The following is a 72,089-nucleotide window of genomic DNA, read 5'->3' on the forward strand; positions in this document are numbered from 1 at the left end:
TTGTTTGAAAATAAATATATTAAGTTGCGTTATTTAATTTCGTTCATGTTATTTTTTTTAATTTGTAGCATTTTAATCTAAAATTGTCTCCCTTGTTCTATTTATGAACAGCGAATTGGAGGTAACTCATTGCCCTATCAAACGCGAGCTTAAATCATCTGCATTAGTACCCAATTTTACATTTCCGAAATCACAAGGCAATTGTGTACGAGTCCCTCATATTTACTGCTTTTAACAGTTCATTTATTTTCTACACTAGCAAATGGGATTATCGTTTGTTTATTTACATTTTACTACATGCTATTGTTAAAAACGGTTCAACATTGTGGTCTCCTTTTAAATGGTGTTATGTCTGTATCCATGTTTGCCTGTGGTTTTATAGCTTGGGATTTGTAAGTTTCTGAAGAATTGGGAGTTGCCTTTATTGCTTCAGACAAATGGTTTGTATTTGCTTTGACTACAGGTGTTGCTGACTCAATGTTTATTTCGTTTTCTAATAGTTGCATGTTGTTTATCGGGGTTGTTACTGTTGTCGTTTCTGAATTGATGATCCGTTTGCTGGTGCGGGATTCTGTTGGTAGCGTACTGCTGCTGTAACTTGTTGTAGAGGGTACTGTGACTTCGTGTGATAGTGTTGTCGGTAATTCCCGCTGTGGTGTGTCTAGTTGGCAATGGTTCGTCCAATGTTGAGGGGAAGAACAGAGCTCATACGCTTGTTTTCTCTAGGCCAGGGGTCGGCAACCTTTCGAGACGAAAGAGCAAACGTTACAATTTACAACATTACCCGGTTTTTTAAAGAGCCACTGAATGCATCTCTTGTTCGACAGGCCTTATTTTAATATTAGTTTATCTATTATAAAATATAGTAGGCCTATGTTTTAATTTAATTTTAATTTAATTGAGTCGGTTATAGGCTGTTTCAACTCAGTGTGTGGGGAGAAGGGTCCACGATATACCTTCCTACCTGCAGTATGCTTGTAGGTTATCAAAACAAGATGCTGTTATCATGTAAACATCATGTATATCAGGGGTTCCCAACCCTGTGCCCGCGGGCGCCATGGCGCCCGCTGAACGATTCGTATGTGCCCGCCTCTCACTATTCGACAGAGACAGAATTTTTTTCATAAACATTATTTTAAAATATGATTTATTTTTATTCATTTGTTACAGTTTTAATTTTTTTTTACTGTCTAGGTTTATCAAATATGTTCGATTCTGGTCCCAACTTGTCTAGCGGCGAGCCAGACTGCACTATTTACGCTAGCCTGGAACGGCTAGTCTAGTGCCATTTGAATCATTTTTTCGGTTCGACATAACTATTCGAATCATTGTTTTCAAACATGAACTTAATAAAATCAAGATATAGATCTCGACTCACCGATCTTTATGATTGTCTGCTAACTGGATTATCGTCATACGCTCCTAATTATGAAGCTCTAGCCAATGAAATGCAATGCCACAGATCACATTGACTTTATTATATTTTTTAATAAAATGTTTTCTTTGTATTTATGTGTTTTGTTTACTTTCTCTACGTTTTGTAGAGCCCATTTGTCTTGAGCCCTTATGTCGGGAGCCAATATGTCGGGAGCCGCTTTGTCGGGAGCCAATATGTCCTGAGCCTATTTGTCAGGGGTTAATATGTCGGTAGTCCATTTGTCGGGAGCCTATATGTCGCAAGTTAATATGACGGGAGCCCATTTGACGGTAGCCAATAAGTCGGGGCCCTTTTGACGGGGCTATTTTGACTGGGTCGTTATGTCGGGGGTCGATTTGACGGGGTTAAATTAACGGGGCCGTCTTGACGGGGCCGATTTGTCCCGGGCCGTTTTGACAGGGCACCTATATATATATATATATATATATATATATATATATATATATATATATATATATATATATATATATATATATATATATATATATATATATATATATATATATATATATATACAAAATACTCTCATTTGAATTTGTGTTGAGAGGATCTACTATGTAAGTCAGAGTACTTGCATTTGTTTTGAACAGCTCAAATCTCTCAGTGCAAAACAACCTTCATTTTGTTTATGTTAATGCTAAAGTGATTGAATAGAAGCATTGGTTTCATAACGATTTTTTTTTCATATTTTTCGTAAATAAGGAATTTACCGCTTGTTAAGTATTCAACAAATAAATATTTTTTTTCTAGAAAAGAACCATCTTTTCAATCAAGACATAGGCTAGATTTTCGTTAAATTACTTAGCTGTCAATTACCCCCCGGATATTTCCCCCCCCCCCGACATTACCCCTAGAGTAATTACCCCCCTTGTCAATTACCCCCCGCCCAGTAGGACATTACCCCCCCCGGACAGGGTTAGAGTTAGGGTTAGGGCTAGGTTTAGGGCTAGGTTTAGGGCTAGGTTTAGGGCAAGGGCTAGGGTTAGGGTTAGGGGTTAGGGCTAGGGCTAGGGCTAGGGCTAGGGCTAGGGTTAGGGTTAGGGTTAGGGCTAGGGCTAGGGTTAGGGGTTAGGGTTAGGGTTAGTGTTAGGGTTAGGTTTTAGGGTTAGGTTTTAGGGTTAGGTTTTAGGGTTAGGTTTTAGGGTTAGGGTTAGGGTTAGGGCTAGGTTTAGGTTTAGGGCTAGGGCTAGGGTTAGGGTTAGGGTTAGGGCTATGGCTAGGGTTAGGGTTAGGGTTAGGGTTAGGGTTAGGTTTTAGGGCTAGGGTTAGGGTTAGGGTTAGAGCTAGCTTTAGGGTTAGGGTTGTGTCTAGCTTTGGTTTTGGTTTTGTGTGAAGTTTTAGGCTAAGGAGGATGCTTAGGTATTGGTCTTTTTCTTAAGGTTTGGATTAAAGTAGTATATAGGTATAAAATTTTAGTTAGAGTTAGGATTTTAACTTGAGAGGGGGGGGGGGGGGGGTAATTCCCAGGGGGGGGTAATTGACAGGGGGGTAATAGCTCCGGGGGGTAAATACGGGGGGGGGGAATGTCCGGGGGGAAATATCCAGGGGGGTAATGTCCTGTAGCCCATTTTATCTAGTCCAACTAGACCCAAGCTTCTTCTTCTTTTTCTTCGATCTTAACTTTTAGTGTTGGGAGGGATCGAGCCTTATCAACACAATTAAGGATTACGTGTCAACTGGTTATGCGCCATTGAGGCCATTGACTCCGATTTCAGCCTGCTTTTCTTTTTGGATTTGCTTCCATAGCCTTTGTCCAACCAAGAACAAACTACAAGGCAGCAGTTGTTTGATTTTGGAGTTGTCTCTCCTAGAAGAGTTGCTGTAACCAGCTAACCAAGCTGCTTTTGATAATATTCGAAATAGACATGGCAGTCATAATATTTTGAGTTCGGACTGATTGTCCTGTAGTTCTGTTTCCCCCAAATTTAAAGCTGTTTTTATGTTCGCCATGTTAGTTACAGAAATCACGATATCACAAAAAACGACCGTTTTTTTTTAAAAATTAAATAATTTATTTAGATTAAAATATTAAAACAAATTACCCAGAATTGATCCCATCAGAATCCTCTTCATTAACGACCTTCAATGTATGAGGACATGTCTATTTCATCTGGCAGTTCTGTGATGTTGACCTCAAATCGTTCTTGTACTTTATTTAATATCTTAGCATCATTTTCATGAGAAACGAATGTAATAGCAAGCCCCTTAGTTCCAAAGCGACCAGCCTTGGCTACCTTGTGAAGATAAGTATTAGAGTTTTTTTGGCAAATCATATTTGAAAACAAAGTTGACTCTTTCATTACACACGCCTCTCCCAAACAAATCAGTTGCAACTAAGATCCTTTTTTTCTGGAAATCTTTAAATGATTGGTAGCGGGAAATCTTTCTTACTGTGTCATGGCTCGATGTATGGCTATTGCTGGAAAATTCTGTTTTTGCAGAAGTTGGGCTAAAGCCAAACAGCGTTCGATGCTCTTGACAAAAATTATGACCTGATTAAACCCCAACACATCAAGACGTTCAAAAAGTTTTCTGTTTTTCTCATTGTCTTTTAACTTGGCATAGTGTTGTTGCAAACCATGTAGTGTTAGCTTTCAGTCATCATCAACATATACTTCCATGGGATCTTGCATGAACCTCTTGCAAACTGGGCGGATATCCTTGCTTACTGTGGCACTGAACATCATCACTTGCTTCTCATGGGGTGTCATGCGGAATATTTCTTGAACGTCTCTGCGAATACCAATTTCTGCCAGCATCTTGTCACACTCATCAAGAATGAAGTGCTTGATATTTTTTAGAGCCAAGACTTTAGACCGAGTTAGGGCAAGAATACGACCAGGTGTTCCAACTACAATGTGAGGGCAATTCTTTTTTTAGAACCCCTTCATCTTTCTTAATATTCATACCACCAAAGAATACTGCAATCTTTACATTATTGTTGTACTTGCTGAATCTCTCATATTCTTTACTGATTTGAAAAGCAAGCTCTCTCGTGTGTGCCAACTCTAAAACTGAAACCTGTCTATCAACAGGCTCTAGCCGCTGCAGTGTTGCAAGTACAAACACAGCAGTTTTACCCATGCCAGATTTGGCCTGACACAAGACATCCATAGATAAGATCGCCCGTGGTATGCACTCATGTTCCAGTTCGGAAGGATGCTCAAATCCACAATCAACAATCTCAGTAATTCAGGTTTCAAAAGAAAATCCCTAAATCCTGAGCTGTGAATTGAAACATAAGTTCATTTAACATATTTCTTAAAGGGGACCATCGTCACCTGCTGCATCTACAGTTGGTTCATTTTCTTCATCATCACAATCAAGGATTACACTATCTACCACCATTTTAAATATAAATAATCCACCTCGGGGATGAAAGCGTCTTCTTAAGTCACAAAAAAAAAAAAAAAAAAAAAAAAACCACCGTCGTTAAGCTTTTTTTTTAAAACTTTTATTTACCATAAAACAAATTACAACATATTTTACACTGTTGGGTTGATAATACTTTACATAATGGCAAATTTTATGTTGGATTTAAATTGATATGTACAAAACGAAAGAATAATCAAAAGGGGAACAATTTTATTATAACCGGTTAAATATAACAAATGACCACAATTTACTAAGAAAACAGCATTTCCAGATTACAGTTTAACTTTTTGATCACTTCCAAAAAAAAAGGGAAAGAATCCCCCATACTCACATAATAAATTTTAAAGGGTATTCTGCTTAGTAATGTACATCTCAAATGCCTCGCAAAATTTAAAAAAAGTGATACATGTACAAACAACAAATGTATAAAATAAAGGAACTTGAACTGACTGACAGCATAAAAAATTAATACGATAATAATATTTACAAAAAAAAAAACTGTTCCATTATGTCAGAATGTTGCACTGTATCTGTGGCGTGGGCGGGGTCATAGCGGCATGGGTTGAAGGGGGTGGGGATTGTTTGGTTTAAGCTAAATAAGTTTTTTTTTTTTGAAGTTTAATAACAGCCATACAAATTGAGACAAAAATAAAATATAGTTTAAAATAGTTCTGGGTTATACTGTGAATTGTATTTTCTCTTATTAGATCTTTTAACTTCGATGTTATTTTCACAACATTTTGCATCCTGTTTCGCGATTTGTGGTGATAAAATAGCCTGAGCTCTTAATTTTTCATGTGTTTCACGTAGTATTCTTTCTTGTCTCATTTGCTCAATAGTTTTTTTTTTAACTAATCTTTGAAGTTTCTTGCTTGTTATCACTGTGTTTCCTTTGGGCTTCTTTTTTAGTGGTTTTTTCTTTACTGCGTTTTTTTTTCTTAATGTATTGGTTCATCTGAACTAATGGATCCATATAATTTATGAGCTTTTGACAATCTTTCTGCGATTCTGCCTCTGATTCTTCTTAGACTGAACTACTTTCATTTCTTCTCTTTTTAACTGAATGATGGAGATCCCAAGGTGATCCTTTACTTTCTTGTGCACTTTGGCCTAAATATGTAAGAAGCCCAATTTTTTCTCAAATTGATCTTTTTCGTTTTTCTTTTCAGCTTCATTATCTTTGTTGCTGCCTTGTTTTATGAGCCCATCTTCAATTTCCTTAAAAAAATTGATGTGCTCTTTAGGTATAATCCCACTTTCACCTCTAGAACTACTTTTACTGGCAACCTCAGAACTTGTGGTTGAATTATGAATATCTAAGCTCTTGCAGTTCAGATCTTTGGATTTGCTTTGATTTTTAGCTCTGAGTAAAGCTGTTCGAGCTTCTTGTTCAGCAAGTGCAATTCGCCTTTGTTTCTCCTTTTCTTCTGATGCTGCATTTTCTTCATTTTTTCTAACTCTCTCTATATTCTTCTTATCGGACAGTTGAGGGTTTGTCGATTTTTTTTGTTGTTGTGGCTGATTGATTGGTGGTTTTTAATATTTTCGCAAGTGTTTGCGTTGCCTTATGTACTAACTTACACTCTAAATAAATGTGTTTCTCAGTTTTCTGTATGTTTTGTTTACATGTTTGTTTACATGTTTGCCATTTTGATTTGACTTTGTATTTCGTGAAACTGGTGTTGTGTTAAAGACCAGTCTGTATTCTATTACCCATTCGATTAATGTAATGCGTTTATTGTGCAGGTGTCTAAATTGATCTTTATTGTCTATTGCAGGGGTCTCCAAACTTTTCAGTCCGAGGGCCGCATTGACTATTAAATTTCAGTTCGGGGGCCAGTTTCTACCAGGCATGTCTTTGATTTTTCTGGGCAAAGTTCCTCAGCCATCACCCAACTAACGTCTTTTTTGTGGACAAAAAGATCTCCGCGGGCCGGATGAGAGGACATAGCGGGCCGCATTTGGAGACCCCTGGTCTATTGCATTGTATGGATAAACATTATGTAAGTATGGGTTAACATTGTGTAGCATTTGGTAAACATTGTGTTAGCTTTGGTAAAAATTGTGTAAGAATGGATAAACATTTAGTTAACATGGGTAAACGTTGTGTAAGCATGGGTAAACGTTGTGTAAGCATTGGTACACATTGTGTAAGCATTGTTAAGCATTGTGAAAGCATGGATAAACACTGTTTAAATATGGGTAAACGTTGTGTAATCATGGGTAAACATTGTGTAATCATTATGTAATCATTGCGACCATAACATTGTAACGCACCCTGTACCTCACAATACTGTTCTAAATATAGCACTGATGCCTTTTATAATTAAGCTCTTGCTGATTGGACAAAAGCATCAGAAAGGGAACTGTGGGAAACATTCCTGTTAATTATAAGATTGTTTAAAAAATGAATATTTTAAAAACAATAAATCTAAACAAGGGATATAACCATGATCTTGAATCACATATATTTTTTTGGATAGCTTCCCTTGGTAATCTTTGGAAAATTCATTTCATGCAACCTACAGAATGAAACCTTGAGTTGTATTAAAACAAGATTTTAATTGGTTAAAAGCATATTTTTAATGTGCCAACAGTCATTCGAGGTGGGAAGGAGTATAGTGTAGGACTTTATATGGGTGTATGTATTTGTGGGCTTGAGTATGTAATTGGTGTGTGTGTGTGTGTGTATGTGTGTGTGTTTGTGTGTGTGTGTGTGCATTGACTTTCGTGTATCGGTGTAAGTGTGGATCGGTTAGCGTGTGTTTTTGTGGGTATGCTTGTGTGTGTATGCTCGTGTGTTTGTGTGTGTGTGTGTGTGTGTGTGTGTGGTAATTAGAGATAACTGGTAAATTATTAGTGGATTTATAATGAAGAAATAATGAGAAGACAAAGTTTTTAAAAGTTTACAGAGTATTGCAATCCGGAAAATTTACACCTTATTCTTTGTGAAAGTGACCTAATAGGTATATTGAAATGACCCACTGGCTTTGTGGTCCACTAGTTTCGTAAAAGTGACCCTTTAAGTTTTTAAAAGTGACCTAATAGTTTTTTTGAAGTGACCCACTGGCTATGTGACCTAATAGCATTGTAGAAGTGACCCACCAGCTCTGTAAAAGTGACCCGTCATATCCCCAGATATTGTCCGACCAACCAACGCTAACTCCGGGTTTCTGTAAGTTTCCACCTCATTGCGGGATCATTTGATACGTCGTTGCTCGTGCACGTTTCATGCAGTGCTCACCCGCTGAGTTCGTGCACTCACGCGTGGGATGACGTGACTTTAATGTAAAAAAACAACGCGATTTGAAAACGACGCAGCCTTTTTTTACAATCATACAGAGACGCGACTCTATGACCGAATAGTGTCACTCTACCATCGAGTAGTGTGTGACTCCACGACTTAATGGAGACGTAACTCTACGACCGAAGAGAGTATGGTGAATCTTCGACAATCCCCCCCCCCCTACACCCCTCCCTCCGTCACACATCGTCACAAACACCTGAATCTCCTTAAATGACGTCAGTCTTCAGCCTACAACCCTCCTCCACCCCCATGCAACATCAACATTGAATTTGTTTTAACATTAATTTTTGTCTAAAATATTGACTGTGCTCCATTTTAATCCATTTTTTAACACTTTATTAAAACAGTTTTTCTAGACATAAAATGACAGCTAAAATTAATTTTCTAACATAACTTATATAAAATGCAAAACTGTGAAGTTACTATTTCTGACCCCCTTCCCTCTCATCACACATCGTCACAAAAAATTACGAGCCTTTGCTGGTGAGGGATTGTGTTGGTAGCGTACTGCTGCCGTAACTTATTGTAGAGGGTACTGTGACTTCGTGTGATAGTGTTGTCGGTAACTCCTGCTGTGGTGTGTCTAGTTGGCAATGGTTCATCCAGTGTTGAGGGGAAGAACAGAGCTGATACGCAGGTTTTCTCCTGGCGATTACGAGAAGAATATTTAGTGTTTTGTTTTTGTAATTTGTTTACGGTCCATTTTTCAAAGGGATCCAACATTTTACTTATTTCAATGTAGATGCACCTGTCGTGTTTGATAGTAATTGGATTTAATGACAAAACACTTTTTTTTATATAAAGCTAATGCTTTTGATTTTAAACTACTTCAGAATTTTAAACTAATATTTACAAAAATGTAGTATTTGAATACAACTGTCAATAAATTAAATAAGAAAACATTTGCTCTAAACATATAGATTTCAACTAACGTTGTCTATGATTGCGTTAGGCCTAATGGTTTTAAATTGTAGCCTAAATTATTGCTCTGGTAAACGCGAGATTAAATCATCCACATTTGTACCCAATTTACCTTTGCGAAATCACTTTCAAGGCATGTGTATAAGTCCCTCATATTTTCTGCTTTAAACAGTTCATTTATTTTCCACATTAGCAGATGGGATTATCGTGCGTCTATTTACATTGCGTAACATGCACTTGTTAAGACGATTTAACATAGTGATCTAGGGTTTCTGAAATAAAAGTTATTCATCGTGTAATAGATGGATTAGAGAGACCTCGGTTATCTATACGGGAAAATCTTCATCAACACACCCGCACAATCGCGCGAAATCATATACACGAGCGCACGCATGCACGGACGCACACACTCACGTACACACGCACATCATATAGAATGTCTGAAATGGCTCGTCAAAGTGAAACCGGAAGCGAGAAGAATAAACTTCCCTTCCCTCACCGAATAATTCTCAATATAAAACTTTCTCTATTAGTTCAATGCCCTAAAAATAGTTGAGGTGCAGACAAATTAGAAAATATCAATTTAGCATTGGATGATTGTCAGCTCACAGAAAATAGTAACTGGTATCAAATCTAAACGAAACAAAGTAGCAGAAACACGACGGGTAGTGAAGTACCCGCATTTACTTGTGTTTTGTTTACTGTGATGTTGATAAAAGTAATATACTGGAGGTTTAATCTTGGTAAACGGCAGAGAGCTTACTGCCAAGTTAGACTTTACTTTGGGGGTAAAATTGTTGGGAAGGCACAATATTATGGAACAGTGTGTAATGTGGTACAGCACCTACTTTTTTGCATCTGTTTATTGTCCCTTTTTATCAGGGATCCAAAATTTGACTTTATGGAAAACTATCAGGAACGTGCATCAAAGTAATTTGATCGTAATGACCAGGCTATTCTTTACGTAAAGCTAAAGTGTTTAACTTTAAACCACACCAATAGTTTAAGCTACTTATTTTTAAAATTAGTATATGGTTAGAGTAGGTAACAAAGTAAACAACATTATGTTTTGTTTGAAAATAAATATATTAAGTTGCGTTATTTAATTTCGTTCATGTTGTTTTTTTTTAATTTGTAGCATTTTAATCTAAAATTGTCTCCCTTGTTCTATTTATGAATAGCGAATTGGAGGTAACTCATTGCCCTATCAAACGCGAGCTTAAATCATCTGCATTAGTACCCAATTTTACATTTCCGAAATCACAAGGCAATTGTGTACGAGTCCCTCATATTTACTGCTTTTAACAGTTCATTTATTTTCTACACTAGCAAATGGGATTATCGTTTGTTTATTTACATTTTACTACATGCTATTGTTAAAAACGGTTCAACATTGTGGTCTCCTTTTAAATGGTGTTATGTCTGTATCCATGTTTGCCTGTGGTTTTATAGCTTGGGATTTGTAAGTTTCTGAAGAATTGGGAGTTGCCTTTATTGCTTCAGACAAATGGTTTGTATTTGCTTTGACTACAGGTGTTGCTGACTCAATGTTTATTTCGTTTTCTAATAGTTGCATGTTGTTTATCGGGGTTGTTACTGTAGTCGTTTCTGAATTGATGATCCGTTTGCTGGTGCGGGATTCTGTTGGTGGCGTACTGCTGCTGTAACTTGTTGTAGAGGGTACTGTGACTTCGTGTGATAGTGTTGTCGGTAACTCCTGCTGTGGTGTGTCTAGTTGGCAATGGTTCGTCCAGTGTTGAGGGGGCAGAACAGAGCTGACACGCTTGTCTTGTCCCGTCGATTACGATTACGATATTTAGTGTTTTGTATTTGTAGTTTATGTTTAGGTTATGTGGGACGGTTTAGGGTTTGTCCATTTTTTTGTTGTTAAGGCTGTTTGATTGGTGGTTTTTTATATTTTCGCACGTGTTTGCGTTGCTTTATGTACTAATTTACACTCTAAATAAATGTGTTTCTCAGTTTCCTGTATGTTTTGTTTACATGTTTAACATGTTATTTTTGACATTTTAATTTGACTTTGTATTTCGTGCAACTGGTGTTGTGTTAAAGATCAGTCTGTATGCAATTTCCCATTCTTTTGGTGTAATGCGTTTATTGTGCAGGTTTCTAAATTGATCTTTGACGTATATTATATTGTGTGTATAAACATTGTGTTAGCATTTGGTAAACATTGCGTTAGCATTTGGTAAACATTGTGTTAGCATCGGTTAACATTGTGTAAGAATGGGTAAACCTTGTGTAAGTATGGGTAAACATTGTGTTAGGATCGGTAAACATTGTGTAAGCATGGGTAAACATTGTGTAAGCATGGGTAAACATTGTGTTAGCAGTGGAAATCATTATGTAAACATTAGTACTCATTGCGACCAATACTGTTCTAAATATAGCACTGATGCCTTTGATAATTAAGCTCTTGCTGATTGGACAATACATCAGAAAGGGAACTGTGGGAAACATTCCTTTTAATTATAAGATTGTTTATAAATGAATATTTTAAAGCCATTAAATCTGAACAAGGGATATAACCATAATCGTGAATCCCATATATTTGTTTGGATAGCTTCCCTTGGTAATCTTTGGAAAATTCTTTTCATGCATCCTACAGAATGAAACCTTGATTTGTATTAAAACAAGATTTTAATTGGTTAAAAGCAGTTTTTTGATGTGCCAACACAGTCATTCGAGGTGTGAAGGAGTATAGTGTAGGACTTTATATGGGTGTATGTATTTGTGGGCTTGTGTCTGTAATCGGTGTGTGTGTGTATGTGTGTGTATGTGTGTGCATTGACTTTCGTGTATCGGTGTAAGTGTGGATCGGTTAGCGTGTGTTTTTGTGTGTATGCTTGTGTGTGTATGCTCGTGTGTGTGTGTGTGTCTGTGTGTGGTAATTAGAGATCATTGGTAAATTATTGGTGGATTTAAAATGAAGAAATAATGAGAAGACAAAGTTTTTAAAAGTATACAGAATATTGCAATCCGGAAAATTTACACCTTATCTTTGTAAAAGAGACCTAATAGGTAAATAAAGTGACCCATTGAATTTGTGGTCCACTAGCTTCGTAAAACTGACCCTTTAAGTTTTTAAAAGTGACCTAATAGTTTTTTACAAGTGACCCACTGGCTTTTTGACCCACTAACCTTATAAAAGTGACTCACAAACTGTAAAAATGTCCCTTCGTATCCCCAGATTTGGTCCTACCAACGAACGCCAACTCTGGGTTTCTGTAAGTTTCCACCTCATTGCGGGGTCATTTGATAGCCCGTTGCCCGTGGACATTTCATGCAGTGCTCACCCGCTGAGTTCGTGCACTCACGCGTGGGATGACGAGACTTTAATGTAAAATAAACGCGATTTGAAAACGACGCAGCCTTCTTTTATAACCATATAGAGACGTGACTCTATGGCCGAATAGTGTGACACTATGATCGAATAGTGTAACTCTATGACCGAATAGTGTGACTCTATGACCGAATAGTGTGACTCTACCATAGAATAATGTGACTCTACCATAGAATAGTGTGACTCTATGACCGAATAGTGTGACTCTACCATAGAATAGTGTGACTCTATGACCGAATAGTGTGACTCTACCATAGAATAGTGTGACTCTATGGCCGAATAGTGTGACTCTATGACGGAATAGTGTGACTCTATGACGGAATAGTGTGACTCTACCATCGAATAGTGTGACTTTTTGGCGAAAAGTGTGACTCTATGACCGAATAGTGTGACTCTTTGACCGAATAGTGTGACTCTACCATCGAATAGTGTGACTCTACCGTCGAATAGTGTGATTCTATGACCGAATAGTGTGACTCTACCATCGAATAGTGTGACTCTATGACCGAATAGTGTGACTCTACCATCGAATAGTGTGACTCTACCATCGAATAGTGTGACTACCATCGAATAGTGTGACTCTTCGACCGAATAGTGTGACTCTACCATCGAATAGTGTGACTCTATGACCGAATAGTGTGACTCTACCGTCGAATAGTGTGACTATGACCGAATAGTGTGACTCTATGACGGAATAGTGTGACTCTATGACGAAATAGTGTGACTCTATGACCGAATAGTGTGACTCTATGACCGAATAGTGTGACTCTTTGACCGAATAGTGTGACTCTACCGTCGAATAGTGTGACTCTATGACCGAATAGTGTGACTCTACCGTCGAATAGTGTGACTATGACCGAATAGTGTGACTCTATGACGGAATAGTGTGACTCTTTGACCGAATAATGTGACTCTACCGTCGAATAGTGTGACTCTATGACCGAATAGTGTGACTCTACCGTCGAATAGTGTGACTCTATGACCGAATAGTGTGACTCTATGACGGAATAGTGTGACTCTATGACCGAATAGTGTGACTCTACCATCGAATAGTGTTACTCTATGACCGAATAGTGTGACTCTACCGTCGAATAGTGTGACTCTATGACGGAATAGTGTGACTCTACCATCGAATAGTGTGACTCTACAGTCGAATAGTGTGACTCTACCATCCATTAGTGTGACTCTTTGACCGAATAGTGTGACTCTTTGACCGAATAGTGTCTCTACCATCGAATAGTGTGACCCTACCATCGAATAGTGTGACTCTACCATCGAATAGTGTGACTCTATGACGGAATAATACATTTAGACTCAACCTTATCAAAAATGGTAAACCCATTGACCACTAACCCACAACTCCCTTTCAGTGCGAAACTAGGCAACAGTTTTACACAGAGGCGTAGCGGAGGCGGGGTGGGGGGTGCGGACCGCACCGGGTGACACCATTTAGAGGTGCCTTGGATGATTGTAAGCTCACAGAAAATAGTAACTGGTATCAAATCTTAACAAAACAAAGTAGCAGAAACACTACGGGTAGTGAAGTACTCACTTTTACTTGTGTTTTGTTTGCTGTAATGTTGATAATTGTAATTATACTGGAGGTTTGATCTGAGGGTAAACGACAGAAGGGTTACTGCCAAGTTAGACATTACTTTGTGAGTAAAATTGTTGGGAGGCACAAGAATATGGAACAGTGTAATGTGGTACAGAACCTACTTTTTTGCATCTGTTTATTGTCCCTTTTTATCAGGGATCCAAAATTTGACAATTTGAGGAAAATTAAGGTGCGTGTATTAAAAATTTGATCTTAATGACCAGACTATTGTTTACGTAAAGCTAATGTGTTTAACTTTAAACCACATCAATATTTTGAGCTAATTATTTTTAAAATTAGTATATGGTTAGAGTAGGTAATAAAGTAAACAACATTATGTTTTGTTTGAAAATAAATATATTAAGTTGCGTTATTTAATTGCGTTCATGTTTTTTTTTAATTTGTAGCATTTTAATCTAAAGTTGTCTCCCTTGTTTTATTTATAAATAGCGAATTGGAGGTAACTCATTGCCCTATCAAACGCGAGATTAAATCATCTGTATTGATACCCAAATTTACATTTCCGAATTCACTTACAAGGCATTTCTGTACAAGCAGTGGCGTCGATAGGTCGGGTATGACCCGGTGCGGGAACGATTGGTGTAAACCCCTCCCCCCCCTAAAATATCTATATATAGGCCTATATATATATATATATATATATATATATATATATATATATATATATATATACATTTATATATATATATATATATATATATATATATATATATATATATATACATATATATATATACATATATATATATATATATATATATATATATATATATATATATATATATGCCACATATATTTGTAACTCTGTGTATCATCATCATCATCATTTTGCGTTCGTGTCCAAGACAAATGGGGCAGATGAAGTAGAGTTCATCTGTTTCAGAGCCCTCCGCATCAGAAGGTATTCGAACTCGAGCTCTCTACCACGAGGCCACATCGTCCCTGATTCTGCGTATACGCATGTGTATAGGCATTTAAATATCTTTTTTTCTGGATCAATTTAATTTTTTTTTAAACTACGCATTTCGGACTGAAAATGAATAACATAAAGACTAATTACTTTTTTTTACAACTTTTGAATCCGCTAGAAGCTCTTTAGCTCGTATGAATATACTAAATTTGAAATCAAATTATTATCTTTTAACATATTCCATTGCAAATTATACAACATTAAATGACCAAACTGATTAAAGGCGTCAATGATTTTTTTTAAACGTTCAGCTGACGAAAGAGTCAACATGGGTCGATGTGGCAAGCCTACAAGTTCTATTTTCCTGTTGCTCTCTTTTTATTGGTTATAGTTTCCATTATTTATTTTTGTCTCTCACTTTTATTTAATTTAATTTATTGACAATGGATTAATACATTTCAAAAGTTGTGTTATTTTGTAGCATAAACTTTTAAATAGTAATTTTGAAAACCAAAATGTTTTTATTTAACTAATTACATATTGAAAAATGGTAATGACAATGATGAAAATCCGTGAAAAAGATATACATTGATTTTAGCCACATATAACACACTTTTTAATAGGAATTGAAAAATAACCCATTAAACATATCAAACATCATAAATAACAAATCAACTATTTAAGCACAATCAAAGGTACAATTATTTTCGTTCGGGTGTCAGCCAGCCTCCTCTACACAATTACACACACACACAAACACACACACAGACACACAGACACATACACACTCAAACACTTTCTCACACAGACACACACGCTGATAATTAGCTTGATCGAATGATATGTAGATTAGTATATTTCCGATGTGGTTTCACCCCAATTCGCTACAGTGTCTGCTGTATTTGGTGTCACGCCCTAACGTTTTGTCGAAGTGCGTCAATTTTTGCAAAGATTATATTGATCCACATAGAAAAGCATTCATGGGCCTAATTCTAACAGTTATTAATTCAAGCGGAAAAATCATTGTATATGTATTCAATTATTGTATTTGGTGTCACCCCCCCCCCCCCCTCCCGCCCACACCCCCACCCCCGACGTGGTTGACGTGTCCGTTATTACAATTCTCAAGAAAAAGTTTTTCCCTCCGGAAAATATTAGTTTGCGTAACCCTCTCCCCTCCACCAAGTGATAGCTTAAAACTGTGCCCAGATAATACTAACGATCTTATTCTATAGTCGGTTATATAATTATAGAGCTGGATGTAATAATGTTTTTACACACACACACATTTGTGACGTGATTTGTCAATTTTGCTTTTAACTAAAAGACTTTTAAACTATAATTAATCATCTTTTTTAATATAAATAGCTATTTTTGCCTTGGTGTCACGCGGTGAGGTCCGCACGGGCCGCCCCCCCCCCCCCCACCCCCTCACCCTCGCGACGTTTATGTGTACAAGTCCCTAATATTGTTTGCTTTTAACAGTTCAATTATGTTAGACATCAGCAGATGGGATTATCGTTTGTTTATTTACATTGTACTACCTGCCAGAGGCGTAGCGAGGGGGGGGGGGTGTGCGGACCGCACCGGGTGACACCATTTAGGGGGGTGACATTAAGGCAAGAAATAGCAAAATATACAGAGATAAATGATAATACCACTTAATTAAGTGATTAATTCGAGTGTAAAATAGTGTTTTAAGAGGTGCAAATCGAAGGTTTGAAGGGTCGCTACGCCTCTGGGGGGTGACACCACTAAGTGCCGCTACCTGCTATGGACACAAGACATCCATAGATAAGATCGCCTGTAGTATGCACTCATGTTGCAGTTTGGAAGGATGCTCAAATCCACAATCAACTATGGCTCTCAGTAATTCAGGTTTCAAAAGAAAATCCCTAAATCCTGAGCTGTGAATTGAAACATAAGTTCATTTAACATTTTTCTTAACGGGAACATCGCCACCTGCTGCATCTACAGTTGGTTCATTTTCTTCATCATCATAATCAAGGATTAAACTATAATCAGCCATTTTAAATTTAAATGATCCACCTCGGACATGAAAGCGTCTTCTTAAGTCAAAAAAAAAAATAAAAAAAAAATTAAGCTGTAATTTTATTGGAGGTTTGACCAGGAGTTAAACGACAGAAGGGTTACTGCCAAGTTAGACGTTACTTTGGGAGTAAAATTGTTGTGCACTAGAATATGGAACAGTGTAATTTTGAACAGATTCGAAAATTTTTTGCATTTTTTTTATTCACAAATTTTAATGTGTATTTTTTTCTCTATAAGCCAAATCCAATTAAAACACCATCTTGTGGGGAAACTGGTTGTTTGACAATGAAAACATAGCGCCTAGGTATCCAAACAAGAGCTTCTTTTCAGGGTTTTTACGAATCACTTCCAAAATTTGACGATCAACATTAGCCTGGTCTTTTTTGCGCTCATCATTGACAGCATAGCCAGGGGTCGGCAACCTGCCGCTCGCGAGCCGCATGCGGCTCTTTTGATGTCAAGATGCGGCTCTCCAGCTCCTTGCACAAATACTAATAATCTTAATCAAAAAATAAAATACTTGAAATAAAAAAATGTTAGTGGCTCTTTAAAACCAGGGAAATTTTGAAAATTGTAACTTTTGGCTCTTCCGCTTCAAAAGGTTGCCGACCCCTGGCATAGACCTCTTTCTTTGTATTGAAAATGTCACCCTGTGTTTGCATTTATTTGTTGTCCCTTTTTAACAGGGATCCAAAATTTAATGAACATTTAAGTGTTTTTACAATGAAACTATTGTATGTAATTTGATCAGAATGAGCAGACCATTCTTTACTTAACGTTAATGTGTTTTAACTTTAAACTACTCCAGTAATATAAGCTATTTATTATAAAAAATAGTATTTGGTTACAACATATAATAAAATAAACATTATGATGTTTAGTCTTAAAATAAAAATTTTACGTAGCATTATATAATTGCGTTCGTGTTTTCTTTTTAAATTGTAGCGTTTGAGTCGTAAATTGCCTCCCTTGTTTTATTTATAAATAGCGAATTTGGAGGTAACTCATTGCCCTATCGTAGGCGAGATTAAGTCATCTGCATTAGTACCCAAATTTACATTTCCGAAATCACAAGGCATGTGCGTACAAGTCCCTCATATTTACTGCTTTACAGTTCATTTATTTTCTACACTAGCAAATGGGATTATCGTTTGTTTATTTACATTTTACTACATGCTATTGTTAAAGACGATTCAACATTTTGGTCTCCTTTTAAATGGTGTTATGTCTGTATCCATGTTTGCCTGTGGTTTTATAGCTTGGGATTTGTAAGTTTCTGAAGAGTTGGGAGGTGTTGCTGAGTCAGTGTTTATTTTACTGCTGGCGTTTTCTAATAGTTGCACGTTGTTGTTTATCGGTTTTGTTAATGTTGTCATTTCTGAATTGATGATCCGTTTGCTGGTGTGGGATTCTGTTGGTAGCGTACTGCTGATGTATCTTGTTGTAGAGGGTACTGTGACTTCGTGTGATAGTGTTGTCGGTAATTCCTGCTGTGGTGTGTCTAGTTGGCAATGGTTCGTCCAGTGTTGAGGGGAAGAACAGAGCTGACAAGCTTGTCTTGTCCCGACGATTACGATTACGATATTTAGTGTTTTGTATTTGTAGTTTATGTTTAGGTTGTGTCGGACGGTTGAGGTTTTGTCAATTTTGTTGTTGTTGTGGCTGTTTGTTTGGTGGTTTTTAATATTTTCGCAAGTGTTTGCGTTGCTTTCTGTACTAACTTACACTCTAAATAAATGTGTTTCTCAGTTTTCTGTATGTTTTGTTTACATGTTTGACATGTTATTTTGCCATTTTGATTTGACTTTGTATTTCGTGAAACAGTTGTTGTGTTAAAGACCGGTCTGGATGCTATTACCCATTCTATTGATGTAATGCGTTTATTGTGCAGGTTCCTAAAATTGATCTTTAATGTCTATTATATTGTGTGGATAAACATTATGTAAGTGTGGATTAACATTGTGTAAGCATTTGGTAAACACTTGGTAAGCATTTGGTAAACATTGTGTAAGCATTTGGTAAAAATTGTGTAAGAATGGATTAACATTGTGTAAGCATTTGGTAAACACTTGGTAAGCATTTGGTAAACATTGTGTAAGCATTTGGTAAAATTGTGTAAGTATGAATAAACATTGTGTTAGTATGGGTAAACATTGTGTCAGTATTGGTAAACATTGTGTAAGCATTAGTAAACATTGTGGAAGCATTGGGTAAACATTTAGTTAGCATGGGTAAACGTTGTGTAAGGATTTGGTACACATTGTGTAAGCATTGGTAAGCATTGTGTAAGCATGGATAAACATTGTTTAAATATGAGTAAACATTGTGTAAGCATTAGTAAACGTTGTGTAAGCATGAGTAAACATTGTTTAAATAATAGTAAACATTGTGTCAGCATGGGTAAACAATGTGTAAGTATTGGTAAACATTGTTCAAGTATTGGTAAACATTGTGTAAGCAGTGGTTAACATTATGTAAACATTAGTAATCATTGCGACCAAAACATTGTAACGCACCCTGTACCTCAAAATTCTGTTCTAAATATAGCACTGATGCCTTTGATAATTAAGCTCTAGCTGATTGGACAAAAGCATCAGAAAGGGAACTATGGGAAACCATTCCTGTTAATTATACGATTGTTTATAAATGAATATTTTAGAGACATTAAATCTAAACAAGGGATATAACCATGATCGTGAATCCCATATGTTATTTTGGATAGCTTCCCTTGGTAATCTTTGGAAAATTCTTTTCATGCAACCTACAGAATGAAACCTTGATTTGTATTAAAACAAGATTTTAATTGGTTAAAAGCAGTTTTTGATGTGCCAACACAGTCATTCGAGGTGTGAAGGAGTATAGTGTAGGACTTTATATGGGTGTATGTATTTGTAGGCTTGAGTCTGTAATCGGTGTGTGTGTGTATGTGTGTGTGTGTGTTTGTGTGTGTGTGTGTGCATTGACTTTCGTGTATCGGTGTAAGTGTGGATCGGTTAGCGTGTGTTTTTGTGTTTATGCTTGTGTGTGTATGCTCGTGTGTGTGTGTGTGTGTGTGTGTGTGTGTGTGTGTGTGTGTGTGTGTGGTAATTAGAGATAACTGGTACATTATTGGTGGATTTATAATGAAGAAATAATGAGAAGACAAAGTTTTTAAAAGTATACAGAGTATTGCAATCCGGAAAATTTACACCTTATCTTTGTAAAAGTGACCTAATAGGTAAATGAAGTGACCCATTGACTTTGTGGTCCACTAGCTTCGTAACAGTGACCCTTTAAGTTTTTAAAAGTGACCTAATAGTTTTTTACAAGTGACCCGCTGGCTTTTTGACCCACTAACCTTATAAAAGTGACTCACAAACTGTAAAAATGTCCCTTCGTATCCCCAGATTTGGTCCTACCAACGAACGCCAACTCTGGGTTTCTGTAAGTTTCCACCTCATTGCGGGGTCATTTGATAGCCCGTTGCCCGTGGACATTTCATGCAGTGCTCACCCGCTGAGTTCGTGCACTCACGCGTGGGATGACGAGACTTTAATGTAAAATAAACGCGATTTGAAAACGACGCAGCCTTCTTCTACAACCATACAGAGACGTGACTCTATGACCGAATAGTGTGACACTATGATCGAATAGTGTAACTCTATGACCGAATAGTGTGACTCTATGACCGAATAGTGTGACTCTACCATAGAATAATGTGACTCTACCATAGAATAGTGTGACTCTATGACCGAATAGTGTGACTCTACCACAGAATAGTGTGACTCTATGACCGAATAGTGTGACTCTACCATAGAATAGTGTGACTCTATGGCCGAATAGTGTGACTCTATGACGGAATAGTGTGACTCTATGACGGAATAGTGTGACTCTACCATCGAATAGTGTGACTTTTTGGCGAAAAGTGTGACTCTATGACCGAATAGTGTGACTCTATGACCGAATAATGTGACTCTACCATCGAATAGTGTGACTCTATGACCGAATAGTGTGACTCTTTGACCGAATAGTGTGACTCTACCATCGAATAGTGTGATTCTATGACCGAATAGTGTGACTCTACCATCGAATAGTGTGACTCTATGACCGAATAGTGTGACTGTACCATCGAATAGTGTGACTCTACCATCGAATAGTGTGACTACCATCGAATAGTGTGACTCTTCGACCGAATAGTGTGACTCTACCATCGAATAGTGTGACTCTATGACCGAATAGTGTGACTCTACCGTCGAATAGTGTGACTCTATGACCGAATAGTGTGACTCTATGACGAAATAGTGTGACTCTATGACCGAATAGTGTGACTCTATGACAGAATAGTGTGACTCTTTGACCGAATAGTGTGACTCTACCGTCGAATAGTGTGACTCTATGACCGAATAGTGTGACTCTACCGTCGAATAGTGTGACTATGACCGAATAGTGTGACTCTATGACGGAATAGTGTGACTCTATGACGAAATAGTGTGACTCTATGACCGAATAGTGTGACTCTATGACCGAATAGTGTGACTCTTTGACCGAATAGTGTGACTCTACCGTCGAATAGTGTGACTCTATGACCGAATAGTGTGACTCTACCGTCGAATAGTGTGACTATGACCGAATAGTGTGACTCTATGACGGAATAGTGTGACTCTATGACCGAATAGTGTGACTCTATGACCGAATAGTGTGACTCTTTGACTGAATAGTGTGACTCTACCGTCGAATAGTGTGACTCTATGACCGAATAGTGTGACTCTACCGTCGAATAGTGTGACTCTATGACCGAATAGTGTGACTCTATGACGGAATAGTGTGACTCTATGACCGAATAGTGTGACTCTACCATCGAATAGTGTGACTCTATGACCGAATAGTGTGACTCTACCGTCGAATAGTGTGACTCTATGACGGAATAGTGTGACTCTACCATCGAATAGTGTGACTCTACAGTCGAATAGTGTGACTCTACCATCCATTAGTGTGACTCTTTGACCGAATAGTGTGACTCTTTGACCGAATAGTGTGACTCTACCATCGAATAGTGTGACCCTACCATCGAATAGTGTGACTCTACCATCGAATAGTGTGACTCTATGACGGAATAATACATTTAGACTCAACCTTATCAAAAATGGTAAACCCATTGACCACTAACCCACAACTCCCTTTCAGTGCGAAACTAGGCAACAGTTTTACACAGAGGCGTAGCGGAGGCGGGGTGGGGGGTGCGGACCGCACCGGGTGACACCATTTAGAGGTGGATGATTGTAAGCTCACAGAAAATAGTAACTGGTATCAAATCTTAACAAAACAAAGTAGCAGAAACACTACGGGTAGTGAAGTACTCACTTTTACTTGTGTTTTGTTTGCTGTAATGTTGATAATTGTAATTATACTGGAGGTTTGATCTGAGGGTAAACGACAGAAGGGTTACTGCCAAGTTAGACATTACTTTGTGAGTAAAATTGTTGGGAGGCACAAGAATATGGAACAGTGTAATGTGGTACAGAACCTACTTTTTTGCATCTGTTTATTGTCCCTTTTTATCAGGGATCCAAAATTAGACAATTTGAGGAAAATAAAGGTGCGTGTATTAAAAATTTGATCTTAATGACCAGACTATTGTTTACGTAAAGCTAATGTGTTTAACTTTAAACCACATCAATATTTTGAGCTAATTATTTTTAAAATTAGTATATGGTTAGAGTAGGTAATAAAGTAAACATTATTATGTTTTGTTTGAAAATAAATATATTAAGTTGCGTTATTTAATTGCGTTCATGTTTTTTTTTAATTTGTAGCATTTTAATCTAAAGTTGTCTCCCTTGTTTTATTTATAAATAGCGAATTGGAGGTAACTCATTGCCCTATCAAACGCGAGATTAAATCATCTGCATTAGTACCAAAATTTACATTTCCGAAATCACAAGACATTTCTGTACAAGCAGTGGCGTCGATAGGTCGGGTATGACCCGGTGCGGGATCGAATGGTGTAAACCCCTCCCCCCTCCCGAAAAAATCTATACATAGGCCTATATATACATATATATATATATATATATATATATATATATATATATATATATATATATATATATATATATATATATATACATATATACCACATGTATTTGTAACTCTGTGTATCATCATCATCATTTTCCGTTCGTGTCCAAGACAAATGGGGCAGTTGAAGTAGAGTTCAGATGATATATATATTTCTTGAACGTATTTGCGAATACCAATTTCTGCTAGCACCTTGTCACACTCATCAAGAATGAAGTGCTTGATATTTTTTAAAGCCAAGACTTTTAGACCGAGTTAGGGCAAGAATACGATCTGGTGTTATAACTACATTGTGAGGGCAATTCTTTTTTTAGAACCTCTTCATCTTTCTTAATATTCATACCACCAAAGAATACTGCAATCTTTACATAATTGTTGTACTTGCTGAACCTCGCCTATTCTTTACTGATCTGAAAAGCAAGCTCTCTCGTATGTGCCAGCACTAAAACTGAAACCTGTCTATCAACAGGCTCTAGCTGCTGCAGTGTTGCGAGTACAAACACAGCAGTTTTACCCATGCCAGATTTGGCCTGACACAAGACATCCATAGATAAGATTGCTTGTGGTATGCACTCATGTTGCAGTTCGGAAGGATGCTCAAATCCACAATCAACTATGGCTCTCAGTAATTCAGGTTTCAAAAGAAAATCTCTAAATCCACAGCTGTGAATTAAAACATAAGTTCATTTAACATTTTTCTTAACGGGAACATCGCCACCTGCTGCATCTACAGTTGGTTCATTTTCTTCATCATCATAATCAAGGATTAAACTATAATCATCCATTTTAAATTTAAATGATCCACCTCGGGGATGAAAGCGTCTTCTTAATTAAAAATAAAAAAATAAAAAATAAAAATAAATAAATTTAGATGTAATTTTATTGGAGGTTTGATCAGGAGTTAAACGACACAAGGGTTACTGCCAAGCTAGACATTACTTTAGGAGTAACATTGTTGTGCACTAGAATATGGAACAGTGTAATTTTGTACAGATTCGACATTTTTTTGCATTTATTTGTTGTCCCTTTTTAAAAGGGATCCAAAATTTTATGTTAATTCAACTTGTGACTAAAACAATTTAATGTAATTTGATCTAAGTAACCTGATTATTCTTTACTTAACGCTAATGTATTTTAACTTTAAATTACTCCAGTATTATAAGCTACTTATTATAAAAAATAGTATTTGGTTAATACATATAATGAATTAAACATTATGATGTTTAGTCTTAAAATAAAATTTTTACGTAGCATTATATAATTGCGTTCATGTTTTCTTTTTAAATTGTTTCTCTTTAGTCTAAAATTGCCTCCCTTGTTTTATTTATAAATAGCGAATTTGGAGGTACCTCATTGCCCTATCGAACGCGAGATTAAATCATCTGCATTAGTACCCAATTTTACATTTCCGAAATCACAAGGCATGTGTGTACAAGTCCCTCATATTTACTGCTTTTAACAGTACATTTATTTTCTACACTAGCAAATGGGATTATCGTTTGTTTATTTACATTATACTACATGCTATTGTTAAAAACGGTTTAACATTTTGGTCTCCTTTTAAATGGTGTTACGTCTGTATCCATGTTTGCCTGTGGTTTTATATGTTACCGAGTCTATTTACTCGCAGTGACAAATGTTACTGAGTCTATTTACTTGTGCTATCTTTGACCAGCACACAACATCAACCACAATACAGATACTCGGAAGTGCAGGTTTACATTTATCTCTTTATTAAATGAATCAATAGAAATGCTCCACATAGCAATGCATCAATGTTCCACAAGAATACAATGAACCAACTGAACCCCACTGTCCTCACTAGTTCTCACATATCAGAATACACGAGTCCATGGTTCGGGCTTCCAAACCTATTCTCACAAATCACAACACGTCTCCACAGTTCAGTCTTCAACTTCTGTTCTGCTCTTCTGTCCTGCAGTCTTATTATATCCCTCGTATTCGTAATCGTTTCTATCCGTTGCATCATAACTATCAACTCCGCGCTTCTGTCGTATCGCTTCCCAACTACATAGTGGCTTTGTATTCGTTATCAGTCCACACCACCTGCATCCGTTGCATCGGCCCAGTTTGGCCTTGATCGTGACTTAGTTGACAGACTGTATTGCGTGCTTATCAATCGTCTTTAGTAACTACACTAGTTACAAATAGCTTGGGATTTGTAAGTTTCTGAAGAGTTGGGAGGTGTTGCTGAGTCAGTGTTTATTTTACTGCTGGCGTTTTCTACTAGTTGCATGTTTTAGTTTATCGGGTTGTTACTGTTGTCATTTCTGAATTGATGATCCGTTTGCTGGTGTGGGATTCTGTTGGTAGCGTACTGCTGCAGTAACTTGTTGTAGAGTGTACTTTGACTTCGTGTGATAGTGTTGTCGGTAATTCCCGCTGTGGTGTGTCTTGTTGGCAATGGTTCGTCCAGTGTTGAGGGGAATAACAGAGCTGACACGCTTGTTTTCTCCCGGCGATTACGATTACGATATTTAGTGTTTTGTTTTTGTAGTTTATGTTTAGGTTGTGTGGGACGGTTTAGGGTTTGTCGATTTTTTTGTTGTTAAGGGTGGTGGTTTTTAATACTTTCGCAAGTGTTTGCGTTGCTTTATGTACTAACTTACACTCTAAATAAATGTGTTTCCCAGTTTCCTTTATGTTTTGTTTACATGTTTAACATGTTATTTTGAATTTTTGATTGGACTTTGTATTTCGTGAAACTGGTGTTGTGTTAAAGATCAGTCTGTATGCTATATCCATTTCTTTTTGTGTAATGCGTTTATTGTGCAGGTTTCTAAATTTATCTTTAATGTCTATTTCATTGTGTGGAAAAACATTATGTAAGTATGGGTTAACATTGTGTAGCATTTGGTAAACCCTGGGTAAGCATTGGGTAAACATTTAGTTAGCATGGGTAAACATTGTGTAAGTGTTGGTTAACATTGAGTGAGCATGGGTAAGCATTGTGTAAGCATCGGTAAACATTGTTTAAATATGGGTAAACATTGTGTAAGTGCTGGTTAACATTGAGTGAGCATGGGTAAGCATTGTGTAAGCATCGGTAAACATTGTTTAAATATGGGTAAACATTGTGTAAGCATGGGGGAACATTATGTAAACATTAGTAATCATTGCGACCATAACATTGTAACGCCCCCCTGTACCTCACAATACTGTTCTTAATATAGCACTGAGGACTTTGATAATTAAGCTCTTGCTGATTGAACAAAAGCATCAGAAAGGAACGGTTGGAAACATTCCTGTTAATTATAAGATTGTTTATAAATAAATATTTTAAAAACATCAAATCTAAACAAGGGATATAACCATGATCGTGAATCCCATATGTTTGTTTGGATAGCTTCCCTTGGTAATCTTTAGAAAATTCTTTCATGCAACCTACAGAATGAAACCTTTTTCTTAAGAGTTGTATTAAAACAAGATTTTAATTGGTTAAAAGCATTGTTTTGATGTGCCAACACAGTCATTCGAGGTGTGTGGGAGTATAGTGTAGGACTTTATATGGGTGTATTTATTTGTGGGCTTGTGTCAGTAATCGGTGTGTGTGTGTGTGTATGTGTGTGTGTGCATTGGCTTTCGTGTATCGGTGTAAGTGTGGATCGGTGTGTGTGTGTGTGTGTGTTTGTGTGTATGCATGCAAGTGTGTGTGTTTGTATGTGTGTGTGCATGGCTTTCGTGTATCGGTGTAAACGTGGATCAGTTAGTGTGTGTGTGTGTGTTTGTGTGTATGCTTGTGTGTGTGTGTTTGATTATTTGTGTGGTAAATTAGAGATAATTAGTAAATTATTGTTGAATTTATAATAAAGAAGTAATAAGATAACCTAGTTTTTAATAGTTAACAGAGTTTTGCAATCAAGTGGAGTTTACCAGTACTAGCTTTGTGAAATGTACACACTATCTTTGTAAATGTGACCAACTAGGTGTGTAGAAGTGACACACTGGCTTTCTAAAAGTGACCCAGTATCTTTGTAGAAGTGACCCTCCTTAAGTTTTTAAAAGGGAGGTAATATTTTTTTAGAAGTGACCGACTGTTTTGGGGAACCAATAGTTTGGTAAAAGTTACAAACTCTGTAAAAGTGACCCTTCGTATCCCCAGATATTGTCCGACCAACCAACGCTAACTCTGGGTTTCTATAAGTTTCCACCTCATTGCGAGGTCATTTGATAGCCCGTTGCCCGTGGACATTTCATGCAGTGCTCACCCTCTGAGTTCGTGCAATCACACGTGGGATGACGTAAAAACACTCGATTTGAAAACGACGCAGCCTTCTTTTATAACCATATAGAGGCGTGACTCTATGGCCTAATAGTGTGACTCTACCATCGAATAGTGTGACTCTATGACCGAATATTGTGACTCTACCATCGAATAGTGTGACTCTATGACCGAATAGTGTGACTCTATGACGGCATAATACATTTAGACTCAACCTTATCAAAAATGGTAAACCCATTGACCACTAACCCACAACTCCCTTTCAGTGCAAAACTAGGCAACAGTTTTACACATAGGCGCAGCGGAGGCGGGGTGGGGGATGCGGACCGCACCGGTCGACACCATTTAGAGGTGCCTTGGATGATTGTAAGCTCACAGAAGATAGTAACTGGTATCAAATCTTAACAAAACAAAGTAGCAGAAACACTACGGGTAGTGAAGTACTCACTTTTACTTGTTTTGTTTGCTGTAACGTTAATGAATATAATTATACTGAAGGTTTGATCTGGGGGTAAACGACAGAACGGTTACTGCCAAGTTAGACTTTACTTTGTGAGTAAAATTGTATGGGAGGCACAAGAATATGGAACAGTGTAATGTTGAACAGAACCTACTTTTTTGCATCTGTTTATTGTCCCTTTTTATCAGGGATCCAAAATTTGACATTTTGAGGAATACTAAGGCGCGTGTATTCAAAACATTTGATCTTAATGACCAGACTATTCTTTACGTAAAGCTAAAGTGTTTACCTTTAAACCACATCAATATTTTAAGCTACTTATTTTTAAAATTAGTATATGGTTAGAGTAGGTAATAAAGTAAACAACATTATGTTTAGTTTGAAAATAAATATATTAAGTTGCGTTATTTAATTGCGTTCATGTTTTTTTTTAAATTTGTAGCATTTTAATCTAAAATTGTCTCCCTTGTTCTATTTATGAATAGTGAATTGGAGGTAACTCATTGCCCTATCAAACGCGAGATTAAATCATCTGCATTAGTACCAAAATTTACATTTCCGAAGTCACAAGACATTTCTGTACAAGCAGTGGCGTCGATAGGTCGGGTATCACCCGGTGCGGGAACGAATGGTGTAAATCCCCCCCTCCCGAATATATATATATATATATATATATATATATATATATATATATATATATATATATATATATATATATATATATATATATTATATATATATATATATATATATATATATATATATATATATTAATATATATATATATATATATATAAATATATATATATATATATATATATTTATATATATATATATTTATATATATATATATATATATATATATATATATGTATATATATATATATTTATATATATATATGGTTCCATGACAATTGATCTCAGGACAAATGATCTCAGACAAAATATCTCAGACAAAAAGTTAACTCACTGATATTTTTGACGTGATTTGTCAATTTTGCTCTTAATTAAAAGACTTTTAAACTATAGTTAATCATCTTTTTTAATATAGCTATTTTCGACTTGATGTCACCCGGTGAGGTCCGCAAGGGCCGCCCCCCCCCCCCCCCTCCCCCACCCCCTCCCCCTCGCGACGTTTCTGTGTGAAAGTCTCTAATATTGTTTGCTTTTAACAGTTAAATTATGTTAGACATCAGCAGATGGGATTATCGTTTGTTTATTTACATTGTACTATTTGCCAGTGGCGTAGGGAGGGGGGGGGGGTGTGCGGACCGCACCGGGTGACACTATTTAGGGGGTGACAGCAAGGCAAAAAATAGCAAAATATATAGAGAATAATGATAATTCCACTTAATTAAGTGATTAATTCGAGTGTTAGATAGTGTTTAAAGAGGTGCAAATCCAAAGTTTGAGGGGGGGGGGGGGGTGCAAATCGAAAGCTTGGAAGGGGGGGGGGGATGCAAATTCGAAAATTGAAAGTTTATCTCCGTGAAGGGTCGCTACGCCTCTGGGGGGTGAAATCTTTAAGTGCCGCACTGGGTGACAAACGACCTCGCTACGCCACTGCTACCTGCTATTGTTGACGTCGATTCAACATTGATTTCTTCTTTTAAATTGTGTTATTTTATGTCTGTATTGATGTTTGCCTGCGGTTTTATAGCTTGTGATTTGTTAGTTTATGAAGTTTTGGTAGTTATTGACGAGTCAGTGTTTATTTTACTGCTGGCGTTTTCGGACAGTTGCATGTTCTTGTTAATCGGGGTTGTTACTGTTGTCATTTCTGAATTGATGGTCCTTTTGCTGGTGTGGCATTCTGTTGGTGGCGTACTGCTGCTGTAACTTGTTGTAGTGTGTACTGCGACTTCGTGTGATAGTGTTGTCGGTAATTCCTGCTGTAGTGTGTCTAGTTGGCAATGATTCGTCCAGTGTTGAGGGGAAGAACAGAGCTGATACGCTTGTCTTCTCCCCGCGGTAGCGATGTGTGGTGTTTGGTGTTAGTCATTATTTGTTTCCGTCCCGTTTTAAAAGGGATCCAAAATTTAAAATTATTTTTACTGCTGGACAGATTTAATTTTTTCCTTTCAAATTGTATTTAAAATTGAGCAAACTATTATTTACGTAAAGCTAATGTGTTTGATTTTAAACTACTTCAGTATTTCAAGCTAATATTTATGAAAATACAGTACTTGATTACAAATACTAATATATTATACAACAGTACGTATAGTATTAACATTTAGTTCCGTTTTAAAAAATTATGTTAATATTTTTTTTTTAAATTGTAGTTATTTGGCTAAAAATTGTTTCCCCTGTTCCATTTTAAAGTACAAAATGGGAGATAACTTATTGCCTTGACAAACACGAGATTACCACTTCTGCATTTGTACCCAAATTTACCTTTGCGAAATCACTTTCAAGGCATGCGTGTACAAGTTCCTCATATTTTCTACTGTTAAAGATGATTCAACATTTTGGTCTCCTTTTAAATGGTGTTATGTCTGTATTCATGTTTGCCAGTGGTTTTATAGCTTGGGATTTGTTAGTTTCTGAAGAGTTGGGAGGTGTTGCTGAGTCAGTGTTTATTTTACTGCTGGCGTTTTCTACTAGTTGCATGTTGTTGTTTATCGGGGTTGTTACTGTTGTCTTTTCTGAATTGATGATCCGTTTGCTGGTGTGGGATTCTATTGGTAGCGTACTGCTGCTGTATCTTGTTGTAGAGGGTACTGTGACTTCGTGTGATAGTGTTGTCGGTAATTCCTGCTGTGGTGTGTCTAGTTGGCAATGGTTCGTCCAGTGTTGAGGGGAAGAACAGAGCTGACACGCTTGTCTTCTCCCGACGATTACGATTACGACATTAGTGTTTTGTATTTTTAGTTTATGTTTAGGTTATGTGGGATGGTTGAGGTTTTGTCAATTTTGTTGTTGTTGTGGCTGTTTGATTGGTGGTTTTTAATATTTTCGAAAGTGCTTGCGTTGCTTTCTGTACTAATTTACACTCTAAATAAATATGTTTCTCAGTTTCCAGTATGTTTTGTTTACATGTTTGACATGTTATTTTGACATTTTGATTTGACATTGTATTTCGTGAAAAAGTTGTTGTGTTAAAGACCGGTCTGTATGCTATTAACCATTCTATTAATGTAATGCATTTATTTTGCAGGTTTCTAAATTTATCTTTATTGTCTATTATATTGTGTGGATAAATATTTTGTAAGTGTGGGTAAACATTGTGTAAACATTTATTAAACATTGTGTTAGTATTTGGTAAACATTGTGTTAGCATTTGGTAAACATTGTGTCTATGATTGCGTTAGGCCTAATTTTTTTTTAATTGTAGCTTTACTTATTGCCCTGGCAAACGCGAGATTACATCATCCACATTTTGCAAAATCACTTTCAAGGCGCATGTGTATAAGTCCCTTATATTTTCTGCTTTTAACAGTTCATTTATTTTCCACATTAGCAGATGGGATTATCGTGTGTTTATTTACATTGCGTTACATACAATTGTTAAGACGATTTAACATTGTGGTCTTGGGTTTCAGAAATAAAAGTTATTCATTGTGTGATAGATGGATTAGAGAGACCTCGGTTATCTAGACGGGAAAATCTTCATCAACACACCCGCACAATCGCGCGAACGCATATACACGAGCGCACGCATGCACGGACGCACACACTCACGTACACACGCACATTATATAGCATGTCTCAAATGGCTCGTCTAAGTGAAAACGGAAGCGAGAAGATTAAACTTTCCACCCCCTCCCACCCAGAATAATTCTCAATATTAAACTTTCACTATTAGTCCAATGTCCTAAAAATAGTTGAGGTGCAGACAAATTCGAAAATATCAATTTAGCTTTGGATTATTGGTAGTTCACAGAAAATAGTAACTGGTATAAAATGTTAACGAAACAAAGTAGCAGAAACACTATGGGTAGTGAAGTGCTCCCTTTTTTCTTCTTTTGTTTGCTGTGATGTTGATAAATGTAATTATACTGGAGGTTTAATCTGGGGGTAAACGACAGAAGGGTTACTGCCAAGTTAGACATTACTTTGTGAGTAAAATTGTTGGGGAGGCACAAGAATATCTAATAGTGTAATGTGGTACAGAACCTACTTTTTTGCATCTGTTTATTGTCCCTTTTTATCAGGGATCCATAATTTGACTTAATGAGTTGATTAGTAGATGGTAGTAGATTAGTAATTTGATCATAATGACCAGACTATTCTTTACGTAAAGCTAAAGTGTTTAACTTTAAACCACATTAATATTTTAAGCTACTTATTTTTAAAATTAGTATATGGTTACATTAGGTAATAAAGTAAACAACATTATGTTTAGTTTGAAAATAAATATATTAATATGCGTTATTTAATTGCGTTCATTGCGTTTTTTTTTTAATTTGTAGCTTTTTAATCTAAAATTGTCTCCCTTGTTCTATTTATGAATAGCGAATTTGGAGGTAACTCATTGCCCTATCAATCGCGAGATTAAATCATCTGCATTTGTACCCAAATTTACATTTCCGAAATCACTTACAAGGCATTTCTGTACAAGCAGTGGCGTCGATAGGTCGGGTATTACCCGGTGCGGGAACGAATGGTGTAAACCCCTCCCCCCCCCACCCCCCCCCCCTCCCGAAAAAATCTATATATAGGACTATATATCTATATATAGCTATATATATTTATCTATGTATATATCTATCTATCTATATCTATCTATCTATCTATATATATATATATATATATATATATATATATATATATATATATATATATATATATATATGCCACATATATTTGTAACTCTGTGTATCATCATCATTTTCCGTTCGTGTCCAAGACAAATGAGCCAGATGAAGTAGAGTTCATCTGTTTCAGAGCCCTCCTCATGTGAAGGCCACGTCGTCCCTGATTCTGCGTATACGCATGTGTATTGGCATTTGAATTTCTTTTTTTCTGGATCTATTTACATTTTTTTTTAAACTACGCATTTCGGACTGAAAATGACTAACATAGCGACTAATTACTTTTTTTTTTACAACATTTGAATCCGCTAGAAGCTCTTTAACTCGTATGAATATACTAAATTTGAAATCAAATTATTATCATTTAACATATTCCATTGCAAAATATACAACATTTAATGACCAAAATTATTAAAGGCGTCAATGAATTGTTTTTAAACGTTCAGCTGACGAAAGAGTCAACATGGGTTGATGTGGCAAGCCTACACGTTCTATTTTCCTTTTGCACTCCTTTTAATAGTTATGGTTTCCATTATTCATTTTTGTCACTCAAGTTTATTTAACGTAATTTATTTACAGTGGATTAATGCATTTCAAAAGTTGTGTTATTATGTAGCATGCTCTTTTAAATAGAAATTTTGAAAAACAAAATGTTAAGTACATATTGAAGAATATTAATGACAAAGACGAAAATCCGTGAAAAAGATATACATTGATTTTAGCCACATATAACACACTTTTTAATAGGAATTGAAAAATAACCCATTAAATATATCAAGCATCATAAATAACAAATCAACTAATTAAGCACAATTAAATGTACAACGATTGTTGTGCTGGTGTCAGCTAACCTCCTCTACACACTTACACACACACACACACACACACACACACACACACACACACACGCGCGCGCACACACATACACACATACACACACAGATACACAGATACAGACTCACACTCACACATATACACACGCTTATCATTAGCTTGATCGAATGATATGTAGATTAGTATATTTCCGATGTGGTTTCTCCCCAATTCGCTGCAGTGTATGGTGTATTTGGTGTCACCCCCTAACTGTTTGTCGAAGTGGGTCAATTTTTGCAAAGATTATATTGATCCACATAGAAAAGCATTTACGGGCCTAAATCTAACAGTTATTAATTCAAGCGGAAAAAATCATTGTATCTGTATTAAATTATTACATTTGGTGTCACCCCCCCCCCCCGCCCTCACCCCCAATCCAGACTTGGATGACTTCTTATTCTTTAAAATTCTCAAGAAAAAGTTTTTCCCTCCGGAAAAATTATAGTTCGTGTAAACCCTCACCCGGTGATAGCTTTAATCTGTGCCCAGATAATACTAACGATCTTCATCTAAAGTCGGTTATATATAGAGCTGGATGTAGTATTGTTTTCTATATCGTTTACATGTTTACATCATGGTGTCATCCCTCACCCGCCCTCCCACACAATTTTGACGATATGTAATATTGTCCCCCCCCCCCCCACACACACACACATTTTTAACGTGATTTATCAATTTTACTCTTAATTAAAAGACTTTTAAACTATAATTAATCATCTTTTTTAATATAGATATTTTGCCTTGGTGTAACCACTGGTAAATGTTTTCTAGCTGGCAATGATTCGTCCAGTGTTGGGGGGAAGAACAGAACTGGCACGCTTGTTTTCTCCTGGCAATTGAGATTAGGATGTTTGGTTTTTTTGTGTTAGTTATTATTTTTTTCTGTCCCTTTTTAAAAGGGATCCAAAATTATAATGGTTTTTCAATGCATGATATAATTTTGAATATAATCGGATTAGAATGAGCAAATTATTATTTACATAAAGCTAATGTTCGGACTGATTATCCCGTAGTTCTATTTCCCCAAATTTAAAGCTCTTGTAGTGTTGGCCATGTTAGTTACAGAAATCACAACATCACAAAAAACGACCGTTTTTTTTTAAATTAAAATAATTTATTTACATTAAAATATTAAAACAAATTACCCAGAATTGATCCCATCAGCATCCTCTACATTAACGACCTTCAGTATGAGGGCATGTCTATTTCATCTGGCAGCTCTGTGATATTGACCTCAAATCGTTCTTGTACTTTATTTAATATCTTAGCATCATTTTCATCAGAAACGAATGTAATAGCAAGCCCCTTAGTTCCAAAGCGACCAGCCGTGGCTACCCTGTGAAGATAAGTATTAGAGTTTTTTGGCGTATCATAGTTGAAAACAATGTTGACTCTTTCAATATCCATGCCTCTTCCAAACAAATCAGTTGCAACTAAGATCCTTTTTCTGGAAATCTTTAAATGATTGGTAGCGGGAAATCTTTCTTACTGTGTCATGGCTCGATGTATAGCTATTGCTGGAAAATTCTGTTCTTGCAGAAGCTGGGCTAAGGCCATGCAGCATTGGATGCTCTTGACAAAAATTACAACCTGACTAAACCCCAACACATCAAGACGTTCAAAAAGTTTTCAGTTTTTCTCATTGTCTTTTAACTTGGCATAGTGTTGTTGCAAACCATGTAGTGTTAGCTTTGAGTCATCATCAACATATACTTCCATGGGATCTTGCATGAACTTCTTACAAACTGGGCGGATATCCTTGCTTACTGTGGCACTGAACATCACTTGCTTCTCATGGGGTGTCATGCGGAATATTTCTTGAACGTCTCTGCGTATATCAATTTCTGCCAGCATCTTGTCACACTCATCAAGAATGAAGTACTTGATATTTTTTAGAACCAAGACTTTAGACCGAGTTAGGGCAAGAATACGACCAGGTGTTATATCTACAATGTGAGGGCAATTCATTTTAGAACCACTTCATCTGTCTTAATATTCATACCACCAAAGAATACTGCAATCCTTACATTATTGTTGTACATGCTGAACCTCGCCTATTCTTTACTGATCTGAAAAGCAAGCTCTCTCGTGTGTGCCAGCACTAAAACTGAAACCTGTCCATCAACAGGCTCTAGCTGCTGCAGTGTTGCAAGTACAAACACAGCAGTTTTACCCATGCCAGATTTGGCCTGACACAAGACATCCATAGATAAGATCGCCTGTGGTATGCACTCATGTTGCAGTTTGGAAGGATGCTCAAATCCACAATCAACTATGGCTCTCAGTAATTCAGGTTTCAAAAGAAAATCTCCCTAAATCCTGAGCTGTGAATTGAAACATAAGTTCATTTAACATATTTCTTAACGGGAACATCGCCACCTGCTTCATCTACAGTTGGTTCATTTTCTTCATCATCATAATCAAGGATTAAACTATAATCCGCCATTTTAAATTTAAATGATCCACCTCGGGGATGAAAGCGTCTTCTTAAGTAAAAAAAAAAAATAAATAAATAAATAAATTAAGCTGTAATTTTATTGGAGGTTTGATCAGGAGTTAAACGACAGAAGGGTTACTGCCAAGCTAGACATTACTTTAGGAGTAAAATTGTTGTGCACTAGAATATGGAACATTGTAATTTTGTACAGATTCGACATTTTTTGCATTTATTTGTTGTCCCTTTTTAAAAGGGATCCAAAATTTTCAATGAATTTGAAAACATAAGATGGCGATTTTTTTGTAATTTGATCTAAATAAGCAGACTATTCTTTACTTAACGCTAATGTATTTAACTTTAAACTACTCCAGTATTATAAGCTACTTATTACAAAAAATAGTATTTGGTTACAACGTGTAATAAAATAGACATTATGATGTTTAATCTTAAAATAACAATTTTACGTAGCATCATATAATTGCGTTCATGTTTTCTTTTTAAATTGTAGCGTTTTAGTTTAAAATTGCCTCCCTTGTTTTATTTATAAATAGCGAATTTGGAGGTAACACATAGCCCTATCGAACGCGAGATTTAATCATCTGCATTAGTACCCAATTTTACATTTCCGAAATCACAAGGCATGTGTGTACAAGTCCCTCATATTTACTGCTTTTAACAGTACATTTATTTTCTACACTAGAAAATGGGATCATCGTTTGTTTATGTACATTTTACTACATGCTACTGTTAAAAACGGTTCAACATTTTGGTCTCCTTTTAAATGGTGTTACGTCTATATTCATGTTTGCCTGTGGTTTTAGAGCTTGGGATTTGTCAGTTTCTGAAGAGTTGGGAGGTGTTTCTGAGTCAGTGTTTATTTTACTGCTGGCGTTTTCTACTAGTTGCATGCTGTAGTTTATCGGGGTTGTTACTGTTGTCATTTCTGTATTGATGATCCGTTTGCTGGTGTGGGATTCTGTTGGTGACGTACTGCTGCTGTATCTTGTTGTAGAGGGTACTGTGACTTCGTGTGATAGTGTTGTCGGTAATTCCTGCTGTGGTGTGTTTTGTTGGCAATGGTTCGTCCAGTGTTGAGGGGAAGAACAGAGCTGACAAGCTTGTCTTGTCCCGACGATTACGATTACGATGTTTAGTGTTTTGTATTTGTAGTTTATGTTTAGGTTGTGTCGGACAGTTGAGTGTTTGTCGATTTTTTTGTTGTTGTGGCTGATTGATTGGTGGTTTTTAATATTTTTGCAAGTGCTTGCGTTGCTTTCTGTACTAACTTACACTCTAAATAAATGTGTTTCTCAGTTTTCATGTTTTGTTTACATGCTTGACATGTTATTTTAACATTTTGATTTGACTTTTCGCGAAACTGGTGTTGTGTTAAAGATCAGTCTGTATGCTATATCCATTTCTTTTTGTGTAATGCGTTTATTGTGCAGGTTTCTAAATATATCTTTAATGTCTATTAAATTGTGTGGGTAAACATTGTGTAAGTATTGGTAAACAATGTGTAAGTATGGGTTAACATTGTGTAAGCATAGGTAAACATTGTGTTAGCATTTGGTAAACATTGTGTAAGCATGGGTAAACATTGCGTATGTATGGGTAAACATTGTGTAAGCATTTAATAAACATTGTGTAAGCATTTGGTAAACATTGTGTAGCATTTAGTAAACATTGTGTAAGCTTTGGTAAAAATTGTGTAAGAATGGATAAACATTGTGTAAGTATTGGTAAACATTGTGTAAGCATTAGTAAACATTGTGTAAGCATTGGTAAACATTGTTCAAGTATTGGTAAACATTGTGTAATCATGGGTAAACATTATGTAAACATTAGTAATCATTGCGACCATAACATTGTAACGCACCTTGTACCTCAAAATTCTGTTCTAAATATAGCACTGATGCCTTTGAAAATTAAGCTCTTGTTGATTGGAAAAAAAGCATCAGAAAAGGAACGGTTGGAAAACATTCATGTTAATTATAAGAGATATTAAATCTAAACAAGGGATATAACCATGATCGTGCATCCCATATGTTTGTTTGGATAGCTTCCCCTGGTAATATTTGGAAAACTCTTTTCATGCAACCTACAAAAGGAAACCTTCTCTTAAGAATTGTATTGATAATCCAACAAATATATATTTACCTAAAAAAAAATGAAAAAAAGATTTAACTTTGTTAAAAGCAGTTATTGATGTGCCAACACCGCCATTCGTAATGTGCGGGTGTATTGTGTAGGACTTTATTTGTGGGCTTGTGTCTGTAATCGGTGAGTGTGTGTGTATGTGTGTGTTTATATGTGTGTGTGCATGTCTTTCGTGTATCGGTGTAAGTGTGGATCGGTTAGCGTGTGTGTTTGTGTGTGCGCGCGCGTGTGTGTTTGTGTGTGTGTGTGTGTTATTAGAGATAATTGGTAAATTATTGGTGAATATAAAGACATAATAAGAAGACACAGTTTTTAATAGTTTACAGAGTAATGCAGCCCTGTGGATTTGACCAGTTCTAGATTTGTGAAATGTACACACTATCTATGTAAAAGTGACCTGCTAGGTTCATAGAAGTGAACCATTGGCTTCCGTAAAAGTGTCCCTTTCAGTTTTTAAAAAGGACCTAATAGTTTTGTAGAAGAGACCGGCTGGCGTTGTGACTCACTATCTTTGTAAAACCGACTCACAGATTCTGTAAAAGTGACCCACCAGCTCTGGTTACGTGACCCTTCTTATCCCCAGAAACGGTCCGACCAACGAACGTAGGGTTTCTGTAGGTTTCCACCTCATTACGGGATCATTTGATAGCCCGTTGCCCGTGCACATTTCATGCAGTGCTCACCCTCGTGCACTCACGCGTGGGATGACGTGACCATCGAGTAGTGTGTGACTTCCACGACGTAATGGAGACGTGATTCTACGACCGACCAGAGAAATTGACTCTACGACCGAAGAGATTATGGTAAATCTTCGACCCCCTCCCCCACTCTCTCCCTCCGTCACACATCGTCACAAACACCTAAATCCCCTTAAATGACGTCAGTCTTCAGCCTACAACCCCCCCCCCCCCCTCCAACCGCATGCAACCTCAACATTGTAATTGAGTTTTTTTTAACATTAATTTTTTTCTAAAATATTGACTGTGCTCCATTTTAATCCATTTTTCAACACTTTATTAAAACAGTTTTCTAGACATAAAATGACAGCTAAAATTAATTTTCTAACATAACTTATATAAAATGCAAAACTATGAAGTCACTATATCTGACACCCTTCCCTCTCATCACACATCGTCACAAAAAATTACGAGCTTTTGCTGGTGAGGGATTGATTTGGTGGCGTACTGCTGCTGTAACATGTTGTAGACTGTACTGTGACTTCGTGTGATAGTGTTGTCGGTAATTCCTGCTGTGGTGTGTCTTGTTGGCAACGGTACGTCCAGTGTTGAGGGGAAGAACACTCTTGCCTTATCTCCGCGATTGCGAGTAGGATATTAAGTGTTTTGTTTTTGTAATTTTTTACGGTCCATTTTTCAAAGGAATCCAAAAATTTTAATTATTTTCATGTAGATGCACCTGACGTATTTGATAGTAATTTGATTATCACCAAACTCTTATTTATAAAGCTAATGCGTTTGATTTTAAACTACTTCAGTATTTTAAAGTAATGATTACAAAATTGTAGTATTTGAATACAACTGTCAATAAAGTAAATAAGAAAACATTTGGTCTAAACATATAGATTTTAACTTACGTTGTCTATGATTGAGTTAGGCCTAATGGTTTAAATTGTAGATTAACTTATTGCTCTGACAAACGAGAGATTAAATCATCCACATTTGTACCCAATTTACCTTTGCAAAATCACTTTCAAGGCGTATGTGTATAAGTTCCTTATATTTTCTGCTTTTAACAGTTCATTTATTTTACACATTAGCAGATGGGATTATCGTGTGTCTATTTACATTGCGTAACATGCAATTGTTAAGACGATTTAACATTGTGGTCTTGGGTTTCTGAAATAAAAGTTATTCATCGTGTGATAGATGGATTAGAGAGACCTCGGTTATCTATATGGGAAAATCTTCATCGACACACCGGCACAATCGCGCGAACGCATATACACGAGCGCACGCATGCACGGACACACTCACTCACGTACACACGCACATTATATAGCATGTTCAACGCCCTAAAATAGTTGATTTGCAGACAGATTAGAAAATATCAATTTAGCATTGGATGATTGTCAGCTCACAGAAAATAGTTACTGGTATAAAATCTAAACGAAACAAAGTAGCAGAAACACGACGGGTAGTGAGTTATCCGCCTTTACTTGTGTTTTGTTTGCTGTAACGTTAATGAATGTAATTATACTGGAGGTTTAATCTGGGGGTAAACGACAGAAGGGTTACTGCCAAGTTAGACATTACTTTGGGAGTAAAATTGTTGGGGAGGCACAAGAATATGGAACAGTGTGTAATATGGTACAGAACCGACTTTTTGTTGCATCTATTTTTTTTAATTTTTTTTTTGGTAGTCATACAAATTTAATGGCATAGAAAACTTCACATATTATCTCAAAAATGGATCTGGTCGATTCTTTCTCATGACAAATTCAATCTTTCTGCGCATTTCAGAATCATAAATTCTCCGACATCTTTCATAGGTCAGGCGACTTCTTTTAAGAAATGGTTTCTCATATCTTTCTTTTCTTTTGACATCAGAGAAAAAATGTTCCTTTCTCAGAATATTATCCAAAAGTCTGTATGCTGGTTCTATGTCATTATTTTTTACAAGTACAGTTCTTGCTATAAAGCGCAAATGATTTGAGGTCATTTTAAAAATATTTGTCAGGCCTAGTTCAGATGGGGAAGGTTGCATCTATTTATTGTCCCTTGTTATCAGGGATCCAAAATTTTTTGATCGCTTATAGTAGAGTGATCGCTTGCATTATTGTTGTTGTTGTTTTGGGGTTTAAAGTCCGCTTTCAAACTTACGTTTATATCGCAGACTATTTTTGGTGGTTAGTTCGTGGTTTTTGTGTATATACAGTTTGGTTTCATTTGTTTTCCTTTCATTTTTGGGTGTAGTTTTTTTATTGTGCGGGATTTGTATTTTGTTATTGGGTGAATATTATTTTATCTTTACAGCTTAGATTGATTCTTCGGTTTTGTGCACATATTTTTTTACCAGGCTAAGCAGAGTGGATGGGGCGTCCATAGCCAGTAATGTTTCTGTTGTTAATAATGAGTTTTTGTTAATCTGGAAGTAGTTGATGAGTTCTTTTCTTTGATTGTTGTATGCCTTACAGTGTATTAGGTAGTGGTCTATTGTGTTTATTTCATTGCAGGTGTGGCACCATTTCTTTGTGTGAATGAAGGAGGCTGAACCTAGACGCAGCCTTGTAATTTTTTTATTAATGGGTGGCCGTTGGTCTTCTGTAACTTGCAGTCTCCCGTCGGGTGGACGTAGTATGTTGTGGGCGTGCCTACCCTTGTCGCTTGCGTTCCATTTTTGAATCCATTCTTCTTTTATTTGTTTCTTTATAGTAGCCTTCATTTCGGAATAGCCTATTCCCGTTTTCACAATAGCTCTGGATTCCACTCCCTTTTTAGCAGCTTTGTCGGCATACTCGTTACCTTGTATGCCGATATGGGAGGGAATCCAGATCATTTGCACCGAGCGACCCCTTTGTTTCCACTCGGAACATTTGTGAAGAATTTCTTCTACAATGTCGTCCCTGCAGCATTCTCACCCTTTAACGGCCTGTAATGCTGACAGGGAGTCTGATAGGATGCTGATGCTGGTATGTGGAGTTATTGGGGTGTACTCGAGGGCCACTGGAATCCTGCAACCAAACCTCAATCGCGGATCAAAACTTAGTCATCCACAAACCTATAGTCCCCCCCTGGGAACTGACATCCCCATCATTACACACAGACCTGCATAATCAGATAAATAAAAAAGAGGACCCAGTAATGGCCCGTATAGAGGCTTCAAATGAGATAGAAGGGATAACAGCCAATAGCCTAACCATCTACACAGACGGCTCAAAAGTAAACGAGAAAGTGGGAGCAGGGTTCCACATCCCCCACCTCAACCACTCCAAAAGCTTTAGGTTGACAGACGGCGCCTCCATTTTCACTGCCGAACTAACAGCATTATTTTTATGTATAGCATTAATTTTCTACTTTTTAGTTCAATCAGAAAACGTGGGTTTTTAAAAACATTTTAATGATTATTATTTAAGCTACTTATTTTTAAAAGTTAGTATATGGTTAGAGTAGGTAATAAAATCAACAACATTATGTTTTGTTTGAAAATAAATATATTAATTTGCTTTATTTAATTGCGTTCATGATTTTGTTTTAATTTCTAACTTTTTAATCTAAAATTGTCTCCCTTGTTCTATTTGTGAATAGCGAATTGGAGGTAACTCATTGCCCTAGGGAACGCGAGATTAAATAATTTGATTTTGTACCCAATTTTACATTTTGAAATCACTAACAAGGTACGTGTGTGGAAGCCATGGCGTCGATAGGTCGGGTATCACCCGGTGCGGCAACTTATAGTGTAACCTACCCCCCCCCCCCCCGAAAAAAAATATATATGCTTATAAGTATATATAAATATAAATATAAATATAAATATAAATATAAATATAAATATAAATATAAATATAAATATAAATATAAATATAAATATAAATATAAATATAAATATAAATATAAATATAAATGTAAATATAAATATAAATGTAAATGTAAATGTAAATGTAAATGTAAATGTAAATGTAAATGTAAATGTAAATGTAAATGTAAATGTAAATGTAAATGTAAATGTAAATGTAAATGTAAATGTAAATGTAAATGTAAATGTAAATGTAAATGTAAATGTAAATGTAAATGTAAATGTAAATGTAAATGTAAATGTAAATGTAAATGTAAATGTAAATGTAAATGTAAATGTAAATGTAAATGTAAATGTAAATGTAAATGTAAATGTAAATGTAAATGTAAATGTAAATGTAGATGTAGATGTAGATGTAGATGTAGATGTAAATGTAAATGTAAATGTAAATGTAAATGTAAATGTAAATGTAAATGTAAATGTAAATGTAAATGTAAATGTAAATGTAAATGTAAATGTAAATGTAAATGTAAATGTAAATGTAAATGTAAATGTAAATGTAAATGTAAATGTAAATGTAAATGTAAATGTAAATGTAAATGTAAATGTAAATGTAAATGTAGATGTAAATGTAAATGTAAATGTAAATGTAAATGTAGATGTAGATGTAGATGTAGATGTAGATGTAAATGTAAATGTAAATGTAAATGTAAATGTAAATGTAAATGTAAATGTAAATGTAAATGTAAATGTAAATGCAAATGCAAATGCAAATGCAAATGCAAATGCAAATGCAAATGCAAATGCAAATGCAAATGCAAATGCAAATGCAAATGCAAATGCAAATGCAAATGCAAACGCAAACGCAAACGCAAACGCAAACGCAAACGCAAACGCAAACGCAAACGCAAACGCAAACGCAAACGCAAACGCAAACGCAAACGCAAACGCAAACGCAAACGCAAACGCAAACGCAAACGCAAACGCAAACGCAAACGCAAACGCAAACGCAAACGCAAACGCAAACGCAAACGCAGACGCAAACGCAGACGCAGACGCAGACGCAGACGCAGACGCAGACGCAGACGCAGACGCAGACGCAGACGCAGACGCAGACGCAGACGCAGACGCAGACGCAGACGCAGACGCAGACGCAGACGCAGACGCAGACGCAGACGCAGACGCAGACGCAGACGCAGACGCAGACGCAGACGCAGACGCAGACGCAGACGCAGACGCAGACGCAGACGCAGACGCAGACGCAGACGCAGACGCAGACGCAGACGCAGACGCAGACGCAGACGCAGACGCAGACGCAGACGCAGACGCAGACGCAGACGCAGACGCAGACGCAGACGCAGACGCAGACGCAGACGCAGACGCAGACGCAGACGCAGACGCAGACGCAGACGCAGACGCAGACGCAGACGCAGACGCAAACGCAAACGCAAACGCAAGCGTAAGCGTAAGCGTAAGCGTAAGCGTAAGCGTAAGCGTAAGCGTAAGCGTAAACGTAAACGTGAGTGTGAGTGTGAGTGTGAGTGTGAGTGTGAGTGTGAGTGTGAGTGTGAGTGTGAGTGTGAGTGTGAGTGTGAGTGTGAGTGTGAGTGTGAGTGTGAGTGTGAGTGTGAGTGTGAGTGTGAGTGTGAGTGTGAGTGTGAGTGTGAGTGTGAGTGTGAGTGTGAGTGTGAGTGTGAGTGTGAGTGTGAGTGTGAGTGTGAGTGTGAGTGTGAGTGTGAGTGTGAGTGTGAGTGTGAGTGTGAGTGTGAGTGTGAGTGTGAGTGTGAGTGTGAGTGTGAGTGTGAGTGTGAGTGTGAGTGTGAGTGTGAGTGTGAGTGTGAGTGTGAGTGTGAGTGTGAGTGTGAGTGTGAGTGTGAGTGTGAGTGTGAGTGTGAGTGTGAGTGTGAGTGTGAGTGTGAGTGTGAGTGTGAGTGTGAGTGTGAGTGTGAGTGTGAGTGTGAGTGTGAGTGTGACTGTGACTGTGACTGTGACTGTGACTGTGACTGTGACTGTGACTGTGACTGTGACTGTGACTGTGACTGTGACTGTGACTGTGACTGTGACTGTGACTGTGACTGTGACTGTGACTGTGACTGTGACTGTGACTGTGACTGTGACTGTGACTGTGACTGTGACTGTGACTGTGACTGTGACTGTGACTGTGACTGTGACTGTGACTGTGACTGTGACTGTGACTGTGACTGTGACTGTGACTGTGACTGTGACTGTGACTGTGACTGTGACTGTGACTGTGACTGTGACTGTGACTGTGACTGTGACTGTGACTGTGACTGTGACTGTGACTGTGACTGTGACTGTGACTGTGACTGTGACTGTGACTGTGACTGTGACTGTGACTGTGACTGTGACTGTGACTGTGACTGTGACTGTGACTGTGACTGTGACTGTGACTGTGACTGTGACTGTGACTGTGACTGTGACTGTGACTGTGACTGTGACTGTGACTGTGACTGTGACTGTGACTGTGACTGTGACTGTGACTGTGACTGTGACTGTGACTGTGACTGTGACTGTGACTGTGACTGTGACTGTGACTGTGACTGTGACTGTGACTGTGACTGTGACTGTGACTGTGACTGTGACTGTGACTGTGACTGTGACTGTGACTGTGACTGTGACTGTGACTGTGACTGTGACTGTGACTGTGACTGTGACTGTGACTGTGACTGTGACTGTGACTGTGACTGTGACTGTGACTGTGACTGTGACTGTGACTGTGACTGTGACTGTGACTGTGACTGTGACTGTGACTGTGACTGTGACTGTGACTGTGACTGTGACTGTGACTGTGACTGTGACTGTGACTGTGACTGTGACTGTGACTGTGACTGTGACTGTGACTGTGACTGTGACTGTGACTGTGACTGTGACTGTGACTGTGACTGTGACTGTGACTGTGACTGTGACTGTGACTGTGACTGTGACTGTGACTGTGACTGTGACTGTGACTGTGACTGTGACTGTGACTGTGACTGTGACTGTGACTGTGACTGTGACTGTGACTGTGACTGTGACTGTGACTGTGACTGTGACTGTGACTGTGACTGTGACTGTGACTGTGACTGTGACTGTGACTGTGACTGTGACTGTGACTGTAAATGTAAATGTAAATGTAAATGTAAATGTAAATATATATATATATATATATATATATATATATATATATATATATATATATATATATATATATATATATATATATATATATATATATATATATATATATATATATATATATAAATGTATATGCGAAATATGTTTGTAACATATATTTGTATATGTATATCATCATCATCATTTCCCGTTCGTGTCAAAGACAAATGGGGCAGATGAAGTAGAGTTCATCTGTTTCAGAGCCCTCCGCATCTGAAGGTATTCGAACCCGATCTCTCTACCGCTAGGCCACGTCGTCCCTGATTCTGCGTATACGCATGTGTATTGGCATTTGAATTTCTTTTTTTCTGGATCTATTTAATTTTTTTTTAAACTACGCATTTCGGACTGAAAATGACTAACATAGCGACTAATTACTTTTTTTTTTTTACAACATTTGAATCCGCTAGAAGCTCTTTAACTCGTATGGATATACTAAATTTTAAAATCAAATTAATATAATTTAACATATTCCATTGAAAAATATACAACATTAAATGACCAAACTGATTAAAGGCGTCAATGTTTTTTTTTAAACGTTCAGCTGACGAAAGAGTCAACATGGGCCAATGTGGCAAGCCTACACGTTCTATTTTCCTGTTGCTCTCTTTTTATTGGTTATAGTTTCCATTATTCATTATTGCCTCTCACTTTTATTTAATTTAATTTATTGACAATGGATTAATACATTTCAAAAGTTGTGTAATTTTGTAGCATAAACTTTTAAATAGTAATTTTGAAAAACAAAATGTTTTTATTTAACTAATTACATATTGAAAAATAGTTATGACGAAGACAAAAATCCGTGAAAAAGATGTACATTGATTTTAGCCACATATAACACACTTTTTAATAGGAATCGAAAAATAACCCATTAAACATAGCAAACTTCATAAATAACAAATCAACTATTTAAGCACAATCAAAGGTACAATTATTTTCGTTCGGGTGTCAGCCAACCTCCTCTACACAATTACACACACACACAAACACACACACACAGACACACAGACACATACACACTCAAACACTTTCTCACACAGACACACACGCTGATAATTAGCTTGATCGAATGATATGTAGATTAGTATATTTCCGATGTGGTTTCACCCCAATTCGCTACAGTGTCTGCTGTATTTGGTGTCACGCCCTAACGTTTTGTCGAAGTGCGTCCATTTTTGCAAAGATTATATTGATCCACATAGAAAAGCATTCATGGGCCTAATTCTAACAGTTTTTAATTCAAGCGGAAAAATCATTGTATATGTATTCAATTATTGTATTTGGTGTCACCCCCCCTCCCGCCCACACCCCCACCCCCGACGTGGTTGACGTGTCCGTTATTACAATTCTCAAGAAAAAGTTTTTCCATCCGGAAAATATTAGTTTGCGTAACCCTCTCCCCTCCACCAAGTGATAGCTTAAAACTGTGCCCTGATAATACTAACGATCTTATTCTATAGTCGGTTACATAATTATAGAGCTGGATGTAATAATGTTTTTACACACACACACATTTTTGACGTGATTTGTCTAAAAGACTTTTAAACTATAATTAATCATCTTTTTTAATATAAATAGCTATTTTTGCCTTGGTGTCACGCGGTGAGGTCCGCACGGGCCGCCCCCGCACCCCACTCCCTCCCCCTCGCGACGTTTATGTGTAAAAGTCCCTAATATTGTTTGCTTTTAACAGTTCAATTATGTTAGACATCAGCAGATGGGATTATCGTTTGTTTATTTACATTGTACTACCTGCCAGAGGCGTAGCAAGGGGGGGGGGGTGCGGACCGCACCGGGTGACACCATTTAGGGGGGTGACATTAAGGCAAGAAATAGCAAAATATATAGAGATAAATGATAATACCACTTAATTAAGTGATTAATTCGAGTGTAAAATAGTGTTTTAAGAGGTGCAAATCGAAGGTTTGAAGGGTCGCTACGCCTCTGGGGGGTGACACCATTAAGTGCCGCTACCTGCTATGGACACAAGACATCCATAGATAAGATCGCCTGTAGTATGCACTCATGTTGCAGTTCGGAAGGATGCTCAAATCCACAATCAACTATGGCTCTCAGTAATTCAGGTTTCAAAAGAAAATTCCTAAATCCTGAGCTGTGAATTGAAACATAAGTTCATTTAACATGTTTCTTAACGGGAACATCGCCACCTGCTGCATCTACAGTTGGTTCATTTTTTTCATCATCATAATCAAGGATTAAACTATAATCAGCCATTTTAAATTTAAATGATCCACCTCGGGGATGAAAGCGTCTTCTTAAGTCAAAAAAAAAAAAAAAAAAAAAAAAAAAAAAAAAAAAAAAAAAAAATTAAGCTGTAATTTTGTTGGAGGTTTGATCAGGAGTTAAACGACAGAAGGGTTACTTCCGAGTTAGACATTACTTTAACAGTAACACTGTTGTGCACTAGAACAGGGGTTGGCAACCTGCGGCTCTTTTGATGTCAAGATGCGGCTCTTTAGCTCCATGCACAAATATTAATAATTATTTTAACTTATTTTTAAAACTCATAAAAATATTAGTCTGCAATAAAAGATTTAGATCTAATAACAATGTAAAGTTTCTAATTTCGAGCAGAGCTTGCTAAACTACTTTAATATGTTTTGTGCGAAACATGTGTATATTTTTATATGAATAAATATTATTTCATATTTTAAGCTATTTATTTTAAATGTGTGTGTACATATATATATATATATATATATATATATATATATATATATATATATATATATATATATATATATATATATATATATATATATATATATAATATCATAATATTGAAATAAAAATGTTTGTGGCTCTTTAAAGACTGTGAAATGTGGTAATTTGTAACTTTTGGCTCTTCCGTCCCAAAAGGTTGCCGACACCTGCACTAGAATATGGAACATTGTAATTTTGAACAGATTCGACTTTTTTTTGCATTTATTTGTTGTCCCTTTTTGAAAAGGGATCCAAAATTTTATGTAGATTAAATTATAATAGCAATACAGTCGAATGTAATTTGAACATAATTACCAGACTATTGTTTACTTATCGCTAATGTGTTTTTACTTTAAACTACTCCAGTATTATAAGCTACTTATTATAAAAAATAGTATTTGGTTACAACATGTATTATAATAAACGTTATGATGTTTAGTCTGAAATAAAAATTTTACGTAGCATTATATAATTGCGTTCATGTTTTCTTTTTTAAATTGTAGCGCTTTAGTCTAAAATTGTCTCCCTTGTTTTATTTATAAATAGCGAATTTGGAGGTAACTCATTGCCCTATAGAACGCGAGATTAAATCAACTGCATTTGTACCCAAATTTACATTTCCGAAATCACAAGGCATGTGTGTACAAGTCCCTCATATTTACTGCTTTTAACAGTTCATTTATTTGATACACTAGCAAATGGGATTATCGTTTGTTTATTTACATTTTACTTCATGCTATTGTTAAAGACAATTCAACATTGTGGTCAACTTTTAAATGGTGTTATATCTGTATCCATGTTTGCCTATGGTTTTTGAGCTTGGGATTTGTTAGTTTCTGAAGAGTTGGGATTGCTGATTCAGTGTTTATTTTACTGCTGGCGTTTTCTACTAGTTGAATGTTGTAGTTTATCGGGGTTGTTACTGTTGTCGTTTCTGAATTGATGATCCGTTTGCTGGTGTGGGATTCTGTTGGTAGCGTACTGCTGCTGTATCTTGTTGTAGAGGATACTGTGACTTCGTGTGATGTTGTTGTCGGTAATTCCTGCTGTGGTGTGTCTAGTTGGCAATGGTTCGTCCAGTGTTGAGGGGAAGAACAGAGCTGACACGCAGGTTTTCTCCTGGCGAGCACGATTAGAATATTTAGTGTTTTGTATTTATAGTTTATTTTAATGTTGTGTGGGGCGGTTGAGGGTTTGTCCTTTTTTTGTTGTTAAGGCTGTTTGATTGGTGGTTTTTTATATATTCGCGAGTGTTTGCGTTGCTTTCTGTATTAACTCACACTCTAAATAAATGTGTTTCTCTGTTTCCAGTATGTTTTGTTTACATGTTTAACATGTTATTTTTGACATTTTGATTTGACTTTGTATTTCGCGAAACTGGTGTTGTTTAAAGGACCAGTCTGTATGCTACTACCCATTCTATTGATGTAATGCGTTTATTGTACAGGTTTCTAAATTGATCTTTGACGTATATTATATTGTGTGGATAAACATTGTGTTAGCATTTGGTAAACATTGCGTTAGCATTTGGTAAACATTGTGTTAGCATCGGTTAACATTGTGTAAGAATGGGTAAACCTTGTGTAAGTATGGGTAAACATTGTGTTAGGATCGGTAAACATTGTGTAAGCAGTGGTAATCATTATGTAAACATTAGTACTCATTGCGACCATAGCATTGTAAGGCACCCTGTACCTCACAATACTGTTCTAAATATAGCACTGATAATTAAGCTCTTGCTGATTGGACTAAAACAGCAGAAAGGGAACTGTGGGAAACATTCCTGTTAATTATAAGATTGTTTATAAATGAATATTTTAGAGACATTAAATCTAAACAAGGGATATAAACATGATCGTGAATCTCATATGTTTTTTTGGATAGCTTCCCTTGGTAATCTTTGGAAAATTCTTTTCATGCAACCTACAGAATGAAACCTTGATTTGTATTAAAACAAGATTTTAATTCAGTGGTTCCCAACCTTTTTCGAGTGGCGACCCCCTTTTATAAAAAGTAAGTGACCCGCGACCCCCATAGAATTAAAAAGCCGAAATTAGTATGGAAATTAATAAGCACTAAAATAAGATTTTCTAGGAGACTGTCAATGTGAACTACTCTTGATAACTGTTTTAATAGCATGAGTAAAATTGCATACTATTCACTAAACCTTCGTGGTTAAGTTTTAATTAAAATATTTTTTTTGTTAACGCCAACCTATGTCATTATAAGTATCTTAATTTTGTTTTTAATCGAAGAATAGTGTTGAAAATATATTCTAGAAAAGTCAATCAATTTTACGTTTGGGTATGAATGGTGAATTCTACACCAAAATTGTGTCTGTAGTTTTTCATCTTACTCGGAATCATTCTGCAAATCAAAGAATTCATCTTGTAATTCATCGGGAATGCTGGCAAAATCAAGGGAAGGAGAGAATGTGTAATGCGCAAATGCAGATTCTTCTTTTTTCAGCTCAGAGAAATAGCGATGCAGTTCGTTTTCTAGAGATTCAAGATGCCCAGAAATCGCTTCAAAATTTTAATTATCTCACAATCAGATTCATCTACCACACTGCAGAGTTTCTCAAATTTACAATATTTCCAAGATTTGTTTTCTTTACCGATTTTGCAGCTTTGATAAAAATGCCCCGAGATCAACATGGAAAGTTAAAATATTCGTTCATTTTCCCTGAAGCTTCAGGTTAAGCTTATCTTGATGTTCGAACACATCTGTTAGGTATGATACTCCCTCCAACCACTCTATGTCGTTTTAAGTATACCAAAAAGTCTTGTTTCCTTTGCACTTCCAAGAATAATTTGATTTCAGATTTAAATTAAAAAACACAATTTACAACATTTCGTTTGACAACGCGTGCTGTAGTGTAGAAGAGCAAAACCTCGTGATCTATATTGTTTTTGCTCAGTTCTTTGAAGGCTCCAGATTTTATATTATTTACGACTTATACTAGCAATGGAGTCTTGATGGCGATTGGTTAGGGTAGTGGTGAGGGAGCTAAATCTTTTCTGTTTTCTGAAAGCCCGATTTTGAGCTAAACATAGATGGCGCACCATCCGTACAAACCCCCACAGCCGTTCTAACCCATTTTAATCATCCAGTTTCAAAAAAGATATTTATTTTCTCCATGCTATTTGCACAAAAGAGCAAGCCTTCTTTGCTATCATCCGTATGAATATCGACACAGACCAGCAACTGCGAACACGAACTCACGTCTGTTGATTTATCAACTTGAAAAGCAAACAATCGTGAAAGCTTAATTTCAATTCAAATGTGTTATTTAACATTCACGTACATGCAGCGTTTGATGAGATTTTCTCCTATTGATTTTTTTTTGCTTGGCATTTTCTATCGCGACTTCATTTGATGCTTGCACTAATGCTGGTGAAAACTACCTGTTCGATCAAGTTTCTGGCGTTTGCAACTAGCTTCTTACCGACGAAAGAACTCCATATATTTTTTGTGTGTTCCGAATGACTCGTCTCAAGTGACGTTTTAGTTTTGAAAATTTCATAGATACGTAACTGAGAACAACTTTGTACAGTGCGCTTTGTTTCTTCTCTTTTACATTTCCAGTGATGTTACCCAGTGATGTTAATGAAGCCGAATTTCAAAAAATTCTTCTAAATATTTATGTTTTGTTTCAAATTACTAAGGTTTTGTATACCAGTTGGCGACCCCCCAGAAAGACCTTCGCGACCCCCAGGGGGGTCGCGACCCCCAGGTTGGGAACCCGTGTTTTAATTGGTTAAAAGCATTGTTTTGATGTGCCAACACAGTCATTCGAGGTGTGAAGGAGTATAGTGTAGGACTTTATATGGGTGTATGTATTTGTGGGCTTGTGTCTGTAATCGGTGTGTGTGTGTGTATGTGTGTGTTTGTGTGTGTGTGCATTTACTTTCGTGTATCGTTGTAAGTGTGGATCGGTTAGCGTGTGTTTTTGTGTGTATGCTTGTGTGTGTGTGTGTGGTAATTAGAGATAACTGGTAAATTATTGGTGGATTTATAATGAAGAAATAATGAGAAGACAAAGTTTTAAAAAGTATACAGAGTATTGCAATCCGGAAAATTTACACCTTATCTTTGTAAAAGTGACCCACTAGGTATATTGAAGTGACCCATTGAATTTGTGGTCCACTAGCTTCGTAAAAGTGACCCTTTGTTTTTAAAAGTGACCTAATAGTTTTTTGGAAGTGACACACTGGCTTTGTGACCACTAGCTTTATAAAAGTGATCAACCAGCTCTGTAAAAGTGACCGACCAACGAACGCTAACTCTGGGTTTCTGTAAATTTCCACCTCATTGCGGGGTCATTTGATAGCCCGTTGCCCGTGGACATTTCATGCAGTGCTCACCCGCTGAGTTCGTGCACTCACGCGTGGGTTGACGTGACTTTAATGTAAAAACACGCGATTTGAAAACGACGCAGCCTTCTTCTACAAACAGACAGAGACGTAACTATGGCCCAATAGTGTGACTCTACTATCAAGTAGTGTGCGACTCCATGACGTAATGGAGACGTGATTCTACGACCGACCAGAGAAATAGACTCTACGACTGAAGAAAGTATGATGACTCTTCGACCCCCCCCCCCCCACCCCCTCCCTCCGTCACACATCGTCACAAACACCTGAATCCCCTAAAATGACGTCAGACTTTAGCCTACGACCCCCTTCCCCCCCCCCCCCAACCCCATGCAACCTCAAAATCGTAATTGAATTTTTTTTAACATAATTTTTTTTGTATAAGATATTGACTGTGGGCCATTTTAATCAATTTTTTATTCCAAAAGTTTTCTAGACATAAAATGATAGCTAAAACTAATTTTCAAACATTACTTATTTAAAATGCAAAAGTGTGAAGTCACTATATCTGACCACATCCCTCTCATCACACATCGTCACAAAAAATTACGAGCTTTTGCTGGTGCGTGATTCTGTTGGTAGCGTACTGCTGCTGTATCTTGTTGTAGAGTGTACTGTTACTTCGTGTGATAGTGTTGTCGGTAATTCCTGCTGTGGTGTCTCTAGCTGGCAATGGTTCGTCCAATGTTGAGGGCAAGAACAGAGCTGATACGCTTGTTTTCTCTAGGCCAGGGGTCGGCAACCTTTTTAGACGAAAGAGCCAAAAGTTACAATTTACAACATTACTCGGTTTTTAAAGAGCCACTAACATTTTTATGTCAATAGTATATTTGTTTAGTATATATATAATCCTAAACAAATTTCATACTATATATATATATATATATATATATATATATATATATATATATATATATATATATACAATTTAAAATAAATAGCTTTGAATATATGAGATACTCTCATTTGAATTTGTGTTGAGAGGATCTACTATGTAAGTCAGAGTACTTGCATTTGTTTTGAACAGCTCAAATCTCTCAGTGCTAAACAACCTTCATTTTGTTTATGTTAATGCTGAAGTGATTGAATAGAAGCATTGGTTTCATAACGATATTTTTTTCAGATTTTTCGTAATTAAAGTAATTTACCGCTTGTTACGTATTCAAAACAAAATATTTCTTTCTCGATACAAACCATCTTTTCAAGCAAGACATAGGCTAGATTTTCGTTTTAGTTTTACACTTAGCTGGTTTAGTTTCTTTGTGAAGTTGAATATTTCAATTCGGAATGGACAATGTAATGGGGAGTACACTGAGATAGGGAGTAACTAAATATTCTAATATAATAGTGAATGTTTTTTGCTTATATCTATTGTTATACCGTTTATTACCGACTGTTTCAGAGTAATATTTTTGAGTTTTGGAAATAAAACACAATTTTTATTAATATTTGTGCATGGAGCTGAAGAGCCGCAACTGGACATCAACAGAGCCGCATGCGGCTCGCGAGCCGCAGGTTGCCGACCCCTGCTCTAAGCGATTGCTATTAGGTCCTAATTGCAATCGTTTAGGGATGTTTGGTTTTTTAGTTATAATTTTTTCTGTCCCTTTTAAAAGGGATCCAAAATTACAAATTTGTTTATTCTTAGGTCTATTATGAAATAAATATTTAATTGGATTAGAATGAGCAAATTATTATTTGCGTAAAGCTAATGTGTTTGACTTTAATCTACTTCAGTATTTCATGCTAATAATTATCAAAATACAGTTTTTGATTACAAATACTAATTAAGTAAACAAAAGTACGTAAAATCTAAATATATAGATCTTAAGTTGCCTTTTGAAAAATTGCGATTGTTTTTTTTTAAATTGTAAATATTTGGTAAAAATTGTTCCCCTTGTTTAATTTTAAAACACAAAATGGGAGGTAACGTATTGCCCTGATAAACACGAGTTCAAACCATCTGCATTTGTACCCAATTTGCCTTTGCGAAGTCACTTTCAAGGAATGTATCCACAAGTCCCTCATATTTTCTGCTTTTAACATTTCATTTATTTTTCACATCAACACATGGGATTATCGTTGGTTTATTTACATCAAACTACATGCTGGTTTTAGCAACATTAACTATGGAGTCGCGACCCAAATCATCAATAGAAATTGTTAAATGATCTTGAATACATTTAACAGCTTCTTTGCATGCCAGTCTGTAGCAACTTATAATGGAGGTAGGGTTAATTTGTACAATTTTAAACAATTCAGCAGTAATAATCACCACACTAGTAGTTCCATCACAAACTTCTTGATTTTGCTGATCTGCAAGATCAACAAAAACCTTAGCAGCAGGGTTCTCAACTTCAAGTAGTTTTAGAATAGTGGCACCATCATTGGTAATAGTACCATCACCTACATCATCAACCAACATTTTATCTAGTAGTTTTAGAATAGTGGCACCATCATTGGTAATAGTAACATCAGCTACATCATCAACCAACATTTATCTAGTCCAACTGGACCTAAGCTTCTTTTAATAATATTCGAAATAGACATGGCAGCCAAAACATTTTGAGTTCGGACTGATTGTCCTGTAGTTCTGTTTCCCCCAAATTTAAAGCTGTTTTTATGTTCGCCATGTTAGTTACAGAAATCACGATATCACAAAAAACGACCGTTTTTTTTTTAAAAATTAAATAATTTATTTAGATTAAAATATTAAAACAAATTACCCAGAATTGATCCCATCAGAATCCTCTTCATTAACGACCTTCAATGTATGAGGACATGTCTATTTCATCTGGCAGTTCTGTGATGTTGACCTCAAATCGTTCTTGTACTTTATTTAATATCTTAGCATCATTTTCATCAGAAACGAATGTTATATCTAGCCCCGTATTCAAAAGCGACCAGCCTTGGCTACCCTGTGAAGATAAGTATCAGAGTTTTCAGGCAAATCATAGTTGAAAACAATGTTGACTCTTTCAATATCCATGCCTCTTCCAAACAAATCAGTTGCAAATAAGATCCTTTTTCTGGAAATCTTTAAATGACTTGTAGCGTGACAATCTTTCTTCCTGTGTCATAGGGTCGATGGATAGCTAGTACCGGAAAATTCTGTTCTTGTAGAAGTTAGGCTAAGGCCATGCAGGATTGGATGCTCTTGACAAAAAATTATGACCTGATTAAACTCCAACACATCAAGACGTTCAAAAAGTTTTCTGTTTTTCTCATTGTCTTTTAACTTGGCATAGTGTTGTTGCAAACCATGTGGTGTTAGCTTTGAGTCATCATCAACATATACTTCCAAGGGATCTTGCATGAACTTCTTGCAAACTGGGCGGATATCCTTGCTTACTGTGGCACTGAACATCATCACTTGCTTCTCATGGGGTGTCATGCGGAATATTTCTATTTCTTGAACGTCTCTGCGAATACCAATTTCTGCCAGCATCCTGTCACACTCATCAAGAATGAAGTGCTTGATATTTTTTAGAGCCAAGACTTTAGACCGAGTTAGGGCAAGAATACGGCCAGGTGTTCCATCTACAATGTGAGGGCAATTCATTTTAGAACCACTTCAACTTTCTTAATATTCATACCACCAAAGAATACTGCAATCCTTACATTATTGTTGTACTTGCTGAACCTCGCCTATTCTTTACTGATCTGAAAAGCAAGCTCTCTCGTGTGTGCCAGCACTAAAACTGAAACCTGTCTATCAACATGCTCTAGCTGCTGCAGTGTTGCAAGTACAAACACAGCAGTTTTACCCATGCCAGATTTGGCCTGACACAAGACATCCATAGATAAGATCGCCTGTGGTATGCACTCATGTTCCAGTTCGGAAGGATGCTCAAATCCACAATCAACTATGGCTCTCAGTAATTCAGGTTTCAAAAGAAAATCCCCAAATCCTGAACTGTGAATTGAAACATAAGTTCATTTAACATATTTCTTAAAGGGGACCATCGCCACCTGCTGCATCTACAGTTGGTTCATTTTCTTCATCATCATAATCAAGGATTACACTATAATCCGCCATTTTAAATTTAAATGATCCACCTCGGAGATGAAAGCGTATTCTTAAGTCAAAAAAAAAAAGGTATGCTGTAATTTTGTTGGAGGTTTGATCAGGAGTTAAACGACAGAAGGGTTACTGCCGAGTTAGACATTACTTTAGGAGTAAAATTGTTGTGCACTAGAATATGGAACAGTGTAATTTTGTACAGATTCGACATTTTTTTTTTTGCATTTATTTGTTGTCCCTTTTTAAAAGGGATCCAAAATTTTATGTTAATTTAACCTTTGACAGTATGACAATTCATGCAATTTGATCAAAATAACCAGACTATTCTTTACTTAACGCTAATGTGTTTTAGTTTTAAACTACTCCAGTATTATAAGCTACTTATTATGAAAAATAGTATTTGGTTACAACATATAATAAAATAAACATTATGGTTTTTAGTCTTAAAATAAAAGTTTTACGTAGCATTATATAATTGTGTTCAAGTTTTCTTTATTAAATTATAGCGCTTTACTCTAAAATTGTCTCCCTTGTTCTATTTTTCAATAGCGAATCAGAGGTAACTCATTGCCCTATCGAATGCGAGATTTAATCATCTGCATTTGTACCCAAATTTACATTTCCGAAATCACAAGGCATGTGTGTACGAGTCCTTCACATTTATTGCTTTTAACAGTACATTTATTTTCTACACTAGCAAATGGGATTATCGTTTGTTTATTTACATTTTACTACATGCTATTGTTAAAAACGGTTCAACATTTTGGTCACCTTTTAAATGGTGTTATGTCTGTATCCATGTTTGCCTGTGGTTTTATAGCTTGGGATTTGTCAGTTTCTGAAGAGTTGGGAGTTGCCTTTCTTGCTTCTGAAAAATTATTGGTTTTTGCTTTGACTACAGGTGTTGCTGACTCAATGTTTATTTCGTTTTCTGATAGTCGCATGTTGTTGTTTATCGGGGCTGTTACTGTTGTCATTTCTGAATTGATGATCCGTTTGCTGGTGCAGGATTCTATTAGTAGAGTACTGTTGCTGTAACTTGTTGTAGAGGGTACTGTGACTTCGTGTGATAGTGTTGTCGGTAATTCCTGCTGTGGTGTGTCTAGCTGGCAATGGTTCGTCCATTGTTGAGGGGAAGAACAGAACTGACACGCAGGTTTTCTCTAGGCCAGGGGTCGGCATCCTCTTGAGACAAAAGAGCCAAAAGTTACAATTTTCAAAATGCTCCAGATTTTAAAGAGCCACGAAACATTTTTTTGTTATTTCAATTTTTTTTATTAGCTTTAGTTAAATAAACTTTATTATTTAAAATAAATAGTTTTATATATGAAATAATATTTATTCATATAAAAACATACACTAGTTTCGCCAGAATAATGAAATTAGTAATACAAAAATAAAAATATAGGACTGTCTCAATCCACTTTTGAAGCTGTAAACTTTTTTCCCTTCTTTACAAATATATCCGGGGTTGTCTGCCATTAGCCAGGCAGGCCTCAACACGACAAACTCCGACCAACTGGCTTGGATATTTGTTTGATTACTCTGTATCGGTCACTTCTATTCTTTGGTTCTCACCTGGCTTATCTTCCACCCCAATGAACGCTGGGTAAACTCGTACCCCACCGTCCAGTACCCGGCTAAACAGTAGGAAGCTAATAACTTTAAAACTACGTCAGTAACGTCCAAGTGATGATTACTGACGGATAAGGAAATGCATTCTAAATAATCTAACATTCCCCATTTAACGATATTCGAAAAAGTCGGCACTTGGGCAGTGGCAATAATGGAAACATCGCCACGGGGTTGTCCACAGTACGGCTGTGGGCCCGGGCCTGGTGCCCAAGCGACTGTCCGTATACTTTTTACTGCACCTATTCTCACTGTTCTCTGATGAGTTTTTTCTTGACATCAAGGGAGCCGCATGCGACATGCGGCTCGCGTTCTGCAGGTTGCCGACACCTGAATTAGTGTGTTTCATTATTTGGTGTTTTGTGTTACTTTTCATTTTTTCTGTCCCTTTTTAAAAGGGATCCAAAATTTAATTTTCTATCGTAATATTGTCTATGCGATTTAAATGTATTAAATTAGAAATGAACAAACTATTATTTAAGTAACGCTAAGGTATTAGATTTAAAACTATTTCAGTATTTTAAGCTAATATTTATCAATATATAGCATCTGATTACTAATATTAATAAAAAACAATAACAATACGTATAATCGTAATATGCACATCTTAAGTTGTGTTTTCAAAACTTGCGTTAATTTTTTTTTTAAAATTAGAACTATTTGGTTAATAATTGTCTCCCCTGTTCAATTTGAAATTGCCGAAATGGGAGATAATCCTTTTCAATGCATGTGTGTACAAGTCCCTAATATTTTATGCTTTAACAGTTCATTTATTTTCCACATCAGCAGATGGAATTATCGTTTGCTTATTTACATTGTAATTTATGCAATTGTTTAGACGATTTAACACTGTGGTCTTGGGTTTCTGAAATAAAATTTATTCATCGTAGGATAGATGCATCTGAGAGTCCTCGGTTATTCATATGGGAAAGTCTTCATCATCACACCCGCACAATCGCGCGCACGCATGCTCACACGCACACACACACTCACTCATGCACGCGCATCGTATTGAATGTTTGAAACGGCCTATCAAAGTGAAACCGGAATCAAGGAGAATAAACTTCTCACCCCCTCCCTCCCCGAATAATTCTCAATATTAAACTTACACTATTAATTAACGCACTAAAAATAGTTGAGTTGCAGACAAATTAGAAAAAAATCAATTTTGCCTTGGATGATTGTCTGCTTATAGAAAATAGTAACTGGTATCAAATCTAAACGAAACAAAGTAGCAGAAAAACTACGGGTAGCGAGGTACCCGCTTTTACTTGTTTTGTTTGCTGTGATGTTGATGAATGTAATTTTACTGGGGGTTTGTTCTGGTGGTAAAGGACAGAAGGGTTACTGCCAAGTTAGACATTACTTTAGAGTAAATTTGTTGGGGAGGTACTTAACGAAAGCAATTGGGGAACAGATGTAATGGGGGACAGAACCGACTTCTTTTACATTTATTTACATTTATTTATTGTCCCTTTTCAGGGATCCAAAATTTTAAACTGTTTATAATCAGCTGACCGACAGTGTTAAAAGTAATTTGATCTAAATGACCAGATTTTTCATTACGTAAAACTAATGTATTTAAGTTTTAAATACTTCAGTATTTTAAGCTATTTATTTAAAAATTGTATTTGGTTTGAATAGGTAATAAACTAAACAACATTACGTTCAGTATGAAAATGAAGATATTAAGTTGCGTTATGTAATTACCTTCATGTTTGTTTTTTAATTGTTGCTTTTTAGTCTAAAATTGTCTCCTTTGTTCTATTTTTCAATAGTAAATAGGAGGTAACTCATTGCCCTATCGAACGCGAGATTTAATCATCTGCATTAGTACCCACTTAGTATCACTTTCAAGGCGTATTGTATAAGTCCCTTATATTTTCTGCTTTAAACAGTTCATTTATTTTCCACATTAGCAGATGGGATTATCGTGTGTCTATTTACATTGCGTTACATACAATTGTTAAGACGATTTAACATTGTGATCTTGGGTTTCAGAAATAAAAGTTATTCATCGTGTGATAGATGGATCAGAGAGACCTCGGTTATCTATATGGGAAAATCTTCATCGACACACCCGCACAATCGCGCGAACGCATATACACGAGCGCACGCATGCACGGACGCACTCACTCACGTACACACGCACATTATATAGCATGTCTCAAATGGCTCGTCTAAGTGAAACCGGAAGCGAGGAGAATAAACTTCCCTTCCCTCACCGAATAATTCTCAATATTAAACTTTCACTATTAGTTCAACGCCCTAAAATAGTTGATTTGCAGACAGATTAGAAAATATCAATTTAGCATTGGATGATTGTCAGCTAACAGAAAATAGTTACTGGTATCAAATCTAAACGAAACAAAGTAGCAGAAACACGACGGGTAGTGAAGTACTCGCTTTTATTCGAGTTTTGTTTACTGTGATGTTGATAAATGTAATATACTGGAGGTTTAATCTGGGTAAACGGCAGAGAACTTACTGCCAAGTTAGACTTTACTTTGTGAGTAAAATTGTTGGGGAGGTACAATATTATGGAACAGTGTGTAATGTGGTACAGCACCTACTTTTTTGCATCTGTTTATTGTCCCTTTTTATCAGGGATCCAAAATTTGACTTTATGGTAAAACTATCAAGAACGTGCAAAAAAAGTAATTTGATCGTAATGACCAGACTATTCTTTACGTAAAGCTAAAGTGTTTAACTTTAAACCACACCAATAGTTTAAGCTACTTATTTTTAAAATTAGTATATGGTTAGAGTAGGTAACAAAGTAAACAACATTATGTTTTGTTTGAAAATAAATAAATTAAGTTGCGTTATTTAATTTCGTTCATGTTGTTTTTTTAATTTGTAGCATTTTAATCTAAAATTGTCTCCCTTGTTCTATTTATGAATAGCGAATTGGAGGTAACTCATTGCCCTATCAAACGCGAGCTTAAATCATCTGCATTAGTACCCAATTTTACATTTCCGAAATCACAAGGCAATTGTGTACGAGTCCCTCATATTTACTGCTTTTAACAGTACATTTATTTTCTACACTAGCAAATGGGATTATCGTTTGTTTATTTACATTTTACTACATGCTATTGTTAAAAACGGTTCAACATTGTGGTCTCCTTTTAAATGGTGTTATGTCTGTATCCATGTTTGCCTGTGGTTTTATAGCTTGGGATTTGTAAGTTTCTGAAGAATTGGGAGTTGCCTTTATTGCTTCAGACAAATGGTTTGTATTTGCTTTGACTACAGGTGTTGCTGACTCAATGTTTATTTCGTTATCTAATAGTTGCATGTTGTTTATCGGGGTTGTTACTGTTGAAATTTCTGAATTGATGATCCTTTTGCTGGTGTGGGATTCTGTTGGTGGCGTACTGCTGATGTAGCTTGTTGTAGAGGGTACTGTGACTTCGTGTGATAGTGTTGTCGGAAATTGCCGCTGTGGTGTGTCTAGTTGGCAATGGTTCGTCCAGTGTTGAGGGGAAGAACAGAGCTGACACGCTTGTCTTGTCCCGGCGATTACGATTACGACATTAGTGTTTTGTATTTTTAGTTTATGTTTAGGTTATGTGGGATGGTTGAGGTTTTGTCAATTTTGTTGTTGTTGTGGCTGTTTGATTGGTGGTTTTTAATATTTTCGAAAGTGCTTGCGTTGCTTTCTGTACTAATTTACACTCTAAATAAATATGTTTCTCAGTTTTCTGTATGTTTTGTTTACATGTTTGACATGTTATTTTAACATTTTGATTTGACTTTTCGCGAAACTGGTGTTGTGTTAAAGATCAGTCTGTACGCTATATCCATTTCTTTTTGTGTAATGCGTTTATTGTGCATGTTTCTAAATTTATCTTTAATGTCTATAATATTGTGTGGATAAACATTATGTAAGTAGGCCTATGGGTTAACATTGTATAAGTATTGGTAAACAATGTGTAAGCATGGGTAAACATTTTGTAAGCATGGGTAAACATTGTGTAAGCATTTAGTAAACATTGTGTAAGCATTTGGTAAACATTGTGTTAGCATTTGGTAAACATTGTGTTAGCATTTGGTAAACATTGTGTTAGTATCGGTAAACATTGTGTAAGAATGGGTAAACCTTGTGTAATCATGCGTAAACATTGTGTAAGCAGTGGTAATCATTATGTATACATTAGTAATCATTGCGACCATAACATTGTAACGCCCCCTGTACGTCACAATACTGTTCTAAATATAGCACTGATGCCTTTGATAATTAAGCTCTAGCTGATTGGACACTACATCAGAAAGGGAACTGTGGGAAACCACTCCTGTTAATTATAAGAGTGTTTAAAAGATGAATATTTTAAAGACATTAAATCTAAACAAGGGATATAACCATGATCGTGAATCCCATATGGTTTGTTTGGATAGCTTCCCTTGGTAATCTTTGGAAGATAATTTTCATGCAACCTTTAAAATGAATCATTCTCTTAAGAATTGTATTGATAATCCAACAAATATCTATTTACCTAAAAAAAAAATTAAAACAAGATTTAACTTTGTTAAAAGCAGTTTTTGATGTGCCATTCGTAATGTGCGTGTGTATAGTGTAGGACTTTATATGGGTGTATGTATTTGTGGGCTTGTGTCTGTAATCGGTGAGTGTGTGTGTATGTGTGTGTGTATGTGTGTACATGGCTTTCGTATATCGGTGTAAGTGTAGGTTAGTGAGTGTGTGTGTTTGTGTGTATGCTTGTGTGTGTATAATTAGTAAATCATTGGTGGTTGTATAATATAGAAACAACGAGAAGACAAAGTTTTTAATAGTTTACAGAGTATTGCAGTCCTGTAGAGTTGACCCGTACAAGCTTTGTAAAAGTGACCCTCTAATTTTTTTAAAAAGGACAAACTAGTTTTATCTAAGTGACCCACTGGCTTTGTCAATCAATATGTTTGTAAATGTGACCCTGTAAGTTTTTAAAAGGGAGCTAATAGTTTTGTAGTAGTGACCCGCAGGCGTTGTGACTCACAAACTCTGTAAAAGTGACCCGTCATATCCCCAGAATTGGTCCGACCAACCAACGCTAACTCTGGGTTTCTCTTAAGTTTCCACCACATTTCGGGGTCATTTGATAGCCCGTTGCCCGTGGACATTTCATGCAGTGCTCACCCGCTGAGTTCGTGCACTCACGCGTGGGATGACGTGACTTTAATGTAAAATAAACGCGATTTGAAAACGACGCAGCCTTCTTTTATAACCATATAGAGGCGTGACTCTATGACCGAATATTGTGACTCTATGACCGAATAGTGTGACTCTAACATCGAATATAGTGTGACTCTACCATCGAATATAGTGTGACTCTACCATCGAATATAGCGTGAGTCTACCATCGAATAGTGTGACTCTACCATCGAATAGTGTGACTCTACTACCGAATAGTGTGACTCTACTATCGAATATAGCGTGAGTCTACCATCGAATAGAGGGTGACTCTACGACGTAGTGGAGACGTAATTCTACGACCGACCAGAGAAATTGACTCTACGACCGAAGAGAGTATGGTAACTCTTCGACCCCCCCCTCCCCCACCCCTCCGTCACACATCGCCACAAAACACCAGAATCCCGTAAAATGACGTCAACTTTAGCCTACAACCCCACTCTCCACCCCCCCCCCTCCCTCTTTCAAAATTGTAATTGAATTTTTTTCAACATCGATTTTGTTTTCTTCTAGAATATTGACCGAGCTTCGTTAACTTACAGTAGGCCTATGTTAATTCGTTTTTATTTTACACTTTCCTAAAACAGTTCTCTAAAACACGAAATAGCTGCTAAAATTAAGTTCCTAACATAACATTTTTTTAAAAATGCAAAATATTGACGTCGCAATTCTGACCCCATTCCCCCCCCTCTCATCACACATCGTCACAAAATTACGTCCCCCCTCCCACTATACGAGGTGACCCCTACCCTTATCACATCTGATCTAAATCCTTTAATCCTCATGATTTAATTTACCTCGTTTTAATTTCCAGGCAAATAAATCTGTTTACAATCACAACACCCCATTTCCTCTGTGTAAATAACGCCCTTCCATCAACCACGGTGGCCGCGCCGGTACCGAAGGAGCAATTTATGAATGAACGTAGGGAAGCGAAAAATAAAAACAATGACGGGCCCTTCCGCTTTTGTTGTGAGGCGCGCGGGCCACCGACTCGCGTGTCGCTAGAGTGCGCGCGCCGACCCAGTGGTGTGAAAACACAGACGGGAGGAAAAACGAAACGAGAAATTGTTGTCTTCTGCTAGTGCGTGTGTGAGGAGTTTTAACGGTGGTTTTATTACACGTGGATTTCGGTGGGATTTTCTTCGCTTTGATGAGTGCTGTTGTATAACAATGGTTCGTAGTTTGGATTTTTTTTTTTACTCTTCGGAATTAAAAAATTTTTTTTTTATGTTTCGATGTATTTTTGCATATTCAGGTGTACATTCATAAAAGTTTTATAGTTTAGAATAGATGAGTACTTAACGGCTAATTTCTAACATTATTACTATTGTATTAGATAATAATAATTTAATATTTGTAGTTAAATCAAATATTATAATTTAATATCGCGTATTTTAAGGTCCGATTTCTCTACCATCTTCTTCTTCTTTATGTTTTTAATACCCGTTGAAACATAAGCCATTTACAACACCCGTCAATACGTTTCTGCCCTTTGCTAATTGTATCATTTTTTTCCAACTTTTCCCATAATTTTCATCTTTTCTATTTCCCTACATCAAATGTTTTTGTGTCTCCCTCTTTTTCTCTTTTGAATTCCGTGATATTCCTTTTCAGGTAACACTTGTTGCCGGTTTTTCTCAATGTATGTGCTGTTCATCTCCACCTTCTCTGCTTCATGCTTCACTAGTATCCTTTCTTTACCTTATATATGTCCTTTCTTTCTATCCGGACATCGCCGGCGCAGGGGGTGTCTCCCATTAGCCAGGCAGGCCACAACACGGCAAACTCCGACTAACTAGCTTAGGTATCGGTTTGATTACCGTGTATCTGTCGCTTCTGTCCTTTGGTTCTTACCAGGATTATCTTCAGAGTTTCTTCCAGATATCTCTTCGTTCATCTCTCGAAGAACGTCTACCCCCCCCCCCCCCGAACGAAATGGAATTTATATAGAAAATATATACTTTTACCTGTCGACACCCCCCCCCCCCCCCCCGTAACTGTCAATTGCTCCTCCGGAGAAAAAAGTCTGGAAGAAACACTGCTTATCTTCCATCCCACTGAACGCAAGGTAAACTCGTACCCCACCGTCCAGTACCCGGCTTGACCCCAGGGGTAGTTCGGACCTAAAAAGATTTGAACCAGACCTTCCTTTCTCCCCTGGTACATCGTACCGCCTGGTTCGTAAGGGCGTCACTATCCGTGACGCCGAGGTTTGACTCGGGCAGAGTCGCCGCTATACGTCCCCACACTCATGACGTGAGCCGTTGGTGTATAAAACCCGCTGTAGTACAAGGCTAGGTCATCTAGCCGTAAAAGGGACGTCGGCTTTATCACTGTACTATGTTTAGAACTTGTGGTGTAAAAGAAGAAAGTATTTTTTCCTCTTTTATTATAACGCTGTTGCTGTGTGTGAAATAAAAATAACAATGCATATTGAAGCATAGGCGGCGCAAAAGGGGGGGGGGGGATGAACCGCATAGGGTGACACCCAACCTTACTACGCCGCTGTCCTGCAAATCTTAAATATAAAACGACCACGCTATAACTTCCTTGTTCTTTATTGATACATCTTTACTGTGCATTAAGATCTATAGACATATTTTGACTTCGTTAAAGCCATATATCAAACCTCCAATTCACGGGATAACATATTTATAGGAGTGTTCCACAATTCGCAATCGCGTAGAATATTGTCAAAATTTGGCCGCCCCTCCTAATGTCACACCCCTCCCCCCCTTACCCTTATCCTCCACGCCACAATCAGCTATTGTACAGGTAAATCGCTCACCTGTCAACACGCGCGAGGCTGCGAGGCGCGTGTGCATGCTTCAACCGCCGAAATGTGTACTCACGTTAGCTGAGCATAATTTAAAACAAACACCCCGGCAATTACTTACCGCCGTCAACAAAGGTATTCATAAAGCACATTTGAGAATCAGACTATGACTTATAATTGTGATGTACTCACATTGTAAACAAAACACAGAAAACCAGAGGCGTAGCGACCCTTCTCGGCGCCCATGGACAAACTTTAAATTTGCACCCCCCCCCCCCGGGACAAACTTTCGATTTGGCGCCCCACATATATTTTTTATATTTATAATGCAAAACTGCAGCCAAAAATGATATTTCAATTTGTTTTTCCAACCCATTTTGGCGCCCAGAGACATATGTATTCCCCCGCCCCCACCCCCTCGCTACGCCTCTGCAGAAAACACATTTGAAAATAATCCGTGACTTAAATCTGTGATGTGCTGACGTTGTAAATTAAACATACGCTGTCACGTTTTATAACAAATTCCTATACACCTACACAACAGATCTAGCTCCCACTAATTTCCCTACCCCCATACTTGTAAATCGTCTGACATTTTCAACATCCCCATCCCCGGTGGTGGAAAGTAGCTATCCTAGGGTACCCAGCGCTAGTAATGTTATTGTCTCTCAATACCCAAACCCTTTTCCATATCACTTATTATTGTAAGTTTTAACTGGAAGCAAATTATATTAACACGATTCGGGAGTTTGGGGTAAGGAGTGGGTAGGGGAAGATTATATCACAGCTCACAGGTCAAAAATTATTTAATAGATTTATTTTCATGAAAAACGAGTCGGTCGCACTTACTATTCTTTGCTTGCAAATATGATTTGATAAGTCGCGTTCTTTTTGTTGTAATCTTGAAGGTCATTTTCTACCAAGATCATTTCAAGCAAGTTTGAACCACGGTCTATTGGAACAAGTTTTCGACGACGGTAATTTAGATCAAGTTTGGACCACAGTCATTTACAGGAAGGCTGTACCACGGTCATTTAGAGCAAGTTTGGACTACGGTCATTTAGAGCAAGTTTGGACTACGGTCATTTAGAGCAAGTTTGGACCACGGTCATTTAGAGCAAGTTTGGACCACGGTCATTTAGAGCAAGTTTGGACCACGGTCATTTAGAGCAAGTTTGGACTACGGTCATTTAGAGCAAGTTTGGACTACGGTCATTTAGAGCAAGTTTGGACCACGGTCATTTAGAGCAAGTTTGGACTACGGTCATTTAGAGCAAGTTTGGACCACGGTCATTTAGAGCAAGTTTGGACTACGGTCATTTAGAGCAAGTTTGGACCACGGTCATTTAGAGCAAGTTTGGACTACGGTCATTTAGAGCAAGTTTGGACCACGGTCATTTAGAGCAAGTTTGGACCACGGTCATTTAGAGCAAGTTTGGACCACGGTCATTTAGAGCAAGTTTGGACTACGGTCATTTAGAGCAAGTTTGGACCACGGTCATTTAGAGCAAGTTTGGACTACGGTCATTTAGAGCAAGTTTGGACCACGGTCATTTAGAGCAAGTTTGGACTACGGTCATTTAGAGCAAGTTTGGACCACGGTCATTTAGAGCAAGTTTGGACTACGGTCATTTAGAGCAAGTTTGGACCACGGTCATTTAGAGCAAGTTTGGACCACGGTCATTTAGAGCAAGTTTGGACCACGGTCATTTAGAGCAAGTTTGGACCACGGTCATTTAGAGCAAGTTTGGACTACGGTCATTTAGAGCAAGTTTGGACCACGGTCATTTAGAGCAAGTTTGGACCACGGTCATTTAGAGCAAGTTTGGACCACGGTCATTTAGAGCAAGTTTGGACTACGGTCATTTAGAGCAAGTTTGGACCACGGTCATTTAGAGCAAGTTTGGACCACGGTCATTTAGAGCAAGTTTGGACCACGGTCATTTAGAGCAAGTTTGGACTACGGTCATTTAGAGCAAGTTTGGACCACGGTCATTTAGAGCAAGTTTGGACCACGGTCATTTAGAGCAAGTTTGGACTACGGTCATTTAGAGCAAGTTTGGACTACGGTCATTTAGAGCAAGTTTGGACCACGGTCATTTAGAGCAAGGTTGGACCACGGTCATTTAGAACAAGGTTGGACTACAGTAATTTAGAGCAAGGTTGGACCACGGTCATTTAGAGCAAGTTTGGACCACGGTCATTTAGAACAAGGTTGGACCACGGTCATTTAGAGCAAGGTTGGACCACGGTCATTTAGAGCAAGGTTGGACCACGGTCATTTAGAGCAAGGTTGGACCACGGTCATTTAGAACAAGGTTGGACTACGGTCATTTAGACTTTAGACCAAGGTTGGACCACGGTCATTTAGAACAAGGTTGGACTACAGTAATTTAGAGCAAGGTTGGACCACGGTCATTTAGAGCAAGGTTGGACCACGGTCATTTAGAACAAGGTTGGACCACGGTCATTTAGAGCAAGTTTGGACCACGGTCATTTAGACTTTAGACCAAGGTTGGACCACGGTCATTTAGAACAAGGTTGGATGACCCTCGTGTCAAACCAATGTGAACAAACGCCTGCCTGCAAAAATAACTAAAATTCATTCAGCAACTGCTAACTCGAAAAAGATTAAAACCAGTCCTTTTTATCTCCACCGCTATATACACCGCCATTAAGATTCTTTAAAGAAAAACAAAAAACTAATAGGCGTTGAGAGAGGATCTGTTTAAGTAATTCACCATCGTTCACAATCTGGTAGATGTGTTGAAGGCAGGCGGCTGTGGGGGACATACCACGATATGCAGTGAAACACTTTCACGATTTGTTTTTGAGTAGTCGCTACATCTTTCACAATGTTGATGGAGTAAGCCATTGGATACACGTAGGGTAGTCACATTGTATATCTAAATGTGGATGTAGTAAGACATTATATACATGTAGGATAGCCACATCGCCTATCTAAAGGTGGATGTAATAAGACCCATAAAACATGATAACATATGCACTATTGTATTGTAGACACGCTTTAGTGCAGTAGCCATAATAACTGTGATTAGATGCAGATGCTACTGAGAGAAGGACTCTTTCTGTAGCCATTAGATCTGCGATTAGATGCAGATGCTATTGAGAGCGTGAAACTAATCACACGAGAAAGTGTGTTGATTTTCTTGTCGACTGAAATATTTAGTAACTTGAACGGTAATTGAACTGTGGGCCGCATCGATCCCGCCCCCAGGAGGGGTTTCTATCCTGGGTATCGTTTTTTTTTCATGACGCTGTAGTATCATTTTTCATGAAGATTCGATCTCGTTTTCTTTCACAAGGAATCGGTACCGTTTTCTGCTTGAAAATGCGGTATCGTTTTTTTTTCACGGTTGAAGCTATATCATTGTTCTCAAGAAATCGGTTCTGTTTTCTTTATAAAAATCGGTTGTTGTTTTTTTCCCTAGAGAGGATGCGGTATCGTTAATTTTCTATGAAGATGGAGCATTGTTCTTTAATATCAGGCTCTGGTATCGTGTTTTTAGATTGGAGAGTATTGATAGTTTTTATTGCATTACGAGAATACTTTGTTGTACAAAAATGATGGGGTATGGATAATCGCATGTATGACGTATGACGAGATATCGTATTGCCAGATGATTGTTTGTATTTTGTAGGGTAATTGGTAGTTGTTTTTATTCGATACAGTGCTCTTAAGTATCTCTTTCTTACCTAATGTGAAACAATAGATTGTAAAAAGAAACCGAACGGTATTTTTTTGCTTTGATGACATTTTCCCCCGTCATAATCAGTTTAATGAGGGTGAATAATTGGTCGAGCTAGAGGGGGCAAGGTTGCTAACTCCAAAAGTCCCAAGTTCGAATCCCGGGCAGATGAAGTTTGTTAGCTGGGGCCAGGAACCCATGTATGAGAAAAAACTCTAAAATCAAATATATTTTGCTTTGCAAATTTTTCTTGGTTGGACAAAGGCTATGGAAGTAAATCCAAAAAGAAAAGCAGTCTAAAGACGGAGTCATCGGGTCATAGGGTGCATAACATGTTGACACGAATGATTTAAACGAGGTTTAGGAAATCGTCGCCTATGTTACAATAAGAACGAAGAAGAAAAAGAAGCCCGTTCAATCTGATTTTTTTTTTAAAGAGGCTGAAACTTTCTCCAAGTGCAGCATTAGCATGTTTTTTTGTGTTTGCTGATATTCAGATTATAACCAAGAATAAATATTCATTCTATTTTTTTTCGTGTGTGTAATCTTAAACACCCACGCAGTTTCGCAGAGGTAGCCAATTGTAGAACGATAACATATGCAGTGATTATAATGGCGTTTTGTTTCATGTCGAAGGATATGCAATTATCACAGAGAATCTAGTGTTTGATCTATCTATCACATTCTAGTATCACGGATAGTCTAGTATTTGATCTAGCTATCACATTATCACGGAGAGTCTATTGTCTGAATTAGCTATCTCTGAATGTTCACATTTTTGTTGTTGGAGATTCTTGTGCAGTGGTTCTTAACCTTTTTGGAGGTACCGAACCCCCATCAGTCTCATATGCACATTCACCGAACCCTTCTTAATAGTGCCATCGTCCGCACTGACAAAATCTGATCGTAAGTCGGGTGTGTCCCTTGACCTCCGCCGAACCCTTAGGACTGACTCACTGAACCCTGGGGTTCGATGGAACCGAGGTTAAGAATCACTGATCTAGTGTCTGTATGGTCACATTCTCGTGTCACGGGGAATCTAGTATCTGAACGACCTATCACTGCTTGTTCACATTCCTTTCAAGTGAATCAGGCAACATTTCCATTGTCAAATGTACATGGAGTCTGGGATGTCAGGAGACATAAGCGCTGCCATGCGCCATTTGTAGAGCATAACATGGTTCGTAGACTGAATATAGGGCGCCCATACATGGTGTCATACTCTCAGGTGGTTTAAAAAGTTTTGTGAGGATTAGGGCCACAGAGGGGTGAGAATTGAGATAGAGTTGAGTTTGTATTTGGAAGAAAAAGATATAGAATAACAAGCTTTTATGTAATAACTAGCCGTCCCGGCCAGGCCCTGCTCTGGCTTCTGTGAAAAACCTTTCCGTTAAAGACCATTACCTGTGTGTTTAGTAATCATCATAAACCCGGCATTGCCCACCCAAACCACAACCAACCAAAACAACAAAACGCAAACATAACGCTAACACAATTAGAAATACAAACGAAAACAAAAACCTAACAACAAACCAAACCACAACCACAAACACCAATACAAACACAAAGAAAAAACAAACGAAAACAAAAACCTAACAACAAACCCAACCACAAACACCAATACCAAAAAAAAACAACGAAAAAGCAAACGAAAACAAACCAAATCCAAACGCAAAACCAACCAAAAACACAAATACAAACCCAAACAAAAAAAAAACACAAACAAAAACGAAAAAAGAAAGAACAAAAACGAACCAAATCAAAACGCAACCACTAACGCAAACCCACCTAAACACAAAGAAAACACTAACGCGAACATAAACGCCCGGGGCAGAATCGCCTGTTTTAGCTTAATAAACGACTATAGTACCCCAACTTATTCATAGTTTTTGCACTCACTTAAACGAACGCGCCTGTTTCAATTTAATGAACAATTATAATACTCCAAGCTTATCCGTAAAATACCTAAAACATTTGCACTTGATCAATCCCCGCTAATTATGTAATTATTTTTTTCCCAACACCAAAACA

The 72,089-nt window shown here is 37.0% G+C and overlaps 1 protein-coding gene and 4 pseudogenes across 1 annotated transcript; all 5 read right to left on the bottom strand.

Moving 5' to 3' along the window:
- Positions 1 to 3,484: 3,484 nt before the first annotated feature.
- LOC131934606 (spliceosome RNA helicase Ddx39b-like) lies at positions 3,485 to 16,959 on the bottom strand (annotated as a pseudogene).
- Positions 16,960 to 23,192: 6,233 nt separating this feature from the next.
- On the bottom strand, positions 23,193 to 23,824 carry LOC131934636 (spliceosome RNA helicase Ddx39b-like; annotated as a pseudogene).
- An 11,169-nt stretch (positions 23,825 to 34,993) lies between these two features.
- Positions 34,994 to 35,818, bottom strand: LOC131934646 (spliceosome RNA helicase DDX39B-like; annotated as a pseudogene).
- A 19,002-nt stretch (positions 35,819 to 54,820) lies between these two features.
- Positions 54,821 to 55,216, bottom strand: LOC131934637 (T-complex protein 1 subunit alpha-like). Its single transcript, XM_059290706.1, has one exon. It carries the CDS (start codon positions 55,214 to 55,216, stop codon positions 54,821 to 54,823), a length of 396 nt encoding a protein of 131 aa, XP_059146689.1.
- A 233-nt stretch (positions 55,217 to 55,449) lies between these two features.
- Positions 55,450 to 56,758, bottom strand: LOC131934625 (spliceosome RNA helicase DDX39B-like; annotated as a pseudogene).
- Positions 56,759 to 72,089: the final 15,331 nt, after the last annotated feature.

This window comes from Physella acuta, unplaced genomic scaffold (assembly GCF_028476545.2).
Source record: "Physella acuta isolate Inbredline_101_S28 unplaced genomic scaffold, ASM2847654v3 ptg000114l, whole genome shotgun sequence".
In the NCBI taxonomy this organism is placed as follows: Eukaryota; Metazoa; Mollusca; class Gastropoda; family Physidae; genus Physella; species Physella acuta.

What these genes read in the sequence shown, in the direction of transcription:
- LOC131934637 (XM_059290706.1), bottom strand. Translation starts at nt 55,216, where the DNA reads ATGTTGGTTGATGATGTAGCTGATGTTACTATTACCAATGATGGTGCC.